General features: G+C 43.1%; 3 protein-coding genes, 1 long non-coding RNA gene and 1 pseudogene across 4 annotated transcripts; all 5 read right to left on the bottom strand.

The window, feature by feature from the left end:
- Nucleotides 1-2,120: 2,120 nt before the first annotated feature.
- On the bottom strand, nucleotides 2,121-6,342 carry LOC133737674 (uncharacterized). Its single transcript, XM_062165183.1, has 4 exons — nucleotides 5,973-6,342; nucleotides 5,745-5,817; nucleotides 5,185-5,548; nucleotides 2,121-2,204 (listed from the first exon to the last, which is right to left on the bottom strand). Exons 1-4 carry the CDS (start codon nucleotides 6,340-6,342, stop codon nucleotides 2,121-2,123), a joined length of 891 nt encoding a protein of 296 aa, XP_062021167.1.
- Nucleotides 6,343-6,370: 28 nt separating this feature from the next.
- LOC133737673 (uncharacterized) lies at nucleotides 6,371-7,498 on the bottom strand. Its single transcript, XM_062165182.1, has 2 exons — nucleotides 6,978-7,498; nucleotides 6,371-6,869 (listed from the first exon to the last, which is right to left on the bottom strand). The coding sequence occupies exons 1-2, from the start codon at nucleotides 7,496-7,498 to the stop codon at nucleotides 6,371-6,373; spliced, it is 1,020 nt and encodes a 339-aa protein (XP_062021166.1).
- Nucleotides 7,499-23,871: 16,373 nt separating this feature from the next.
- Nucleotides 23,872-24,780, bottom strand: LOC133735384 (ubiquitin-ribosomal protein eL40 fusion protein-like; annotated as a pseudogene).
- Nucleotides 24,720-25,883, bottom strand: LOC133737671 (uncharacterized). The gene is made up of 3 exons (XM_062165181.1): nucleotides 25,263-25,883; nucleotides 24,825-25,182; nucleotides 24,720-24,766 (listed from the first exon to the last, which is right to left on the bottom strand). The coding sequence occupies exons 1-3, from the start codon at nucleotides 25,881-25,883 to the stop codon at nucleotides 24,720-24,722; spliced, it is 1,026 nt and encodes a 341-aa protein (XP_062021165.1).
- Nucleotides 25,884-34,512: 8,629 nt separating this feature from the next.
- Nucleotides 34,513-37,333, bottom strand: LOC133739055 (uncharacterized). The gene is made up of 7 exons (XR_009860431.1): nucleotides 37,025-37,333; nucleotides 36,431-36,627; nucleotides 36,177-36,252; nucleotides 35,583-35,719; nucleotides 35,445-35,487; nucleotides 35,167-35,239; nucleotides 34,513-34,772 (listed from the first exon to the last, which is right to left on the bottom strand). It is a non-coding gene; the product is annotated as an uncharacterized LOC133739055 (long non-coding RNA).
- Nucleotides 37,334-62,242: the final 24,909 nt, after the last annotated feature.

Below are 62,242 nucleotides of genomic sequence, written 5' to 3'. Positions count from 1 at the left end.
TCTTCCTTCTTCAAAACATGTCTCCTTTTCTTCTATGGTCTGCTTTACTCGTTCCAACCAGTTGTCAACTAGAGGAAGAACATCCTCCAAGTTATTCTTCGCTATATCCACACGTCGTTGTACCCCATCTCTATTGGCAGTCAGAGTTGTAGCCTTCTCGGTGAGCTCTTGAACATTGCTCTTGTAGTAAATCAGATAACCAAACTGTCGCAGAACAGGTTTGACTGTGTACTCTGCTAATTTTGCAATAACAGAAATACATATATCTGCCATTTGTCTACTCTGTTTTGCTTTTGATGATAACTAAGAAGGATCACAAATGGAATAAACGAAGGAATACTGAAAAGACAAGGACTCGAAGAAAGGACGATTTTCTTCTGGTGCGTGCTTTGAAACTGAGTGAATTCAGATTCACAAATAATTGAAGTGATGAGATCAATAAACAACAAGAGGGAGGACCAAGAAAGAAAGGAAGGAACTACAAACGAAAGCCAACATTTTTCTTTTTTCTTTTTCTTCTTGTATTACTAAAGATTCACAGAACAATTTCAATAACTAGGAAGCAAAGGGGAGAGAGGGTGGACAAAATGAAAGCAGTAGTTTTTTTTTTCGGGGGTTGGGGGTTGTTGTAGGACGAAGAAGCGAGACCAAAGACAAGAAAGGAAACAATCTAACTAGGCTTCAGCAAAATATTAGAACAAAAGAAAGAAAGACAACAGAATTGCGGGAAACTCAATTGAAAATGCAACTAATGCATACCTTTCCCGTTCGAATTGCTTGGTTGTTAGATCAGAGAAGAGAAATGCAAAAATTTCTGGAGGCAGGAGTAGAGAGAAGATCAACAGTGATCCAATCATTCCAAGTCAAGTCTTGCTCTTCACCACTCAACTAAAGCAAGTCAAGCAGTAAAGTCTGGGCCCCGGCTTTTATTAGTGGGCGCGGTAACGCAGTACAAAATTTACTCTTTTAACCATGAGAATATACCTTTTCAGTGAAAATGTGGGTCTGGTGAACAATGACAACGCGTTATAGAATGGGAACACATGCACATGAATTCTAGTTCACTAGACCTTTAACAATGGGAACACATATCTCAATCTGGAACAGCTCTCAATTTGGAGCTCTTTTAAGTTTTGAAATGCCAGAATGTTCTTTTGATTCCACACATATTTCAGCTCGGATAGATCACTCAATTCCATTTTCTCTAGGCAAGGGAGTAATGTTGCAGTAGTAGCATACTTCTCTTTGAATTCTAGACTTCAACGTCAAATTTCTGGCTTCTGCTTCCTTGAAAAGCAATCGTTCTCTTTTAGTTTCTGGTAAAGAGCCGATTAACTGCAGCAGCCTTCCCAGTCCTAGAGTGACGAGCCACAAATATGAAGTTGGCTGAAAGGGCTAAAGAATAAGACTTGTCACAGCCTTCTACAAATACAAATTTTCTTTTATTAAGTCGAATCAGTCACAGCATCAACCAACCACATCACATGAAGAGGAGCACAATTTGCACAGGTACCTGTTCTTTCTCGTCTCCAACCTTATTCTAATTTTGGAGCAACAGAAGGCGCATTGGATGTACCAGACTGAGAAAATCTTGAGTATGTAAATTGGGGCTACTTTGGATGACATGTGGTTTAGAGATAGATCAGATATGTGGTTTAGAATCATTTTTACTATACAACTACTATCAATTATGTATAAATAATTATCAATTTAAGTTGAAAATAATGTAAGATTCAAACTCCCACCAGGGAATTGCTAAAAGTATCCTTGGTGATGTAAAATGCCTCGTTTAGACAGACTATGAAGCAAGTAACATGAACTCGAAATGTTATCATTTCTAATTTTGGATCTGAAAAGAAGAAAGTTCTTAGCCCCACAGGAAGCAATTTCTTACCCTCAAATGACTTATTCCAACTTCTCAAGTCTTGTGAAGATGTTAGAACAAGTCATTTGCTAACACTCTCAAAGTTGCTACGTGTACAGTTACAGGAATTCAAAGAATTGACTTACTGCAGTTTAATTACACGAAAAGTGGATTGAATTTACAGAGACTTCAATTGCCATGAGTTCACCAGACTGTTATCAACCCTTCACATATTGGGTATAGGGTTCTATAGACGTTATGACTGATCAATCCTTCCAATATAGTGTATAGGTCCCTTATTCTTTGTCCCAAATATCTCATCAGCCTTCTGCAGAGTCTCCTGAAATGTTCCAGTTATTTATAGACAAGTAACAGTCACAAAATCAACTGTAAAATAGCACCAAAATTGAGCTGAGGGAGAAAGAGCATTTGAAAAATGAGAATTTGTTCGCTAAACAATTATTAGACAATTTCTCTATACTTGTGCTATCAATCTTCTGTTCCTTTGGGTAGTTAGTTTTGTTGGTTGAGGTCTTATCAAACAGTAACTAATTAACAGGGTCCTCAGGCGAAGTAGGAACCAATAAATAAATGCCTAAATTCCCAGAATTTGTAGAAATGTGAAACAAATTAAGCAGCAAAAGGTAGCCCACATGGCTGAATACTCATTCAATCACAAAACTGAGAGCTCATCAACATTAACCAAGCGAGTATAAGAAAAACAATGAAAAGTATAAAATTTCTGAGAAGTCGATACACAGAAATGAGAAGGAACCTTGCAAGATGGATCATTCATGTTTTTGACATACAATCTCACACATCACAGAACCGTCCATTCGTCAAGTCGGATCCCATCCATCACCGGCATTGTCAGTTGAGACCCATTGACATTCTATCTTGCTACAATGTATTATTAAAAAGTTATCAACTTTAAATACAAATGATAACTACAGCAAGAAACAAGGGTCAAAGAAATATTACAGAAGGGTTTCATTATTTAGAAATGGAAAGTGCTCTCTGTTCTGAAATATATGCATTCACTCAATCACAATCCATAAACTCTAGACTCTGAACCCATAATATAAAGCATATGAGTATGTGACCAAAAGACCGAGCATCTGCACACAGAGATTATGTGCCAAGAACCTTCATTTACACGAGTGATGTTGAAATCACTCAAAATATGCACACCTTAGTAATGGAACAGAGAAAAGTTCAATCGTTATAAGTGAAACTTGTCAAAATTCTTGATTTGTGCCTTTGGTAATGTGGAAACTCTCAATGTAATTTGGGCTGAGATTAGCAATTCCAGAGAATGAGAGGAGAGAGTTGGTGTATGCTCATCAATATCAGTACTTTTCTTACTATCAGTCTGACTAAATGGTGCGTATACTAACTGGAACCATCAGACTTGAATGATGTAGTGCAGGCTGCACATGTTGTCTCAGCAAATGCAGACTACTCTAATGGGTCCAAGAACCTATTTTTAAGGGTATAAGTTCTGCACTAAAAAGGAAATTTTACATGATGAAAATGCACCTATAGGGATCTAATATGTTTGATACTTTAACCTTCCTTTCAGCCTGGAAAGTACCCAATGCCTGAAGGATGCCATTTAGAGGTCAGGCACAAACATCTACCTCAACCTTGTGTGTGCACTTGAAAACATGTGTATCGTTTCATAGATTCTAAAACATTTTTAACCATAATGCATGTCCTAAACTGTTAAAAATTTTCCAAACAGAGGTTGCATGTCTGTTTTTCAGATATGAGTGCAAACCATCACTAAATTCCATAGCAAGATATTACACAGAAGCCAATTTCCCTCGTCTTGACATGTAGATAAGATCTAGATTTATGACTCAAAGACTTTACGGGGAATATTTCATGGAGGCTCTGTTTCTCTTAAATTTCAAGACTATTAGTAAAGGAAAAAACGTATCTACAAAGACAAACATCAAAGAGAGAGATGATTAAGTAATTTGGTCCTGAACAATGAACTTAAAAGGATTTGCATCCTCACTACCCTGATGCAATAATATAGCCAAAATAACGGTCTATACTAAAGTCCACAAATAGAAATGAGACACCTAGCACTAAGAATACAAGAGTGAAGTATATGATGGTGAGCACTAACAATAGAACACAAAACAAACAGGATACTAGAAAGTATTAACAATGTGTTCTATATAACTGAATAATGTGTCCTAATGAATGTGACTCAATAGGATCAACATAGTCTCTTCCACATGGATCCTAAGACTCCTAATGTAGATGGAGCACTACCTCTTTCAACATTTCCACAAGCTAAACACTTAGGTAACCAAATGAAATAAAAGTTCAGTTAATGTCTTCAGAATCCACTATATACTTGGCAAAAAGAAAGAACATATATGTGAATAATCCTAGAATTAGAACCAGAGCAATGAATTTAAGAATAACCTGAAACGGGAGGGACATCATGTCAACTCCCATGTGGAATAGCGCACTCCGAATCTCGCTCTTGTTGATCTTTCATTTGTGTTCTGCATCAAGAACTTTTGAGCTTGATTTCACTTTTGCGCTTTTTCCCCAGACATAGGTTGTTTCATATCTCTTTCAAGCTAAGGCTGCCACCAACTTCTAGCCTCTCCAAGGCTGGAAAATCAACCTGTAAATGTTAAGTTGTGTTAGTACATACCTTGACCTGTTAAACACTTCATAATAGCTAAATCAGATTCAACCGGTGAGCTGTGGGCGGCAACCAACACTGTGCGGGTCATGGGTTCAATTGTCACTACCATCATGGGATGCAGTGTGGATAGGAAAAAAAAAACATTTAAAAAAAAAAAATAGCTAACTTACATTGCAGAAATAAAGATTTATGTGATATAACAAAGTCAAACAATTCAATTCTCATTAGATGAAAGCAATCATACATTGGATAAGTTTTAAATACCCGAGTCTAAGAAACTATCAACACAATACAACATATTAACAATATCTATTACTAAGAGGATTTTGTTTTGTCAGCAATATGAAGGAAACTTTGTCTTCGTTTGAGGGACCAAATTCTCCATATCTCCGTTATGTTTCACTTGACTTGAACAATACGGTTGAGAAACTCAATTTTGTGATCATGGATCACTCATATTTAAACAAATATTATCATTTGGAAATGACAATATCAACACTATACTTGAAAGTATGCATCATGCTACATTAGTCATGTGATTTTTTTTTTTTTGGGAAGATAGTCATGTGATAATTAACAGGAAAGAACACTTGAGGTTATACAGTTAGGTCTATTTTGGTATTAGATCATGTATTCGAGTTCATACCTTTTCAGTGAAGAAATGCGTCTGGCCACTTCTTTTGGTTCCGAAGGTCATGTTGCGGCAACCGGTGAGCACCAGGGTTTTCAACAATGGGCAGTCAACACTACAAGCAGCAGGACAAATTGTTGCGAGGTAACCTAAATCCTTAAGATGGAGAAGCTTTACTTGGAAAACAAGTTTGTTGGTTACCTCTCCATCTCCGCCTCCTTCATACAAGATGATGTCTTTCATCCAAGAGCACTTGCTGATATACATGGATTCTAATTTCATTAGACCTTTAACTATGGACAGTGGGAACACAAACCTCAATGTGGAATAGCTCTCAATTTGAAGCTCTATTAAGTTATGAAATGCAAGAAAGTTTTGGCTGTTCCACACATAATTCAAAGGCGGTAGATTACTCAATTCCATTTTATCCAGGCAAGAGAGTAGTGTTGCAGTAGCATGCTTTTCTTTGAATTATAGACCGTCAAGGTCAAATATTGTCTCCAATGTGGCGCATTCTCTTATTTCAAGTTGTACTAGATTCTGTTAGTTCTGGACCGAACTGGATGAGAAAATACCAGATAGTTTTGCATCCATCCACCACCATATATTGTAGCTCACCAAAGTATTTTACCTGCAAAGTTAATGTGGCTGTTAGCAGACATCCCAATTAGAAAGCATGCATAACATTAGAGCCATGGATTAAAATCTTTCATTGGATCGATTCTTGAATTTCATTTAATGGAACATTTGAAAGGTGCAGAAAAAAGTAAGTCACAAATGAGTTGCATAAGGAGCAAAAATACCTTGGGGGCCAACTAAATGTAGTATACTAGAGCCAGTTTTTGGAGCTGAACTATTTGGATAGATCAGACTGATGAGTTGTGGCAGCTTTTGGAGCTTCAATGTGATCAATTGAGGAAAGTTCATGTCATAATTATTTCGCCTGATTGCCACGAGGCTTGATAGATCTTTAAGATTCAAGACAATCAAATTAGGGAAGTTGATCTGATCATTAGTTTGTTCTCCATTGCCCCTTCCTTCTAGGCCAACAAAAAACTCGTCCAAGTCCCTGCACTTTTGCATGTCAATCGTTTCAAGCTCCTTCAGATTGCTAGCACCTGGCAATTGGAACAGAGATTTCAATCTTTCACATGAACACACTCCAACATTCATAGATTTCTCAGGTATTCAGGTTGAGATTCTATCTTCCAAAATTTGTCAATGAAGGTATATTTGACAGAGATAACTTGCTTAGTTTCTTAAGTGACCCCATTGGAAGCAGATCCTCACCAATGCAGATCTCCTTTAGCATTTCGGCACCTTGGATAGTCAATGACTTTAATACAAGAAAGACAATGCATGGATCTATATCTGTCATGTCAATCACATATTCCAGAGCATGGCAGTGATTCAGCTCAAGAGACTTTAAGTTTACACAACACTCTGTATCTAAGAGATTGAGAGCGTCCCTCAATCTAAACAAGTTCAACACTAGAGTGTTGGTTCTCTTTAACAGCACATTGATTCTGCTACCCAAACGAGAGTCTGCATCGAGATCAATTCTCAAATAGTTCTCATAAGGATTTGGATTCGATAACATATCATCCATCTCTGCTGTAGAGATCTTAAATCTTTGGAGCTGATGAAATAGCAGCATGTTGTGCAGAACTGCAAATTGCCTCTCATTGGAAGAATCATTTCTAAAGCAGTCAAACAACCCAATGAAAGAAGCTTTTGAAGTTGTGCATTAGTTTCAAACTCTGACTCGTGAAACCCTCATTGCAAGAAGCTAGCTATTCCTCATGTACAGTTCATCTAGTTTCGCTAAGCTTGGGACAAAAGTAACATTCATTATATTGCTTTGCGGACTTTTACATTCAGTCACATCTAGCAATCTGAGATTTGGCAGCTTTTCAATACCAGCAGGTAACTGTTTGATTGCAGAACCACAAAAGCTGAGTATCATTAGTTCCTGTAGCTCTCCAATATCGACATGTACACTTTCCAAATTAAAATGCTCCAGATGCAGCGTTTGAAGGCTTTTCAAAAGTACAATCGACAACAGTATTGATGACATATCAGCCCTCCTGATGTCTAGAACCTTGAGGTCCTGAATTCCATTCAAAATTAGGGCTGGTGGCGTCGTTTCAGACCCCTCCGTGCATGACAACAATAAAAGCTCAGTTTCACTGATAGTTAGTGTACTGGATTCGTAAGGTTGCCTCAAAAGATTGGGCCAACCCTCCAAGTGCACCCTGCATCTTACCAAAAATCCATCTTTGCTGTTGGAAGCTATTGATAAGACATCCCGGTGCACCACATCATGCATTCTGACACACCCCTCGTTGCTGTCAGATAAGAAAAAACAACTTTTAAGTATCACTGATGGAATCAAATACCACATATTCAAAGACAATGAATGAAAGAAAGAAACAAATGATCGGAGACTTTTCGTTTCTCTGGGTGAAAACACACTCACAGGTGTATTTAAGCATGGATTAATTAAGCAATACGAAATTCAAAAATGCAGGAATGGAACAACCAGAGAAAGCAGACAATTGTTGTCTCTTTTGGGAGTCACAGATGTAACTGATGAAGCAACACCAACAGGACCGATTACAGCAATCTTCTTCCTATTATTTTTCTGAGTGATACAGGAGTTGATGAAGCACAAAGGAGAAGGGCAAAGAACGAAAGTAAAGATCAAAGCCATCACGTATTTTCGTTTTCTCTGGATGAACAGAAACTCACAGAATACCAAACTCAACTGAAGGAAACAACTCAAGAACTCAATAACAAAATGTGCTCTTCTTTTCTTCTTTTCTTTTTCTTTTCTGAGTAATTACAGACTCATGAAGTAACTAATGAAGGCAACAAGGAAAAAGAGGGAAATTATTTTCCTAAGGCATACTTTTTTTTTTTTTGGGGGGGGGGGAGGGGTGGACTAACAAGAGAATACTGATTCAGATTAGAAACAAAGAAAGAATGCAACAAACTGAAAGAGAGAGATTAATTTAATGGCAAGGCATACCACTCTCTGAGTAAACATTGTTACTTTGTTGATCTGAGAAATGCAGATAATTTCTTGGAGTACTGGCAACGACTATAATAGTTTGGTGTTTCAAGTCAAATGATGATAAGGTTCTCTGTTCCATTACTCTAAAAACTAAATTATGTGGTAAACGGCATTTGGCAAAAGAAAATAGAAGAAGTAAACATCCGATCATTTTAATTGCAGTAACTGATAATACCAAAGAGATGAAACCAAGAAAGGAAAGCAATTTACTATCAGGACCCGCCCACACTGAAGGAAAAGTAAAACGAAACAGACAAACTAAAGGATCAACCCAAAGCGAAAGGAAAAATTCAAACATAGATAGAGAGTAACGCTGAGTCTGTAATTATGCAACCGTCTGTTAGTCATAAGTTTGAAGACCATTCCCATGACTTCCACAAAGCAAAATTCAATTCAAAATTGTGGCAGCTCCTTTGGATAATGCTTACGGTTATCTTATTACTTTAGGACTCGGCATGAAAATTGAAAACAGCCGCAAATACCAGCAAACAAGACATACTCCTCATTTTCTATCTCCAAGGCCACAATTGTTGAGAGTTCAAAAGGTCAGGCTTATTGAGTTCAAAGTGCAATTCAGCCTAATGATCACAAATTTTCGATAAATGAACTGGTCTAATGGCATGACATATAAACACATTTGATTTACCACTTGTCTCTTTCTTTCTCAGCTATTCATTCCCCATACAATCTACTTTGATATGATCCACATATGTATGACTCCATAACCAATCACAACCCAGTTCAAGTTACCAAATTTGAAGCAAAACCCACAAATCCAAACACAGAAAGACTAAAAAAGTGTTACCTTGACAGAAATGGTTCCAGCTAAAGCATCAAGGTCTTCAAGCAGTTTCCCAATTCGGACCTCATTCCAAGGATCCCTGTACTGCTCCCTCAGTATAAAATCAGTAGAGAAATTGTACAGAATTGTAGTCCTGCTCTGAGACGGAGTCTTGTTCAGCAATTCGCTCTGCGGAGGAGCGTCTGCTGGTGGGTCCAAGAGCCTCTCGAACATGTGAGACCTCGCTTCCCACAGTGCCTGTGTCACCGGCGAGTGGAACATTCCGGGCCACAAGCTGATGGGCTTCCGGGTCAAAGAGTCCGACCCGAAAGCGGGGAGGGTTGCCACTACCGGAATGGTGGTGTTGGAATTGGAATTGGAAGGAGATGAATTTGAGTCCATGGAGTTTTTGGGAAATCAGGGGATACAGTTTATGGAATTGACTTGGTTCAGTTTTAGTGATTTAAGATTTGGTTAAGTATAAACGAAGGGAGCTTTGCGTTTATGGCCACTATCTCTGTAACTTGAAGATTGGAATATTTACAAAATTGATGCTTTAATTTCTTCTACCTTGTCTTCTAGACCATTTGCTTGCCTTTTTTTTTGGTGTGGCAATGATGGGATACAGAAACTAAATAGCAGAAAAGAAAGAAGCAATAATTATCAAAACACGATCCTGATCACCGGGTCAGTTGCAATAATTATCAAAACACGATCCTGATCACCTGGTCAGCAACTGACCAGGGATCATTTGCTCAATTACCGTCCGATTTGAAATCGGACGGTTCACAACTCTCTTCTTCTCTCTCATCACTTAGCTGTGAACCGTCCGATTTCAATCGGACGGTGATTGAGCAAATGATCCCTGGTCAGTTGCTGACCAGGTGATCAGTACTGATCAAAACATGGTTATAATTCTCTGATAGCCCCAAATGGATTGCAATACAGCATATAAAGAGATAAGGGGGTCCTTGACAATACAGTTGTCCTGGACCACAATGGGTAGGTGGCTATTCTAGATGGCTTCCAAAATGGGTGTTCTTAGCATTTCAACAAAATAATAGTAATTATAAAGTAGCTTAGTCGGTGCAGTCTCAACAAGTGCTCCCCTCCCCAAGACAGAGCCTGTCCTCAGGCGATGAAGTCTGGAAATTTGGCAGCGATCATGTGTGCCTCCTCCCAAGTTGCATCCTCCTCATGTAAGCCAGTCCACTGAATTAGCCATAGTGTGACAGAACGTTTCCCTTTGCGTTGAATTGCCATGTCCAAAACTCGCAGTGGTTTCCAATGAATTTCTCCTTGACTGTCAAACTGTGGCAAAGTTGCAGCAATAGGCACAGAATCTCCAACTCTTTTCTTAAGCAAAGAAACATGAAAAACTGGGTGCAACTTTGAGTTAGGAGGAAGTGTGAGTTTGTAAGCTACCTTTCCCACCTTTGCTTCCACTTGAAATGGTCCATAGAATCTGTTTGGCTCCAATTTTGTACTAGCTGGTCAACAGTCTCTTTTCTTGCGCGGGCGTGCCAGCACCGTTCGGGTGCGGTCGTCGGGGGTGTCCCTTGACCTGACTTCTATCAAGCGATTGTAGACGAGGAGAGCACCAACCTCGTCGTGGGATTCTTTGTGCCTCGTGGTGAGGACTTTGCTGAAGTTTCTTCTTGTTCACAAGTCGATACTCAATGTTGCAGATTGAGCAGAGCGAAATCACCGGGAAGTATTGAGATCTTGCTAAAGCGTGACTTTAGCTTGGCTGGGTTGCTAGGGCTTTACCCTTGCTTGGCTGGTTCTGTAACCGTTGTGGTCGCGGCACTACCGTCGGCTCCCGAGGAGACTAGGACCGAAGCACGTTGACAGAGGGTTTGGTGGCACTGAAAGTCGGCTTCTGAGAAGACTAGGACTAGGAGTGTGATCACCGGTAAGAGAAAGAGAAAGAGAGGGAGAGGAGTTTCTCTTAGAGAGGTTGCTCTAGAGAGAACTTAGATAATCTTAGAGATGTTTTGATGTTGTGTTGTGAATGTGTGTTGGTGTCGGTGTTTGGTCGTGGTACTACAATCGGCTCTCGAGGAGACTAGGACCGAAGTACGTTGACAGAGGGTTTGGTGGCACTGAAAGTCGGCTTCTGAGAAGACTAGGACTAGGAGTGTGATCACCGGTAAGAGAAAGAGAAGGAGAGGAGTTGCTCTTAGAGAGGTTGCTCTAGAGAGAACTTAGATCATCTTAGAGATGTTTTGATGTTGTGAATGTGTCTTGGTGTTTGGTCGTGGTACTACAATCGGCTCCCGAGGAGACTAGGACCGAAGTACGTTGACAGAGGGTTTGGTGGCACTAATAGTCGGCTCTTGAGGAGACTAGGACTTAGAGTGTGATCACCGATAAGAGAAAGAGAATGAGAGGAGTTGCTCTTAGAGAGGTTTGCTCTAGAGAGAACTTAGATCATCTTAGAGATGTTGTTGTTGAATGTGAATGTGTCTTGGTGTTGGTGTTTGGTCGTGGTACTACAATCGGCTCTCTAGGAGACTAGGACTGAAGTACGTTGACAGAGGGTTTGGCGGCACTGAAAGTCGGCTTCTGAGAAGACTAGGACTAGGAGTGTGATCACCGGTAAGAGAAAGAGAAGGAAAGGAGTTGCTCTTAGAGAGGTTGCTCTAGAGAGAACTTAGATCATCTTAGAGATGTTTTGATGTTGTGAATGTGTGTTTTAGAATGAGAGGAGAAGGTGTTTATATAGGGAAGAAAAAGAAGAGTGAAATGATGAGTGGAAGAAAAATAATGAAAGTGGAGTATGAAAGTGATTTGTAAAATATGGAAAAGATAGAGAAATGATGAAATGAAAGCAAAGCATGAAGGTGTAGAAACATGGAAGTGATGATGATCTATTAAAGAGATTGTCTTGAAAAATATATCCAAGGAAAAGAAGAAAAGCATCTAGCTTTCTTCATGTGGGTAGGAAACATGAACATGTGAATATTGAGCTGGTTTTAGGTCAGTTTCTGCCCCTTTATTCCTTCAATTATTTCTCCAACAAGACTTCAGAATGAGCCTTCGACTTCTTCATAAAAAATGTTCCACTATGAGTGTAGATCATCCTGACAAATTTTCAGAGCTTTATTCCATGCGGTTGGGCTGGAAATGCTGTTGGACCTCTTACAGGTCCAGTTTTCCAGTTTTGCTTCTGTAGAAAATTGGACTGATTGTTTGAAGGCCTTCCACTCAAAAATATCTCTGGCACTCTTCATAAGAAATGATCCTTGGGATGTCTAGAATGGATCTGCAGAGTTTCAGCTCATTTCAAGTTCATTTGGTCAGGCGGCCGCCCCTCCTTCCTTGTTTAGCTCGGTTTCTCCTAGCCGAAGTAGGAAAATGTGCTAAAGTTAACTTTTCATGCTTCCATGCTTCCATAGTAGGCTTTATTTAGCCTCTAAATATATATTTCTAGCTTGCCGACAATATATAGCTTGAGCCACTGTCATTGGCTCAATTTCTCCAACACATGCCTTGTCAGGCCAAAATGTTCATTTTGGGTCCAAACAGAATCTAGGAGAAAGTTTGTTGGCCGGCCGTTTGATCAATGACTTTTGGCGGTATGGATGGAGCTTTAAAAATACCCAGTCTCCAACCTCAAACTCTCTCTCAGTTCTTTTCTGGTTTGCTTGTTGTTTCATTCTGTTTTGAGCCAAGGTCATATGATCTTTAAGACAGCTCAGAAGCTCATCCCGTGATTTAAGAGTGTTATCCACAGCATGGACATTAGTAGAGCCTGGCAGGTAGCGCGAGACAGTAGGAGGAGGACGGCCATATACAGCTTCAAATGGTGTCATCTTTATTGTTGAATGGAAGGTGGTATTATGCCACCATTCTGCCCAGTGAAGCAAAGAACTCCAAGAAGCTGGTTTATCAAATACAAAGCATCTCAAGTAATGCTCCAATGAGCGATTAGTTACCTCTGTTTGTCCATCTGATTGAGGATGGTAGGCTGAACTTTTGCATAATTGAGTGCCCTGTAGTTTGAAAAATGCCTTCCAGAAATTGCTTTGAAAGATCGGATATCTGTCGCTGACTATGTGCTTTGGCATCCCATGTAAACGAAAAATCTCCTTTGTGAAGATGGTAGCAATCTGAGAAGCTGTAAATGGGTGTGTAATGGGGATGAAGTGAGCATACTTCGATAATCTATCGACCACAACCATTATAGCATTATATCCCTGTGAACATGGCAACCCTTCCACAAAATCCATGGAGACATCAATCCATACCTCTTCTGGCACTGGTAAAGGTTGTAGCAGTCCAGGTGGATGTATACTCTCGTAATTTTGTCTCTGGCATTGATCGCATGAAGCTACAAAGGCTTTGACCTCCTTTCTCATACCTGGCCACGCAAAGTTTCTGGACAATCTGTGCAGAGTTCTTAAGTAACCAGAATGGCCAGCTTGAAGTGTAGAATGGAACTCGTGTAGTAGCTTGGATCGCCAATCTGTGGTCTTAGGAACAAATAGTTTTCCCTTGTAATACAGATTCCCGTTGACCAAAGTGAAACTCTTTTTGGTTGGAGAACCTTCCTGTATGGCCTTGATGATCAATTGGGCGTCTGGGTCAGTGCGACACACACTGTGGATGACAGCAATACTATCTGCGATGGGACTCGAAATTGCGTGAACAACACAGAGCTCGTGGAGTCGTGAAAGAGTATCTGGAACCTTGTTTAGTGTCCCTGGCTTGTACTTGATTCGATAATTGTACCCAAGCAACTTGGCAAGCCATTTGTGCTGTGAAGGAGTGGAAATTCTTTGATCCAGCAAGTGTTTCAAGGTTTGGTGGTCTGTGAGGATAGTAAATGCGTTGCCGAGCAGATATGGTCTCCATTTGGCAATGGCAAACAGTATGGCAAGCATTTCGCGATCATAAGCTGATTGAGCTTGATGGTGAGGAGATAAAGCCTTACTCAAGAACGCGACTGGATGTTGGTTTTGTGTAAGAACAGCACCTATGCCCTTCCCGCTTGCATCAGTTTCAATTGTAAAGGGCTGTGTGAAATCTAGTAAGGCTAACACAGGAGCACTAATCACTGCTTGTTTCAATTGATTGAATGTTATAGCAGCTTCTGAAGACCAATTGAAATTGTCTATTTTTAGAAGCTCTGTTAGTGGCTGCGCTATACGCCCAAAATGGCAGATAAAACGACGATAGTAGCCGGCCAGCCCTAAAAAGCTTCTTAATGCCTTCACGTTTGTGGGCCTAGGCCAATCCTTAATGCACTGAACCTTTTCTGGGTCAACTGCTACCCCATGAGCAGATATAACATAGCCCAAGTATTGGACAGATTCTTGAGCAAAGGAACATTTAGATAACTTGACCTTTAAGTGATTGGACCTTAGCAGCTGAAAGACTTCTTCAATGTGTGTGAGATGTGAAGATAAATCTTTACTAAAAATTAAAATATCATCAAAGAAGACAAGAACAAACTTACGAAGCATTGGTCGGAAGACATGATTCATTAAGGCTTGGAATGTTGATGGCGCGTTTGTTAGACCAAATGGCATCACCACAAATTCAAAATGTCCCTCGTGTGTTCGGAAAGCCGTTTTTGGTATATCTGCTGCGTGCATTCTAACTTGATGGTACCCGGACCGTAAATCAAGTTTTGTAAACAATGTTGCACCATGTAATTCATCTAGGAGCTCATCGACAATTGGGATTGGGAAACGGTCTTTTACCGTAACCGCATTGAGATTACGGTAATCAACACAAAACCTCCATGAACCTTCCTTTTTCTTAACCAATAAAACTGGTGAAGAAAACGGGCTAGTACTAGGGCGAATCAACCCTGCTCTCAACATTTCACTTACTTGAGCCTCTAACTCCGCCTTTTGCGAGTGAGCGTATCGATATGGCCGAACATTGACTGGTCTAGTATTGGGAAGGAGGGTAATACGGTGATCCACTGGTCTTGGAGGTGGTAGGCCGGTTGGAGGGTCAAATACATCTTGGAATTGTTGTAAACTTGTAATAAGTGTTGTACTTCAGGGGGAGCCTGGAGTTGGGCCGGTGGGTTTAAGAGTGTCTGACTAGCCGTTATGTCTAAATGATTCTGAGAAATGAATGCAAGCAATTCCTGATTATCCACATTCAGTGTGGAGGATGTAATCCCCCTCAGTACATAGCCTTTCCCTTCCACAAAGAAAACCATAATCTTTTCTGCAAATTGCCATCCAATGAACCCTAGTGAATTCAGCCACTGGGCTCCCAACAACAAGTCACAACCAGCCACTGGAAGCAAAAGGAAGTCATCGGAAAAGGAATAACCTTGCATCTTAACATTGACATCTTGTGCCAATCCAGCTGGTATAAGTGTCTGACCTGAAGCAGAGGTGAATTGTAGGACCTCGGCCTGTGAAGATGGTGTGGGGTTTTGCAGGCTACGCATCGTAACCTGGCTTTGATACCAGTTGATGGGATACAGAAACTAAATAGCAGAAAAGAAAGAAGCAATAATTATCAAAACATGGTTATAATTCTCTGATAGCCCCAAATGGATTGCAATACAGCATATAAAGAGATAAGGGGGTCCTTGACAATACAGCTGTCCTGGACCACAATGGGTAGGTGGCTATTCTAGATGGCTTCCAAAATGGGTGTTCTTAGCATTTCAACAAAATAATAGTAATTATAAAGTAGCTTAGTCGGTGCAGTCTCAACAGGCAATGAAGACTTTTCTATGCAGGTTGAATCGTATTTGTACATATTTGGAGAGCCAAAAACCTTCAGTCTATATGTAAATACAAGTTTCTGTACATATTTGTGTTAGCATTCCCATACAAACTGATGTCAGAGATATCTCAGGTAAATACATTTCTTGTGTCTGCATATGCACTGGGATTGCAACCTGTGTTGCAATCCTCAAGTCTGTCCGTGGGTTTAGATCGTCCTTATTTGGAATATATCTTTTTGGTATTTAAATATTAATTAGAAAAGATATTTTTCAGCTGGTTAATTCGTACTATTTAAGAGTAGGACTAAATTCAATTTGCCCCCTTAAACTTTGGGGTAAACATCAGTTTGGTCCCTGACCTTTTTTTTTAATCATGATGGTCCCTGCACTTTCAATTTCCGTCAGCGAAGTCCAAATTTCAAATTTGACGCCAAAGATGACGTCACAAGCTGATTTGGCACCGACATTGTGGTCCACTTTTCAGATTTTGATCCCCTAAGAAGGGCAAAATGGACATCTAATATTTAATCTAATTTTCTTTTTCTTTTATTAGAATTTAATCTAATTTTTAATTTTCTTTCTTTTTTCTCTCTTCTGCTTCACTTTACCTCTGTCTTTCATATCTCCAAAGCCTAAAAGCCAAATCAATCCAACAGCTTCTCAGTCCTCCGTCAAGCCCGAGATTCCGGCCACCGCCTCCTCCACCGCATCTGAACTCCAACGCCGTCAATTACTGCTCCACCAAGCTCAAATCGAATAGACCTCGATTCCCTCAACCCAAAAAACCGTTCGGTCCTCTCAAAAACGAAGACGGCTTTCAAGCTTAATTGCTTTGCTTCTGAAGCTTGCCTTCTTCATCTTCTTCTTCTCTCTCTAATTTCCACAATCCGACAAAAATTTATAGAGAAAACCCACAACTTTTTTTTTTTTCCCTAAATTTTATGACAACTTCATCATCATCTTCTTGTGGTTTTCGTCCTCGGTTTTCATCATGATCAGGTAACACTCTCAGCTTCTTTGATTATTCGTTTGCTTTTTGTGTGAATTCGAGTTGGGTTTTTGTAAAGAATTGAAATTGGAACCTGAAGCAGAACCCAGAAACAGTTTGGATGAGAGACACGAAGAAGCCATTGAATTGAGCTCACAAAATCTCAGTCACCCACAACAACGAAGTTAGATCGATAACGTCATCGGCCTTGAATGTCTGACATCTCCAAAGCCATAATGGAGGTCGAGATCAAGCTAAGGCTCATGTCCTTTCTGTTGCTGGGATTGCCCGAGTCGGTGTTTTGGCTTTGGATTGTGACAATCCTGTGGATGATTATGGGGTTTGGTTCGGTAGCAGAAGATTTGGCAATCTGCGTCATGGCGGCTTTGGTTGAATGGTTGCTGAGATTTGGTGGCCGGAGTTGGATCAATAGGGCAGAAGTAGGAGCTGGATCGATTTCTATTCCCAGATTGCAAATTTCAATTTTCGATTTCGACACCACCGAAATCGAAGTGATGGCTCGATTTGCTTTGCAATTTTGATTATGTTCCCTTTGTTTTGCAATTCGATTCTTTTCCATGTATTATGGGGTTTTGAATGTCGGGGTTAGATTTTTGGTGGTGTTCGTCTGGATTTGATTCGGAGCTTGTTTGGTTTGCTGAGAGATTTGGGAATGGTGCTCGATAATTTTTTTTGTCGGACCTTTTGTTCTTCTGGGTTCTGATGGAGAAGAGGGAAGGAGGTCGAGGGCGAGAGGGTTGTTGGGTTTCTCTGTCTTTCATGGCGGAGGAGGAAGAGAGAGAGAGAGAAATGGAGTCAGCCATTGTTTTCTGGTTTTTGGGGTAACATGGGTAGTTTGGACATTTCATCCAAATTGAGGGTCAATGTCTGAAAAGTGGGCCCCCATGTCGGTGCCAAATCAGCTTGTGATGTCATCTTTGGCGTCAAATTTGAAATTTGGACTTCGCTGATGGAAATTGAAAGTGCAGGGACCATCATGATTAAAAAAAAAGGTCAGGGACCAAACTGATGTTTGCCCCAAAGTTTGAGGGGGCAAACTGAATTTAGTCCTTAAGAGTATTTGTCCTAATTGATTTAGAATCGTTTTAAAGTAATTGACAATCTTTTCTTAATTTTTTTTTTCCTAATAGGTACACTCTACCCTCTCAATTCTCTTCATCCTATTTTGTTTTATTTTTTTTTATTTTTTATAAAGGGCTAGTGCGGCTGCTCTCAAGCCTTAATTAATGAAACTACCGAATACAAGGGGGGGGGGGGACATTGAGCCTAAACCCCTGATTACAGTAAGCATCTAGAGTATTTTCTGAAAAAAATATCAGAAATCTCTACATAAGACATGTATTCTAACAAGCACCAACTAGCAAAGAGTGCTCTACTGGCTACTCCATTTGCTTTAACATAGCGGTGACATAACGGAAAGATAACTCGATATGTAACTTGATTACAACATAGCATAATTACCATAAGCACAATTTTCCTACTATGTTGCCGCCGGAGTATATATCCGACGACACTTAGTCTCACCCTGCCACTAGGCGGTAGCGACCATTTGACAGGAACTCGCGGCCTACCTAGAGCAGACAGCGCACTTAGAGTGCATACACAAACACAAAGCCCAACTAGCCCTACACAACTACGGTAGGGATTTATTGCTCACACATAGCGCAAACAAACTAAATAACATAAATTTAAAACATCATGAAAGGAAATAAAAATTAATGGACCTAGGGTGAAGCCCCAGGCCCAACTACCGTCAGGCCAAGACCATGCCCATAATTGGACCACTGACCCAACTGATTCCAAGGGCCATACCCAAGCCCAGAAAGCCAAGGAAGCCGAGCCCCTTCTCGCTAGTCCAAACCAGGAACGCCACCGCACCAACCCACCACCACTCCCACCGCTCCACCACCGATGTCGGACCTCCTCCGTCGTCGCGCCAGCACCGCCGTCGGGCCACCAATAAGGGACAACATTCCGCTTCACAAACCCAGACCCACATAGCCTCACTCCAGATCTCCAAACAGAGTGATATCTACCTCGTTCGCTGCTCATCTCCAACCTGTCCCTTACCTGTGGTGGCTCCGCCTCCTATCCCACCGCGTCGTCGTGGATCCACCCAACCTCGATCTCACCCTGCACCCACATCCCAGATCTTGGTGTTGCGACCTCCTGCCCCTGGACACGATTGGAAGAACCGCCCCTCAACTGCAGGCTCGGGGACTCGGGCACTCCCAAATTGTCAGCCCATCCGGCCGCACGCACTGTGCACCGACGAGGCCAATGACCCGTGCCAGTGCTGAGGCGCAGCCGGACAAGCAGCCATAAAATCCACAGCGTTCTCTAGGTTTTTTCTCTCTCTAGGTTTTCTCTCTAGCCTTTTTTCCTTGTGTGCAATTTTCCTATTTTGTTTTTATGTAGAAGTTTATGAAAGAATATCGTTGATATCTTAACGTTTAGTTGTGATTACTTGTCATTTGTTGGGTTTTGGGGGAATATGGAACTGCTCAGGGTCATCATTTGGCCCGCGGAACTAAAAGCCCATGGGGGCCTGCCCTACCCAATGGACAAAAGCCTGACATATTGACGGAGTTGACCATATTTTTTCCCACACTTTTTGCTCGGAGTTGACCAGATTCACCACGTTCTTCTTTTGCTTGCTACTGCGGAAATATTTGAGAGATGAAGGTTCGGCTCAACGTCATGGGCTTTTTCCTCGTCGATGATTTTTTTTTTCTTCGTCGAGGACATTTTTCTTTTGTCAAGGGCTTTCCTCGTCGATGACATGTTTTCTTTGTCGAAGGCTTCTCTACGTTGAGGATATTTTTCTTGGTTGAGGGATTTCCTCATTGAGGATATTTTTTCTTCGTCGAAGGCTTCTCCAAGTTGATGATATTTGTCTTCGTCGAGGGCTTTCCTCATCGAGGACATTTTTCTTCCGTCAAGGGCTTTCTTCGTTGAATGCTTCTCCTCTTCAAAGATACTTTTTCTTCGTCGAGGGCTTTCCTCATCGAGAGGTTCCCTCGTCCAGGATATTTTTTCTTCGTTGATAGTCCTTTTACTCCTCGTTGAGAGCTTTTTCTATTCGAGGTTTATATTCCGTCACTCACAGTCCTTAGCGACGCAAATGAGATTGCGCCACTGATTACACACATTTTTATGCGCGTAATTACGTTCTAAACACTAGAATTAAGCTAATCTCCAAAGTAATTATTATGTAATTAATCTATTTTTATTTATATTGTAGTAAATAAGCGGAGTTGTGGATTTCGGAAGAAGTTCTAAGAAATTGGAGCAAAATGGGGTTTCCGACAAAAGGATGAAAAATCAACTGGTCAACAACTTGGCCCGATAGCATGAAGTCCAAGGCCCAAGACCAAAGAAGCACAAGTGAAGACAAATTTGTATTACATCTTTGTATTCAAATTTCAAATTCAAAATGGATGTAATGACAATAATAATAATAGTCAAGGTTCTAAAAAACGCTAGGCGCTAGTCGGGCGGAAGGCCGGGGACTAGCGCCTAGAGGCCTAGGCGGGAGCCTAGGCGGGGACTAGGCGGTTTTATTTTTTTATATTTTTGTAACATATAATCAACTAATCAAGTCCCATGACTTCCATCCAAAACGGCCAAATATACAAGTATACAACATGTCGAGTGTCAATTGATTATATTCTCATTCACTGAGGCCAAATTCAATTAATCAAGTCCCATGACTCCCATCCAAAACGGACAAATATTCAATTAAGCAAAAGCTGCAAAACAGAACAGTCCATACAATACCCAGCAACATTCAAACACTGATTACATTCTAACATTCATAGTTTCATACAATACCCAGCAACTTAACAAGAGATTAAAAGACTCACCGAGCTTGAAGAACCCAGAAATCGAACCAAGTCTTCTGCTTTGCTGCTTGATCGGCCTCACTGCCCAGACCGCCCCTGCACCTGTATCACCGACCGCAGCCGTCCTCGCTGCGCCCTCGCTTCCACCTGCAGCACCCCGCGTCGCAAGCCAGGCCACCGGTTCCCGGTGTCAGCCCGTCAGACCGCGTCGCAGTTCCCGGGGCCAGCCCATCAGCCCACTAGTTCCCGGTCACTCGCCCCACTCGATCTAATCAGCCACCCATCAGAGAACCAGAAGGAAGAACTAAGAAGACGCGAAGGAGAAAAAAAAAAAAAAAAAAAAAAAGAGGAGGAGTCGAAGAAACAACCAAGACTCCAGGCGTCACCGGCGACTCAGACAGTCGGAGAGAGGTTGAGCCGCTGAGAATAGTGCGGCCGGACCTCAGAGAGAGGCAGAGAAACTGAGAGAAAGAGACGGGAGCAAGGAGCCTCCAGTTTTGGTTCAAAACGACGGAGAGGCAGAGAGAGAGACTGAGAATTGAGAAAGAAATCGAACCCTATCTTCTATTTGGGGGCTTTTAAGTCTGAAAAAAAAAAAAAAAAAAAGGCTGAAACGCCTAATCACCGACTCGCCCAGCTCCCGCCCAGAACCGCCCAGTGCCGCCTAGGCGGCCGATTTTCTCCTCAGCGCCTCGCTCGACTAGGCTAAAATCGGAACGGGTAGGAGGCGCCTAGGCGGCCGCCTAGCCCGATTTTTAGAACCTTGATAATAGTAGACCACACCTCACACACATCACACATATGGATGAGATATTTATTTGCGTTCACACTAGTCACACACTCACTTACACTTTTACCCTCCGGTTTTCTTTATATTTTCCAAAATGTTTTCTAATCTTCTAATTATCTACATTTTTATTAGGTTGTTTTAATCTTTTCATTTTACCCATTTTCTACTTGTTTTTGAGCCCTCGGATTTAGGGTACAAGTCCAATCTTGACCCTTGAACCCAATGGGGTATTTAAGCACCTTTGCACACACATTTCACAAGCTTAAGACCCATTTTTCTACCCCCCCCCCCTAGGCCTTTTGGCCGAATTTAGAGACCTCTCCTCCATTTTCCATCTTCTCTCTCATTCTTTCTCTTCCCAATTTATCATTCTCTACCATTTTTCAAGGAAAAATCAAGGGGGTTTTACTACCCACACCATCAATTGCTCATCAACACAAAAAGATTTTACTTTTGGTAAAGAGTGGGGGCTTAATATCAAGTTGGGTTCATGTTTGCCTATAGCAAATTCTGAGCTTAACTTGTGCTCCCTCTCTCCTCTATCATTTCTCTTAATTTTTTATGTATTTGATAATGAGTTGTGAGTAGTTCAATTTTGGGAGTTAGGGTTGTGAAGCCCTCACTCATCTTGTATAAATATTGATGCTTTACTTTTAATAAAGGTAATTTCCATTGTGTATGCTTTAAATCCGAATTTATTGATCCTTAGAAGCATGTTTATAGGATTTGTCACCCTTTGAAATTATGTTGTAGGCAATTGTGATGAATAGATTGATAAATTGACAACTTATTGGTCTTGTTGCATCTAGGATATAAGTGTGGTAACCATTAGCTACCTTAATTGTAGCTAAGCTTGCTTGGGTCTCTATTATCTTGCTCTCTAGGCCTCTAACTTTAGATATTGCGGCCTTAACCGGCGTAATGCCCAAATTAGAGAGTTGATTGTGGCCCTAACCGGCATAATCGATACACCGAAAGGATAATTGGTTTAGAAGCCTTGACCGGTACTAGATACGGGACTTAACACATATAGAAAATGCATGCATTTGTGAAATTGGTATCGATATTTGCAAGATAGTTAGTGTGAATCACCCGACACTCCCATGTTCCCATTAATTTGAAATCCGAATTAAATTTCTTGCTTGATAATTAGTTGCTTGCTTTTATTTTAGTTTGCATTTAATTTAGTTAATTCCCAATTCAAAACTCCCAAACAAAATTTTACCTTCCATTGTGCATAACTCATTTGGGTTACAAGTTAGTGGCTTTGAATAGGCTTGGTGTGAGGTAAGCCAAGCATTGCCGAGGCTTGGTGCCTTGTGAATATTATTTTACTTTATTTTATTTTTATTTTTCGTTATATGCTTTTAAGTTATTATAGCGCTAATTACCTCGGTTAGGTCCAACACCTAATCCCCGAGGTACGATAAACTAAGGTCCAAATACTTCCCTTACTTGACACAATTCGTACGCTTGCGAGAGTATATGCATCAAGTCAGCCACTTATTGGTAACGAAAAATTTCGAAGAGGATTTTGACTCACCAATGAATACGAACTGGAGTGGGAGCTGACCATGAATGGTCAATAAGCTTCTATTCGTCCTTGACCTAACGACGATGAGGCGGAGGCTTCCCTTCGTCCTTGACCTTAACGTCGCGAGGCTGAGGCTTCCCTTCATCCTTGACCTTGACATCGACGAGGCAGTGACTTCTCTTTGTCCCTAACTGACAACGACGAGGCGGAGGCTTTCCTTCGCCTCTGACCTTGGCGTCGACAAGGCAGAGGCTTCGCTTCGTCAATGATTTGAGGGGCGGGGGTACCTGCAGAGAGCTGTCTAATGCCAAAGAAAGCTGTCTGATGCCAAAGTAACTTTCTTAGTTGAGTCAAGTCAAATGGCTCGGAATCCGATATCATACTTGGTCATCTTTGCCCCATACATATCTGTGTGAGGCGACTTAGGTCATAAGTCGTGATTTATTACCTCTTTTATATTGTATTTATTTCAAAGCTTTATGATCGTCATCATTGCCGAGCTTAATAGCCGTCATTAATAGCCATCATCATTACAGCATGTACAATCGTAATTGTCACTATATTTATGGTCATTACTCGTATATTCATGTTGGGGTTCAATCGTCATGTTTGTGAGTCAAATTTATGGACCACCCCAAGACACAAAACTCTCACCAAAGAACAGAGGGGAAACAGAGTACTTACCACTATTACTGTATTGAGAAGAAAGACAATACAAAGAACCACCAGATAATTGGTTACCCGGGAATAGTATCGAACTCAGGACCACAACTACAACACAAGCAGTAAAAGCAGTTAAAAAATGCATACAGCATAAAAAGGCACGTGCATAGAGGAAAAGAGCAACAACGAAAACCAAAGGAAGAGTCACACATGACATCCCAGACAGAAAAAAAGGAGGGCCAGCCACTAACGGAGGTTCTTTTTTTTTTTTTTTTGAAAGGACTAACGGAGGTTCTTTGCTATACAAGAATTTAACTTTGCGATTCGCCATACCTTGGTCTGCTTGACATGCAGTCAACAAGAGCAGCACTATGATCTGGAGAGTTTGCTTACTGAAGCGCACTATGATCAACTGTCGCTAGCTGCTTTTGCTGTTTATCTCTCCTCTCTGCTTCGTTATTTTTTTTGTCAAAATTGAAAGCCTTCCATTACACAAAATAAGGTTCAGACATCATGATAAACCAAACATAAGAAACTAATAATCCAAAAGGATTGAAGTTCAAACATATCGATGTTACTAGAGATTCTAACAGCGAACATATTTGTATCCGGCCAGTTCGAGTGCAGAAGCAAATAATGTAAAGAGACATGGCATTCCACTGACGCAATTCAATATCTACTTGATCTTCTTCTTTGACCTCAGCTGGTTGCTGTGTCCACACTTCTTCTTCCTGCAGTTGAGTTGACAGCGCGGGGGAGAAGGCGTGCATAGAACTTTCTGTTGCAGATCATCTTCTCTTGGTTGTATTTCCTAGCCAATGCCATGAGAGAAGCTTCAATAATTCCACCACGAAGCCTCGGAACCAAATGCAGAGTTGATTTTTTCTGAATGTTGTAATCAGCAAGAGCACGGCCATCCTCAAGCTTCTTTCCGGCGAAAATGAGCCTCTGCTGGCCCCACCAGATACCTTCCTTGTCCTGGATCTTGGCCTTGACGTTGTCGATGGTGTCGCTGGTCTCGACCTCAAGGGTGATGGTCTTCCCTGCCCTGTCAGGGTCTTTACAAAGATGTGCATCTTCTCAGGGTCTTTCTACCTCTCTCTCTCTGCGGCTGAAGTCCATCTCTCCTCTCTGCTTTTTTGGCCCTTAATTCTTCCTCCAAACGTCTGATGTCTGCATCAAGCTTCGACATGCTTTGCGACCATGAATCAGTTTGCACACCATCAAGTTGTTTCAATTGAAGCTGCTTGCCTTCTTTTGCATTCAAAGGTTCAATGAGGGTCTCTTGCATGCCAAAATCAGCCTCCTGAATTTTCTTTGAAGTATTGGTGACGATTTGCTTCAGATTTAGGCCCATAACCTCATGATGCTCCATGTTTTGAAAATTGATAGGAGTTTCTTGAATCACACCTTCAACTCCGTGTTCACTTTTGGTAATGCCAGCAGGCAATAGAGGCCCGTGTTTGTTCAGCTCATCTGTAAGGCTGTCATCATGGAGTTCCTGTGCACTGAACTCAATATGTTCAGCTCCTTCAGAGGCATTTGTGGCAAGATGTTTCTGACTTTTTTCCGAGCTAGAAGCAGAAGCAGACTCAGTGGTATTGAAAGCCTACAAGAAGATTTGATTTCAGTTATCAAAGTTACAATAACAAATTTATAGTATGCGGTTAGGAAATACATTTGCCTTACCTGTTTACTAGAATGTGACTTTTGTACATCCAGATGCATATTGGAATCGACTTCTAGTATACCAGAGGAAACCTTCAACTTGATCGAGCACCAATTTACCTCTAAAGTTCCCAATTTTGGGACCTTCACAGTGCAATTGTTCGAGCAAAAGCGTTCCAAATCTACTAAATCACTGAGTTCCAAATGTTGCAACTGTTCAAATAAAATCTCACAATTACTATCATCTTCTCCGATTCCTTCACTTGCCAAGATTTGTTTCATACTTTTACATTCATCAACCTTCAGTTTTTTGAGTTGCTTTGCACTTCCAGCTACTGAATAAGTTGTCAAGTATTGCAATCTCCAGCAAAAGGTTACTTCTAAACTTGTTAGATTCTGGAAGGGTAATGAAGACAACTCTAGATTATTCAATCCACAAAACTTCACCTCTAGAATTTCCAACTTTGGAAACTGTTGGCCAGCTGGTTGGGTGTCCCAGAGACGCATAAGCTTCTCCATTCCGTGCAGCCTCAACGTTCTCATATGTGGGAGGGACCCATCTCTATGTCTATTACTGATCCCAGCGAAAACAGCTTTCTCACAGCACACTGCTGAGGTGGGTCGACCGTACCAAATATCCATGAGGCGCGGGCCAAAGGTCAAATCTTTCAGTTCGGGGAATGAATTCTGAAATATAATAAGCATGTATGATATATTAGTATGAGTACGGCAGACAGAGGCATAGATTGAACAGTTCTCATGTACATATAGGTTGCTTGCGTACCTCGTTAATTAGAATAGAATATTGTTTAGCCGGAGTGGCATGTGTTTTCTGATGGCCTGCAAATTCGGTGGCAAAAATATGACAATCAAGCAAAACTAATGTTTTGAGTTGTGGGAAAGCAGGCATCCTTGGATAGAATCTCTTGAGTTGGAATAGACTTCTAAGTTTCAAACATACTAGCTTTGGGAAGACAATCTGATCATGCATTGATTTTTCTGGTCCCCCTACCTGGGAAATTATTTCCTCCACTACTTCACATTCCTCCACAGTCAAGTTTTGTAGCTTCTGAAAAACACCGGCTACCAGTGAGTCTGGAAAAATAGTTTTAAGACTATTGCACTGTTGAACTGTAACGTCTTCGAGTCTACAAAAAGAGTGCTGAGCAAGTTCGGTGTGCCACATTGTTTTAAGCTCAGGCAGGTCAATGATGGTCATTCTCTCTAAGTTTGGAAACCTTACCTGCATGTACATCCATTTTGTGGAAACGTTAAGAAACATATATTAGTTGCTTTCTTGAGTGAGTGTGTTCGAAATACAAGATGAAACAAATAGAAACAAATATTAGTTCACATTTTTATTAAAGACAAAGTATTGTACAACTATCAAATCAGAATATGGTTCACCTTTAAGAAATGACGATATTTATCAGATCCTATCCAGAGCGAGGCTTCGCTCTGAAATTAATTTTAGAGTTTAAGGTCACTTTGTGTCGTTTGGTACAATTTGCTGAATTATAAAACCGGTTGAGCTCTCTCGATTAAAAATATATATATATATATTTTTAATCGAGAGAGCTCAACCGGTTTTATAATTCAGCAAATTGTACCAAACGACACACCCCTATGGAGTCAACAGTAAAGAGCCGTCCTTCAGGACATACAAACTTCTATTCTAAAACAAATAGAACTTAAATACCCAGAGTACACCCACCTTTTAGAAAGTTCACGCATTATTATTCTCATAAAGACCTAGATGCTTAGAAGAAGTTTTAATAAAATTACCAACCAAGCATCTGATCTTTGTGACCTAAACAAAATTTAAACAGTAATATGGGCACTAGAGCCCTATTCTAACCAACCAAACAGTCCAATGAGCCCATAGAACAAGCCCACAAAACAGTTCAAGGCCCAAGTGACCCAATCCAACAAGACTTTGGATGGAGAAGGTGGAGAAACCACGTGGCTGGCCTACCAGCGACCACCTCCACATCCAACGCCACGAGCAAAGACACTAGCACCACAAACCAAGTCTACATCTCGGATAGGCCCCGTGTAGACGCAAACTGTCCTCACCTCCGGTGGCATCGGTGCGACCCGTCTTCCAGAACTACCATCAACCTCGGCCCAGCAAAAAGCCCTGCCACCTCCACGGACATTGAATCGATCCAACATCCTTGCAAAACCCTCGACGTTGCCGTCAAAGAGAACGCTAGTTTGTGGACCTGCACGGGCACCATCAACGATGACTGTGATACTCCCACCATCGTCGCCAGTTGAGCGACCTCGATCCAAGAACCATACTCGTCGATCCGCCGCAAACCAACACAGATCCACCTGCTTAGAGCTCGGCCTTAAATCAACCATGAAAGCACCATAACTATCGTCCCAGACAACCCCCACATGCATCCCTGTCCAAGGTGGTACACCAAGTGCCATATCGAATGCAGCAAGAAGAAAGAGAGAGTTAGCCACAAGGCTAGCAATGCCCATAACCATTGAGATTTGGGAATTTTGAGTATTTTGTCGAATGAGGGAGGCCAACGATAAACCCTAGCAGAGTGCTAAGTCTACAGAAGACAATAATGATGCACTTAAGAAGTGTTAAATCAAAGCAAGAGCACACTCTTCATTAGTCCTGGTGGCTGATGACACACACACACACATACATATACATATACTTGTTTATTGTAGAAGAGAGTATAATTCACCTTTTTTATAACAAAAGGAAAGTATTGTACAACTGTTTCAAGGGTTAAGTTCTTTTACATAAGAAACACAACATATAATCTCTAACCGACTAGTAGCTACAAAATCTTAGCATTATTTAACTAGTTTAGTTTAGTTTAGTTTAGGAAAGTTTAGCGAAAGCGAAAGCGAAAAATAAAATAGAATTCATTCTACAAATGTTAATATATAACATATATGCAATTATTACTACCCATAACAAATTCGCATTTCAATTATTTAGCTAGCAGCTTTGATTTATTTATTTATTTATTTTTATTTTTTTTTGTGAAAAGAGGTCAGCCCATTATATAGATTCAGCAAGCAGTACAAAAACGAAACACTCTTATAGGGTTGACATAAAGAATCGTTCCTTAGGGAACCCTAAACACCTATTCTATAACAAGAATAGATCCAGGACACCCCCCAATACACCCACCTTTTAGGAAATTAACGAACCTTTATTCCAAACAAAGATCAAAATCCTCCTAAGCAAATAGTAAAATGAACTCTTAGCGAATATGATCTTTGCGACCTGATAAAAAACTAGAAACTAGGAATGGAAGATGACAATCACGTTCCATTCCTTCCAACAGAGATGTCGGTCCACCAAAAGGATAAACCCCATCCAATCCTAGCATCATGGGGCGCCATCGAAGCCAATCGCCATCGCTGCCAAAGAGGAGAGAAGAAGAAGAAGAAGGAGAAGCGCTGCCATCCTTCCAAATCCAAGTTACCAAGCCATGATGAAGCCGGAAACCTCTCTGCCGAGAGTCAAGGAGTTTGTAGTGCCGCTGCTGTCAATCAAGGCCAGTTGCAGCCTTAGGGTTGAGAGAGAGAGAGAGAGAGAGAGAGAGAGTTTTTTTTTTTTACTTGTGTCCCAGCGGACTTTCATATGGGTTTCCTTTTGTTTGTTTTTCTAATTAAGCATCTTGAATCTGATCCCCGAGTGTTACTGTTTCAGATTTAGCAGTAGCTAAACCTTGTTAACGCTGGTCCTAGTTCGGACCGCTACTGATTGAGCCACCTGTCAAATAAAATAAAAAGGGTGTAAGAGGGGAGACTGCGGTTGGCAGTCTTCTCTACTCTGATGCCTAAGTCGGTCAATGTATTGTTGACAAAGTAACATTAGGTAAGTAATGAATGCGTAGTTAATGAGGAGAGAGGAGTGAACCTTTTATAGGTAAGGGAGAGACTGATCTATTTCTTGCTATCGATGTGGGACTGATGCGCATCAGCTCTCAGCTTCTGATGCTTCAGCGAGGTGATGTTGGTGCGGCGCGTCGGCGGTGATCTTGGGCTGACCTGGGGCTCAGGCGATAACCCGCATGGCGGTGTTTCCTTAGGTAACACCCTTGGTGATGTTGGTGCTACTGGCAGCGATATGAGCATAGCTCATTATAGCTAATTATGCTTAGACAAATGCTCATGTAAGTACACCGAGAAGGCTTGGGTTCAATTCTCTTAATTGTCAATTAATTGTTGGATGATGATTAAAAAAAAAAAAGGTCGTGACCACTTATCCAATTTTAGCCTAAAAATTGCCCACTTACTCCATTAAGAGTTTTTTAACCCCATTTACCCAATCTAACAGTGTTTGACAGTATTGCCCTCATACTCTCTCTCTCTCTCTCTCCTCCACCACCAACTTCCGGCCATCACCGCGCCTCACCTCCACCACCACGGTGTCCACCAATCTCTGGCGACTCAAACCCTACCTTTATCACGTCCGGCGACGCCCGGAAGCAGATTCACGCACCGACAAGCTTGACGTTCTGGGTTCATGTTTGAAGAGAGAGAAACAAGATCTCAGTTTTTCTCTCTCCTTGGTCTAGAGACTTCAATCACTTTTTACGACTCACCACTGCCTTAATCGTGCTCACACGCCTTAGACGAGCAAAACTCATTCTCCAGGTCGTCTGGCAATGGCCAGAAATAAAACCACGCGCCAACGCGCACCGTCGCTAGCGCCATTTGATTAGTTCCAGTGACGATCACCAGCACCATCCCTTCGATTTGATAATTTGAGACAAACACCCACCATTAATTTGGGCACCCGAGTCCTCCCTGGATACCCATGGCTCACTTCCCCGGCAACCATTTTGCATCCCGGCACCATTCTTCCTCTTGGCAACTTCTCACCATTAACCTCATCATCTCTGGCAGCTGCATCCCGGCAGCTCTCTCTCTCATTTGGAGAGCCCACAACAAGGCTTGATTTGGGCACCCATTCCCATCTCCCGGTAGCGATAGCGACAGGCACTAGCTCTCGGTGTTGGCGTATTGCAACTCTCTCGGTATCGCAACAATCTCCAGCAAATCCGTCTTTATTGTTTTTCATGGGGGCAATAAAAAGATTTTGGGGGGCAATAAAATGTTTATTGGGGCAATAATAAGATTATTTATTTGGATAAACCTCCTAAAACTTTCAAAATTAAAAACATCTTCATTTTTCACTAATTATTGATCCCCCATAAAGTTGTTGTTGGGGGGCAATAATATGATTACTGGGTATTATTGGGGGGTAATAAAATCAGACGCCGGAATCCGGTCACCAGTCCGGTAGCCGGATTCGGGATTCCGGTCATCCGTCGCCGGAGTCCGCGGCCGGCCACTGGTCACGGGAGTCCGGCTAGGTCTCCAATGACTTCTCTCTCTAAGTGACAAAGAAGGAGAGGGCAAAATTGTCCCAAAAATAAATAAAAATGAATAAAAAATACTTAATTGAGCATTAAGGAAATGATCTCTTAGAGTGTTTGGGTAAGTGGGCAATCTCTTAGAGTGTTTGGGTAAGTGAGGTTAATTAACCCCAAAATTGGGTAAATGATCATTTCCCAAAAAAAAAAAAAAAAAAATATCCATTTACCAAATTTGAGCTACACTAACCCCACTTACTCAGCTAAACATTTTATAAGATTATCCACTTACCTTATAAATTACATATTTATTAACCTAATACCCAATTAAGTTGTTCCTAATGTTTTTTTTTTTGGGACAATTTTGCCCACTCTCTCACTTAGAGAGAGAGAGAGAGAGAGAAGTCATCGGAGATTTCACCGGACTCCAGTCACCGATCGCCCGTCATTGAGCACTTGACTTCTCTGAAAACCTCGTCAAAGATTCCCAAAGAAGTCGTCGGAGATATCATAGGTTACCGAAGACTTTTATCTCCCCCCCCCCCCCCCCCCACCCAATAAAAGATGTTTTTGTTTTTTTTTTTTTTTTGACTTTGTCGAGGGAAACCCAAAGGCTTCCTAGGCTCAAGATAAAACCCCTTCGACGCATGTGAAATGCTCCAACTATGCATTACAGCACAGTGCCTGGCCACTTTGACAGATTCGGGGTTCGAACTTAGGTTGGGAGGTTGGGAAGCACACCCAACTAGGCAAGAACCACTAGGCCCCTCAAAGTTTTATTTATATAATTTAAGAGAGATTAGTCTCCCTTCACTTTAATAAACTTTTATTGCCCCTCAATAAAACCCGTTAAACATTTATTGCACCAACCTCGTCGTGGGATTCTTTGTGCCTTGTGGTGAGGACTTTGCTGAAGTTTCTTCTTGTTAACACAATCGATACTCAATATTGTAGATCGAGCAGAGCGACATCACCGGGAAATGTTGAGATCTTGCTAAAGCGTGACTTTAGCTTGGCTGGGTTGCTAGGGCGTTACCCTTGCTTGGCTGGTTCTGTAACCGTTGTGGTTGTGGCACTACCGTCGGCTCCCGAGGAGACTAGGACCGAAGCACGTTGACAGAGGGTTTGGTGGCACTGAAAGTCGGCTTCTGAGAAGACTAGGACTAGGAGTGTGATCACCGGTAAGAGAAAGAGAAGGAGAGGAGTTTCTCTTAGAGAGGTTTGCTCTAGAGAGAACTTAGATCATCTTAGAGATGTTGTTGTTGTATGTGAATGTGTCTTTTAGAATGAGAGGAGAAGGTGTTTTATATAGGGAAGAAAAAGAAGAGTGAAATGATGAGTGGAAGAAAAATAATGAAAGTGGAGTATGAAAGTGATTTGTAAAATATGGAAAAGATAGAGAAATGATGAAATGAAAGCAAAGCATGAAGGTGTAGAAACATGGAAGTGATGATGATCTATTAAAGAGATTGTCTTGAAAAATATATCCAAGGAAAAGAAGAAAAGCATCTAGCTTTCTTCATGTGGGTAGGAAACATGAACATGTGAATATTGAGCTGGTTTTAGGTCAGTTTCTGCCCCTTTATTCCTTCAATTATTTCTCCAACAAGACTTCCGAATGAGCTTTCGACTTCTCCATAAAAAATGTTCCACTATGAGTGTAGATCATCCTGACAAATTTTCAGAGCTTTATTCCATGCGGTTGGGCTGGAAATGCTGCTGGACCTCTTACAGGTCCAGTTTTCCAGTTTTGCTTCTGTAGAAAATTGGACTGATTGTTTGAAGGCCTTCCACTCAAAAATATCTCTGGCACTCTTCATAAGAAATGATCCTTGGGCTGTCTAGAATGGATCTGCAGAGTTTCAGCTCATTTCAAGTTCATTTGGTCAGGCGGCCGCCCCTCCTTCCTTGTTTAGCTCGGTTTCTCCTAACCGAAGTAGGAAAATATGCTAAAGTTGACTTGTCATACTTCCATAGTAGGCTTTATTTAGCCTCTAAATATATATTTCGAGCTTGTCGACAATATATAGCTTGAGCCACTGATATTGGCTCAATTTCTCCAAGACGTGCCTTGTCAGGCCAAAATGTTCATTTTGGGTCCAAACATTGCCCCCCAGACCTCGAAGTCAAAGAGTCTTCGTCTTGACTGAAGAGGTCTTGAATCAGCACTGCTCTTATAATGTCGTTGCTCCAAAGCCACTTGTATTGGCTTGACTAAAATTACTTAAACGGTGGACTCTCTCCCTCTTAATTATATATAATGAGCATACATATATTAATCGCCAGTCTTCCTTCGCGAACCATCCTTTGCGAGGCCATGTAATTAAAACCACTTCGCTGCCAACAATTCGTAACCCAGCTTTCGCCACAATTATTGGCAAAAATATTGATTTGACCTCCTCCACTGCTAATACCATACTAGGCATATTAAATGCCTCTTGTATATGTGCCCAGACCAATACCAATGGCCTCTTAAGTATATTAGCAAGTTCCAGCCACTATTAGGCAAGAACACAATTTTTTGCATCCTCCGCGACGCACAAATTTGAAACTCTTTTTGTATTTTTGTATTTTTGTATTTTTTTATTTTTTTTTATTTTAATAAGACATTGTGAATCAAGGTTTAGACATGCGGCCCAAGTATAGTCGCCTAGACACAAATTTTCTTTCAAATCATTTGGGCAACCTTACTGAAATGGCCAGGTGGGGGAGGGCGAACAAGAGAGGCAGAATCCATTTTGGCATGAGCTACTCCCACATAGTGTTTTAGGCCCATTTGCACGCACTTCTGGATTCAAGAACCTGTCATGAACGTTGTCCCCTTTCTAGACACCATTTCACATAGGCTATACTTACTAAGATGAGAAATGTCATAAGTGTGAAGACAGTTCAACAAGTGTTAATAAAAACCGCCCTTAACCTTAAGGGACCTGAACTAGGCACCAATAAGGAGTTTAGGCCAATATTAACAAAAGAGACTTCACCTATTCCGTTATGATTCACAACCCCTTACCAAATTCATTTTTGGTAATTAGAAACTAGGCCATTTTTTTTTTTTTTTAATGAAAAGAAAACTAGAAACGAAAAATTAACAGCAAATTAAAAGCAAAGAAAGAAAGAAGCTAGCAGCACCATGTTTGGCTAACCTCTAGAAGACCACGGGGGAGGCCATCTATGCTTCATTCCAAGCTCCGATGTATCAAAATTTGTAGGGTAAAAATCCCTCCTGTGAGAGCTTATAGGAAAAGAACAAAGATACTTCTCGTTGAAGAATTTGGAGGAATTTGGTTCGTGAGAGGGGTAATCTTGCCCCCCCAAGTATCTTTGTTGGTTGACGAGGCATGATCTTCAATTGTAATTTGAGAGATGACGGTGTCCCAAGATCGGCTTTGTCGCCAACTGTCGCCAACTTCTCTTGATCAAAGGGATGATCATGGGTCATATCTTGCCCCCTATGCATCTGATCAGTAGCCACGTATTTGGCTTGATCAGTGGAGAAATCAGATATTTGTTCAGAGACAATTATATTGTCAGAAGAACAATCTTGTTGATGACCTTTTCCATGCACAGCCTCTGTGTAAGGCTGTGACTCACCAGTGAGACCCTTAGGTTGATTGCCACCTATAGGCAAGTTAGTCTCAGAAACGACCTCTTCGCGAGCAGGTTTTTGACTTTCCAATTCGCCTTGCTGCGAATTAGCCAAGCTGGAACCTTCCTCGTGTAAGCACTACTAGAAATTTCCCCATTCCACACTGATCTGAATTAGTCCCCTTTGTCCCAATACACACTGATAAGAGTGGGTAATCTCATTAGCCACTATGCAGCCACTAATGAAGAATCAGTCCCCTCTATTGCAGGTGCTATTGGGACAATACACACTGATAAAACAACAGTGACATAACTTCATCCAATGCAAAGTCAGAATCTAAATCCACACTGATATTAGTGGCTTTGGAATGCCACTGATATCAGTGGCAAATTTATGAGGTTGGATTAAAAAAAATAAGGTGCCAATTGGCACCTCTACATTCTTGTATTGTACCCTGTACTATATTTTAAAATGTATCATACAATAAATATACTAACTAAGAATTTACAGATGCACCCATCAAAATACAAACATCAAGACTCTTCATCCCACAGCTGCAGCTCCTTTGATACGGACAACCTGCACATAAGCACATTATATCAGGTAGTTGGTTCTTATTTTGACAATTACAGAGACCAACATATATCAGGTAGTTAGTTCTTATTTTGACAATTACAGAGACCAACATATATCAGGTAGTTAGTTCTTATTTTGACAATTACACAAACCAACATCTCAACATATAAAAAACATTACAGTGAAGCTAGAGGTCTCTTTGGTTCTGAACATGTAGCATACAAGGATATAATATATCACTCATATATTACAGAAATTTAGTATTCGAATAAACATAACTACAGAAAAAAGAGGCATAAAAAATTGAAGAGGGATAGCAGTGCATATCTGCATACACACTTCCAATTTTGAACCCTTTTGGTCATGAAAACAATTTGTAGAAAACATAGGAAAATACCTCAGAGCCACATGATATTTCTGACCCAACTTTTCAAGCTCTGCCATTACATAATCTGTGATACCAGGACTACCTGTATATTTAAAAGACATAAACTATTAGAGAAAAATAAACAAGAGAAATGGAACATTACCGTGCATTAACTATCAAAACTTTTGGTCACTACATAAGTTAACCAATTTCTGTGAATCATTCTTGTTATATATAAAACTGAACATTCGAACCCAATTCCTAAGAAACACTAAACATTAATACAAGTGAATAACTCTGAGACTCACACTTTGCATATGGGCAGTCTGTAATTCTCTTCACATTTTCCAACTGCAGAAAGTGAACAAAAACAATTATATTATCCAATACAGAAAACTTGAACAAGCTGTAGCTTATACATGAAGCAATAAGCACTAAACACTCACCTTATTCTGGATAGAGAAATTGATAAAAGTTGGTATCTACCAAAACCTGGTAAGGTGGCCCCCAAAGCAGTGTTGTATTGAAAGAACAACGCCATAGAAACATTTGGCCTAAATACAATTTTTGTCTTCACATTTTCCTAAACATCGGAAACATGGTCGTTAGCTATATATGCTCTAGAAAAACTATCACTTACAAGGAAATACAATTTCAAGCAGTTTTATAATCAACCCAATTCATTAGACAAAACAGAGCAGTGATAAAAATGGTAACTAAACCAATCCAACACATCACAGACAAAAGTTCATAGAACACATAGAAACAGAGACTGATCTGCTAAAAGGTCTTTAGTAGGTTAGAAGTTAGAGTTCCAAAGTGCAGTACATATCTAATTATCTCAGAAGGTGATAGTTTGGAAAGTGAAGAGGGATTTGACTAAAATTAATTGGGACTAAAAAAGGGGTGCTAATGGGGATAATTGTAGTAGTGTCAAAAGCTTCTTGCTTATGGCCTCTCCGCCAAAAACATTACTTCTTGTACTCTAAAACATTGAAAACATTCCAGCAAGTCTTTCAATAATAGAAGTTTAGAAGTACCTTGTATTGTTTCTGTAACCAATAAAGGCCATATTGTCATCAATTTTCAGAGTATTACACTGAGGTTTTGATATCTCTGCAACATAAATTGGCATCAGAATGAAACATACTTATCAGCTCATATACTAAAATTTTAAGCTTCACGGTAACAATGAGACATTATGAACTTCCATGAATTCTGAAAAACTACACAAGAAAAGCTAATCATGATTCCAACAATCAAGCCTAGTAGCAATTGAATAAAAAGAGATTACCTGGCTGAAAAGAATATCATAGGTAGCAATGTAAACCAACTCATCTAGCTTCTGCAAAACGACAAGTCAAATTTTCAGTGTTTTACCACATTTTAAAAATAAACATTGAATTGTTTGTGAATATGAACAACACAGTACCCTCCACTTGCTATTCAGAACGTTGACAGCCTTCAATACCTGTTCGATTATCTTAAGATCTGCAAACAGATAAGAACTTAATTATAAACCAAGAAAAACATACCCAAAAATACCCATACATAAAAAATCCCAACTCTAGATTGAAGATCCACTGAGTTCAAACCCAGAAATACCCATACCAAAACCTTTTTTGAACCAAGAACTTCATGGATAATCATATCAAGCTTTAGCTCATCTAAATTACCTCGAACCCGGCACTTAAAACATCTTAATAACATCCTAAAAGATTTTAATTTAACAAGAGAGGAAATTAAATAACATCTTAACAACACAAATATACAGATCAAGCACAAGTAAAAGACCGACATCCAAAGAAAAATTCCAAGGAACTTTAGAGCCGAAGATATTTGATAAATATATAGTTTAAATAATTTGATAAATAGAAAAAGAGAGTACCTTTGACCGAAGATATTCATCGGGGATGCCGAACTCTTCCGATCTCGTCGGCCCTGTACCCGACCTAAGCTTCGGCCGAGAATGGTCTGGATCCAGAAGACGGTGTTGACGAACCCATCACTTGTTGATAGCGCCGGTGATGACGACTTCCATATAGAACCATTTGGTGTCTTGATCGGTGTCTGATCTGGTCATATCGGAGTTCGATCTATGTGCGATGTGCCTGTGTGAGAGTGTGATGGAGGAAGAGAGGCGGAAGAGAGAGAAAGAGGAACTGACGAACGAAGGGAAAAGTGAGGCTATCAGAAACTATTTATATCGCGTTACTCGTTAGGGTTCCTGACTTATAGCCTAAACGACGTCGTTAAAGCCTCTTCGGTTTTTGACACTAATGATATTTGGAATAAAAATATGTTAGGGTCACTATTGTCATTAAAATAATAATATGTTACGTGCACTGTTCATATTACCCACTGATAATCAGTGAGAGGAAAAAAAAAAACCACTGATGTTTTATAACAGTGTGAAACTATTCATTTGTGACACTGAAAATTTTTAGTGGCACACAAAGAGGTGCTAATGGGGAAATTTCTAGTAGTGAAGGTTGTGAACTCAGATGTGATGTTCGCGGCATGTTGAGTGGTCTGTTTGTCGCTGCTCAAGAAAGGCTTATAGAATTGTTCTCTAGCTTCTCGAGCGTTCTGCTCAATTTGTTGGTCCCAATCGCGAAACCTCTACTTTGTTTTTGCAATCAAACTGGCCATGTCCCTGGCTCGCTTTTCTTTATGCCTCTCGACGTTGGCCATGATGATCGCCAGCTGTTCCTCAATGCTTGCCCCCTCTGGGATGGGAATAGGCATAAACTCATCATTAATGGCAGTATCGCCAGTGGTGGCAACATTGACCATCTATTTACTTTAGGAATTTCTTTTGGTAAAGATTTTCCCCTAGCATCCCAATGATGGTGAACATAAAAAGACTCTGGTGTTGTCCCACTTGTCCCACTGGGCGTGCCAAAATGTTTGGCTCCAATTTTGCTGCAGCTGGTCAACAGTCTCTTTTCTGCGCGGGCGTGCCAGCACCGTTCGGGTGCGGTCATCGGGGATGTCCCTTGACCTGACTTCTTTTCAAGCAATTGTAAACGAGGAGAGCACCAACCTCGTCGTGGGATTCTTTGTGCCTTGTGGTGAGGACTTTGCTGAAGTTTCTTCTTGTTAACACAATCGATACTCAATATTGTAGATCGAGCAGAGCGACATCACCAGGAAATGTTGAGATCTTGCTAAAGCGTGACTTTAGCTTGGCTGGGTTGCTAGGGCGTTACCCTTGCTTGGCTGGTTCTGTAACCGTTGTGGTCGCGGCACTACCGTAGGCTCCCGAGGAGACTAGGACCGAAGCACGTTGACAGAGGGTTTGGTGGCACTGAAAGTCGGCTTCTGAGAAGACTAGGACTAGGAGTGTGATCACCGGTAAGAGAAAGAGAAAGAGAGGGAGAGGAGTTGCTCTTAGAGAGGTTTGCTCTAGAGAGAACTTAGATCATCTTAGAGATGTTGTTGTTGTATGTGAATGTGTCTTTTAGAATGAGAGGAGAAGGTGTTTATATAGGGAAGAAAAAGAAGAGTGAAATGATGAGTGGAAGAAAAATAATGAAAGTGGAGTATGAAAGTGATTTGTAAAATATGGAAAAGATAGAGAAATGATGAAATGAAAGCAAAGCATGAAGGTGTAGAAACATGGAAGTGATGATGATCTATTAAAGAGATTGTCTTGAAAAATATATCCAAGGAAAAGAAGAAAAGCATCTAGCTTTCTTCATGTGGGTAGGAAACATGAACATGTGAATATTGAGCTGGTTTTAGGTCAGTTTCTGCCCCTTTATTCCTTCAATTATTTTTCCAACAAGACTTCCGAATGAGCTTTCGACTTCTTCATAAAAAATGTTCCACTATGAGTGTAGATCATCCTGACAAATTTTCAGAGCTTTATTCCATGCGGTTGGGCTGGAAATGCTGCTGGACCTCTTACAGGTCCAGTTTTCCAGTTTTGCTTCTGTAGAAAATTGGACTGATTGTTTGAAGGCCTTCCACTCAAAAATATCTCTGGCACTCTTCATAAGAAATGATCCTTGGGCTGTCTAGAATGGATCTGCATAATTCCAGCTCATTTCAAGTTCATTTGGTCAGGCGGCCGCCCCTCCTTCCTTGTTTAGCTCGGTTTCTCCTAACCGAAGTAGGAAAATATGCTAAAGTTGACTTGTCATACTTCCATAGTAGGCTTTATTTAGCCTCTAAATATATATTTCGAGCTTGTCGACAATATATAGCTTGAGCCACTGATATTGGCTCAATTTCTCCAAGACGTGCCTTGTCAGGCCAAAATGTTCATTTTGGGTCCAAACAGCCCCCCCCCCCCCCCCCCCCCCCCAAAGTAAAACTCGGTAAGCTTTTATTGCCCTAATAAAAGATTCTGAATTGATGTAATCTCCTCATCTTCGTCTTCAACCAAAATTTTATTTCTCTAATTTTAGATAGATTAGTCTATTTTTCCCAAACAAACTTTTACAGCCCCCCTAATAAAATGTTTTAAATTGATGTAATCTCCTCATCTTCTTCCTCAATCAAAGTTTTATTCGTCCAACTGTAGGGAAATTAGTCTCTCTTGCCCCTAATCAATTTTTATTGACCCCTAATAGTACCCAATAAACTTTTATTGTGTCCAATAAAAATTTATGGGGTTTTATTGGGGCTTAATAAAAGTCTCTGACGACCTCTCTTGTAACTTATAAGATCTCTGATAATTTCTTTGGAGAACACTGCTACCAGTGACCGAAATCCTGTGACCTGAGTTCGGCGTTCGGTGACCTCAGGTGATGTTTTCGACGAAGTCTCCAATGATTTCTTAAACATTTGGAGGTCAAACTTGTCTCTTTACTTTTAGGGGTTTTGTCCATTTACCCCATTTCTAGGGATTTTTTTCTCACTTACCCCATTAAGTTTTTTTAATTCCCTCTTACCCAATACACTCTAAGGGAGTCTTCCCTAATACCCCATTAAGATTTTTTTTTTGTTTTTAATTTTTTTTTAATACAATTTTACCCCTCACCCCTTTGTTACTTAGAGAGAGAGAGAGAGAGAAAATGGAAGAGAGAGAAACCATAGGAGACTTCACCGGAGCCCGTCACCGGCCGCCGGATTCCGGTCACCGATCGCCGGAATCCGGCCAACTTTCGCCGGAATCCGGTCAACGGTCGCCGGAATCCGGTCACCGGCCGCCGCCCACCGGAATTTGCTGAAAACCTCTATTGCCCCCCAATAGATGTCTATTGCCCCCAAATAGAGGGGCAATAGAGGTCTATTGCCCCCCAATAGACGTCTATTGCCTCCCAATAGAACTTTCGGTCTATTGCCCCCCAATAGAACTTTCGGTTGCGAGAATATAAACTAATCTCCCCAAATTTAGACAAATAAAACTTTGATTAAAGAAAAAAATGAAGAGATTATATCAATTTAAAAACGTCTATTGCCCCCCAATAGACATTCAAATTTTTTTTTCTTTCCTTTTGTCCCAATACTTAAAAAAAAAAAAAAAAAAAAAACCTGATTTGTGCACCCAGAAAACCATTTTACCCAAAAAAAAAAAAAAAAAAAAATTGAACGTCTGCGTCAGAGCCCGACCCGGACCGAAGGCGACTGAAGAATCCGGTCACCGGTCTGTGGGCGAGATGAAGGATACGAAGGTCGTTCTCGGACGAATGGTGAAACCGATCTTGGCAAGAGGAGCGACGGCGGTCTTTGGCTGAAGACGAAGCCGGAAATCGGTCTGAGCAAGAGGAGAGCGACGGTGACCTTTGGCTGAGAACAAAGCCGGAATCGATCCTGGCGCTTGGAGCTTTAGAGGTTTGATGACGATCCTGGCGTGGCGGCGGAGCTTCGGAGGTGTTCTTCACGTGGCGGCGGTGCTCGGAATTGGAGGTGCGGTCGACGTCGACGGCGACGGAGTGAGGAAGATAACACCGGCGTGAGGGGTGATGTCGCCGGCGGTCGTCGACTCCAACTTCGCCCAATCCCCGTCGCTATCCTCGTTCTCAACCACAAACCTCCGTCCACGGGTCACCGGCTTCGGACCTCCTCGAGGAGAGATGCTGGCCTCGTTGGGGAGAGAGAGAGAGGGGAGGGGAGGGGAGGAGAGAGAGAGAGAGAGAGCAGAGAGATCGATGTAATTATTTAATTTAGCTGAGGGCAAAATTGTCATTTTGCATTAAAAAGGGTAAGTGAGAATAAAAATTTGTTGCTGGGGTAAGTGGGATACTTTTTGTCAATTTTGGTGCTTTGGGTCAAGGACCCTTACTTTTAAATGAGATTGGTAAGTGGGCACACATATCTTTTAGTGGAGTAAGTGGGCTTTTGTTGAGCCAAATTTAGGCATTTGGTCAAGATCCCTAAAAAAATTTCTTACAACCCATCTTGGCCAATCACAACCTTGCATAAGGCCTACTCTCCAAAATGAAGCCCAGATGACCCAAATGCGAAAATTTAAGGGTACCCCACAGCCTCCCACCACACTGCTCCAGGCCACCATCGCTGCAACGCCGCCACCATAGAGCTCCAGCCGTTGTGTAAGACGCCGCCAACCAATTCACTGTCGAGCTAAAGTACCCAGTCCATCCATCACCGTCACCAGACATCTCCCAAAATAGATCCGGATTCAGGCCACCTCCGTATCCACTGTCGTTGGCGTCCGCAACCCTCCTCCCCTCGCAGCAATCTGTCCGATCCTGACTTTAACAGGCAGTACTCCAGCCTTGACACCAAGAAAGAAGAGATCCAGCGCCTCCTCCACCCAGAGAATCGCCACCGCCGCCATAGTCACCACGCCCATTGTCAGCAGGAAAACCCAGACAGTCGTCCATCCTCAGCCTTGGACATTGCATCTTTCAGATCCGAGCGACCCATCTCGGTGCGCCGCACCAAATCACCGGCAAAATCCAAACGGTTTGTCACCATCCCATCACCAGACGACATCCAAACTGGCGCCAAAATGCGTACTATTGTAATGATCGAGATCGAAGACAAGAAGCACACAAAATGGCAATAACCATCAAGTTTGACAAACTTTTGTCGTAGACAGCTAGGTTAGAGACACCATTATTAAAGTTAACTTAAGACCGCTGATAATTGTTACGAGTATTGTATACTTAAGCCAAAAAGAGAGTTGAAGACAATCCTTATAATAGCGATTGATTAAAAGAAGAAAAAATAAAGAGGGTGCGGGAACATTAACTCTGCATATATGGAGAAAAACGGTCGTAGAGATCATGAATGGAAATTACCTTTTCGTCAAAGAGGAAGTGTCGTACAGTATTCAACGAGTTGTTCCCTTCGGAATGCTTCCCTTTAATTTCTTTGTAGACTGCAGTATTTTTACCACTCATAGCAACATTATCAGAAATGAATGTGCCCAGTTTGGTACAGCCTTGTATCTCCAACTTTTGTAAGGACAGAAGTTGAATATAACTTCCTGAGCAAAATCTGGAGAGGTTTGGAAGTTGATTTAGCTTCAAATCTTTCAGCTTGGGAAACATGTTGACCATATTTTCTTGACCGTATTCACTTGTTGATGAAGCAATCTCTTCTATGATTTCACATGTGGATATCTCGAGATGTTTGAGTTCCACAAGACTTTTAGTCACAGCAAATGAGAACAAGAAGCTTAGACGATCACACCTATGCACTGTCAATGTTGTTAAGTTCGGGAACACAGCCTGCATTTTGTACATAAATTGGTATTAGGCAAAGATGTATTTAGCTGCAAAAGGACCATTTCAAGTGGAAAAAATATAAATGTGAAGATATACAGAATTTCAAACTAGAGTAGGCTTACTCACTATCTTTATTGTATAAATTATTCATCGAACCCTCATTACAAAGAGTATCGTATATTTATCTCTGAGGGAATTAATGACAATTTGTGTAGAACATAAAATTAATTAAAGAGGGTGACTGAATAACTTTCTTCATGTATATAGTTTCAAAATGTATGACATAATTAAAACGAATAATAATGCAAGATTGAGACAAATGGATGACATATAAATAATGTATGTAAATCACCTTTAGGCCAAAGAGGAAGTATTGCATAGTAATCAACTCGCTCTTAACATCAAGGTGAAAAAATAAAGAGGGTGCGGGGACATTATCTCTGCATATATGGAGAAAAATAGTCGTAGAGATCATGCATGGAAACTACCTTTTCGTCAAAGAGGAAATATCCTACAGTATTCAACGAGTTGTTCCCTTCAGAGTCCTTCTCTTTGACATGATGTTCCGATCCTTCCAAGGCAAAAATTGCTTCCAATGACTGGCAATCCTGTAAAGTTAGCCTTTCTAGTTTCTGAAGCGATCCAAGTGGCAGGTCACCATGAAAAATCTCTTTCAGCCTTCTTGCTCCATCGATTTCCAGATAATTCAAGACAGGAAAGACGCTTCGTGGAGTATCTTGCTTAAGAGTCATGTCAATCAGATATTCCAGAGAATCACAGTCTGTGAGGGTAAGTGACTCCAAGTTTGCACAGTAGTTTACATCTAAGACATTGAGAGGGTCAGTCAAATTCTTCATTTTTAACTCGAGCTGGTTAGTTTTCTTTAACAACAAACCGATTCCAGTATCCGCAAGAGAGCTTGTTTCAAGATCATGAACTCTCAAGTAGTTACCCTCTAAGTCCTCCAAGTCTTCATGCCCATCCCATCCAATAGAGATCTTAAATCTTTCAAGCTTATGAAATAGTTTACTGGTTCTCAGAATGTCAATTGGTGGTAAAGCCACTTCTAAAGTAGTCAAACTGGACAAGGAAAGCAGCTCTGCAAGTAATCCAACACTCCAGTCCATAGAGTTGGCCCACCTTGTGAGAGGGTCGTAGTTTCCTCCTAAATCCTCAACATACTCTGCGAACAGATCTGCAAGGTTGTCGACTTCCTCTGGTTCACTTCTTTCCTCAACCTCCAGTCGAGCGATCAGATCAGTTGTTGAGGCTAGTTTCTCAACCGCCAACCTGTTGAGTTTCTTCCATATGTCGACATCAACCTCAGATTCTTCTGATTCGTCTGATGCTTCTTCTGGTTGGGCATCAACCTCCAATTGAGAGATCCAATTGATTGTTTCTGTTGAGCCCAGTTTCTCAACCACCCAATCTTTAAAGCTATTCGACATGTACAATTCTTCTAGACGAGATAAACTCGATATAACACCTGGTGAGATTACTTTAAGCTCTGTACATCCTGTCAAATTTAACAACCTCAGATTAGATAAATTTTTGAATGTATCAGGCAACTGTTTGACTTCAGATCCATGTAACACGAGTATCATGAGTGACCGTAGCTCTCCAATGACATCAATATTGAGACGGCAACCCATTAGAATGAGTGTTTGAAGATTCTTCAGAAGTGAAAGGGATGGGAGGATTGAACGCCAGATCATTAAAACCTTGAGATTTTCCATTCCATCGAAAATTGTGGCTGGCAGCTCCAGTTCAATTCCATCTGTGGGTGCCAACACTAAAAGCTCAGTAGTACTCATATCGGCTCTCAGTGAACTGCTCTTGAGCCAATCGTTCAATTCCACTCCTCCTCCTTCCATAAATCTCCTTTCAAGCTTATCACTCTTCTTTTGTGCTAACTCTTTGGAGGCTATATACACGGCTACGTCACGCACCACATCATGCATTATAACATAATCTTTCTCATCGCCGTCTAACAACAAAGAATGATTTTTGAGTGTATCAACCAATGTTGTTACGTAGTCCCTTGCTCCAGATATTGAATCAATGTCTTTAAAAAGTCGAAGCCCAATCGCAAACGTAACCAAGAATTCAATTGGAAACTCTTCACTTTCTGGAAATATGCAACACAGCAAAAAACATGATTTGGCTTCCTCGCTTGGTAGACATTCATAACTGAACTCTATTTTTCCGTACACACGCTCTATAACTCCTGGAACATCTTTTGGGCAAGCCATTCTTAGTTGTCTAAGTGCATTTCTCCATACTGGAATTTTTTCATCTTGTAGTGCCCTTCCAACAGTAGAAATTGCAACCGGTAAGCCATCACATTCATCCAGAACCTGCTCTGCTATAGGACGCAGCTCGGAATTGGATTCAATGGAACTTCCTGCTACCTTCTTAAACAAACTCCAGGCATCATGTTTTAGCAAACTACCAATGAGGAAGTTCTTTTTGGTTTTCATCTCTTTAAAGATATCTTGATTCCGTGATGATACCAGAAGTTTGCAACTTTTTGGAATTCCTAGTTCCCACAGATCTAGTTGTCCCCAAACATTGTCCAATATTACAAGGACCTTTTTGATACCCATTGATAATCTTTCTCGTAACTTGGCTGCTCTATCATCCTCTGCTTTAAGTTCCAGACCTAGAGCATTAGCAATTTTACCTTGGATTTTGATCAAGCCGGGTTCTTGAGTAAACTCTGCAATTGCAACATCATCAAATAGATCTACTTCAGTCGCTTTTGCAGCAATTTCCATCACCAAGGTTGTTTTGCCAATTCCCCCCATGCCACAGATTACAATGGGGTTGGATTCATCATCTGTCAGAGCATCCATTACATCTCTGATGACTGAAATTCTTGATTCAAACTCAACAGGTCTTGCTCTGTGAGTGGATTGTGATAACAATTTGAAATTGCTCTGAGTCCCCATTTCACCAAACACATTTGATAGTTGTGAAATCAACATGATCTTGCAGCTTTTCTTGATATCAACACGAGAAATTCCAATTGCTTCCAAATCAGGTATTTCACCGATATCAGTCAGTATTACAAGAATCCTCTTAGAATCGGATGCCTGTAAAACAGCACGTAGCCTCTCTGCCCGTTCAACCAAACTCCCATTCTCCAATTTCAGGTCTAGCATTTCTGCAATTTCACCTTGTATTCGTTCCAAGTCTGGATCCTGGGACACAACTGCCATCGCAACTTCTTCAAAGAGCTTTTTATGTTTCATTCTTTTAATGAACTCTTTAGTTGTTACTGTATCTATCTCTCTGATTGTCCCAGAAATGCCGATCATGCTGATCTTGTCATCTTGCAGAGCCGTCAAGAGATCCTTTGTATAAGGCAACCTATATTTCATACGCTCAGAGAGATCCATATGTGCAGGTGGTTTAGCAGGATTGGAAGTTCCTGAGGAGCTAGCCCCTTCATGTGGCTTTTTTTTTTTTTTTTTTTTGAGAAAGCCCCTTCAAGTGGCTTGGCCGGTGCATCCTCAAAATATTCCATGGCTGGAAAATCAATCTTCGGAGCAGGACATGATATTGTCCCGAAATCTCCTTCTGTAAGGAGGACATCAACCTTTGGAGCCATCTTCGCTGCTTTCCTACTCAAGGAATGACGGAGCTTCAGATTTGGACACCACCCATTGGAGCTGCAGCATGTTGTTGCCTTGGCTACTCCTCCTTCTTCAAAACATGTCTCCTTTTCTTGTATGGTCCGGTTTACTCGCTCCAACCAGATCTGAACTTCGGGAAGAATACCCTGCAAGTTCCTGTTTGCTGCATCCACACGTTGTTGTACCCCATCTCTTTTGGCAGCCAGAGTTGTAACCTTCTCGGTGAGCTCTTCAACATTGCTCTTGTAGTTAATCAGATAACCAAACTGTCGCATAACAGGTGCGACTGTGTACTCTGCTAATTTTCCAACAACTGTAATCACAATATCTGCCATTTGTCTAGCTACTGGGTTTTGTTTTTGATGATGACTAAGAAGGATCACAGATGGAGTAATCGAAGGAATGCTGAAAAGACAAGGACTTGAAGAAAGGACAATTTTTGTATTTCTTCTGGTGCGTGCTTTGAAACTGAAGGAATTCAGATTCACAACGCAAGTGAAGTGAATGTCAATATGCAACAAGAGGGAGGACCAAGAAAGAAAGGAATGAACTACAAACGAAAGCCAGGATTTTTTTTTTTTTTTTTTTCCCTTCTTGTATCACTAAAGATTCACAGAACAATTGAATTGATGTAACAATAACTACGAAGCAAAGGGGAGAAAGGGTGGACAAATGGAAGCAGTATTTTTTTTTTCTAATTTTTTTTTTTTTTTTTTGGGTGGGAGGTTGCAGGACGAAGGAGCAGGACCAAAGACAACAAAGGAAACAAATCTGACAAAGACAAAGCTTCAAATATTGTAACTGAATAAAGAAAGACAACAGAATCGCCTGGTGTTTGAGCCCAAAAGTAATTTTGGCAATATCCTTTAGTGGGTCTAGCGCAGCGGGCCGATACCTGCGGCCCAAAAAATAAGCCTACTATGGTTTGGGTTACAGCTTCGCCCATTCCGGAATCCATGAGGAAAACGAAACCTTATTGGAGGTAAGTAGCAGAGATCGATTAGGAAACGTCAATCAATAATCCTTCTACAACAAGGAACAGTCAAAACCCTAGGTATATATACCGGGTTTCAAGGACGAATTAAGGACCTCTCTCATATCAATCAATCTTAGCGATTACAAAGCCTCCCCGGAGCAAACCTTCAACCTTGTTGAAATCCGGTGACCATGCGCCAGTCCTAGTCTCTCCAAGAGCCGACTGTCAGCATCACCAGACCAACCCGGCGACCGTACTTCCAGTCCCAGTCTCCCAGCGAGCCGACTGCGAGCGCAACCGCCACCGTTACTACCAGCGAAGCAAGGGTAACGCCCTCGCAACCCAGCGAAGCTAAAGTCACGCTTTAGCAAAAACCCGTGCTTCTCCCAACTTCCCAGTGATTGCTCTGCTTAGTCTACAACACTAAGTATCGATTCGGTGAACGCAAGAGACCACAACCAAAGTCCTTATCCGTAAGGCAAAAGTCCTTTTCCGAAAGGCTAGAGAAGAACCCTGTGACGAGGTTGGTGCTCTCCTCGTCCACAGCGCTTGAAGAAGAAGTCAGGTCAAGGGACTACCCCAACGACTGCACCTCGCGGTGCTGGCACGCCTGCGCAATCACTCGCTCAAAAGAGACAGTTTGCAAGCCAACTGGTTTTGGAGCCAAACATTTTGGCACGCCCAGTGGGACCAACTAAGTGTCTCTTCGTGAACGTTAGCCATTGGGAAGTCAAGCGAAAACCCTTACAAAAAGGGCTACGCTAACTGCTCAAAACACAAGACCTCCAGTTACAAACCGCATCCTCGCGCGGATTGTCGTGGTCTGTCAGAAGAACAAGTAATTCAAAAATTCTCTCTTTGTTCCCAATTCTCCGATATGTCAACTGAACAGGGAGAGAGTCACTCGACCGCTGCTGAGGGTCAAACTGTCATCACTAATCAGGCCAGTGAGCCTGTCGCTAACCCTGCCTCCAATACAGTGGAGAGTGAAGAATCAGAGGATTTCGTTGAGAAGCCTATTCCAGAGGGAGCGACCGTCGAGGTTGCATGTGCGATCATCTCAGAAAACATTGAAAACCATCGCAAGAAGATGGCTGCTGATCTGAAAAGGGAGAACGCGAAAACAGATAGAATCTTACGCAAAATAAACCAGCGTATTTCCCAACAAGCTATGGAAACTAAGCAACTGATGTCGCAAACTGAGAGAACATTAAAAGCTCAAGCTATAAGCATCGCAGATGCCCAGAGTCAGCAGCAGAAAAAGATCATTGATGCTCTCGCGAATCATACCAAGCAAACAGCATCAGATATGGCAGGTCTTCGCAAAGATGGAACAACTCTCGCAACCGAGGTGGCCATGCAACGAGCTGAGTTGAACCAAGCTAAGGAAGTGTTGAATAAGACGTTAGGAGATCCTAACGCTATCCTTGGTTCCCTGGGCCAGCCATCTGGTTCAGGTAAATATGTGCCGCCAAATCAGCGGGAAAAAGGGTAGCAGCAGTACCGCCACACCTACCGCTACACCTGCCGCGACCGTTGCTAGCACGCAATTGAGAGATAAGGAGCGAGCTCTGGTTATTGGCGGCAGTAAGGAAAAAACCACGCCGTCAAGTGGACAGACTGCCAGACAGAAGCAAAAGGCATCGGGAAGTGTTGAAACTGCGTCCGACCCCGCTGTGTTCATTCAGTACGACAGCGATGGGGCAGAGAATGTATACCAAGAGCTGCCAGGAAGCTATTATATGGGATTGACCAGGCAGGTAATCCAATCAAGATAACAGCTCTGGCAAAAGAGATGCCTACGCCAGCAGTGACTCTTCAACAACCAACTACAACCCGCGTTGTGCAGATAGGAGAAGGGACAGCGACTGTAAACCAAGCAATACCTGTGCAGCCTGTTCGCCATACAATGGCCATACCACCACCTCCTCCTCCGGGTCCAGAATATGTGAGACGAGATGAGGTAGAGGAGATGATCAGGCAGGCTAACCCTAGGGCCCAGATGGATGGGGTCTATGAGGGACCTTTCCCACCGCACATAATGCTCGCGCCTTTCCCCAGGGGCTATAAAAACATCATATTTGCTACCTTTTCAGGGGAGGATTCCGAGAATGCAGCAACTCATCTGGCCAGGTTCAGGGTACAATGCGGCTAGTACCAGAATGATGACATCCTCAAGTGCAGGATCTTTGGCACTTCTCTATCAGGGGCTGCCTTTCGGTGGTTCTCCAAATTGCGACCAGGAACTGTAGCAGATTGGCCTACAATGGAAAAGCTCTTCCGAGAGACTTTCGGGGCCACAGAACCTGAGGTAGACTTGGCTTCTCTCACCCAGATGGCCCAACAGCCCACGGAGTCTGCTGTCGCCTACCTTCAGCGCTTCCAGATTCAGAAGGCCAAACTGAATGTGATCCTGCCCGAGAAAGAGTTGATCAAGTTGGCGATCAAAGGCTTAGAGCCGCGCCAGCGAAAGAAGCAGCATGGAAGCATGATTCAGTCAATGGGAGAGCTCATTACAGAGGTGGGAAGCTTCGAACATCTCCTCAGAGAGACTGATGCCAGAAAGAATGCGTCCAGAGGGACATATGTACCAGGGAAAAATCGCACCGTAGCGGCCCTGAGCTACCAGCCGGCTACGTATGATCCTTACTATAACTATCATAGTGAGGATTCGGTTCAGGAGGACGATGAGGAAGATGAGAGCGACATCGCCGCTTATGAACTGACAGGGAGAAAGAACCCAGCCTTGAAGCAACTGAAAATCTCCAAGGAACCTGTCAAGCTCAAGTCGATGGCCTTCACTAAACCTGAGTTTGCGGCGTATACATATGATTCCAACAAGGCACACGAGATTCTCGATGAGATGATCGCCGCGAAGATGGTGAAGACCGATTTTGGACCTTTCCCTCGACCAGATCAGCTGAAAGGAAAGAAGTATTGTAAATTCCACAACTTGTGGAACCATAATACAGCTGACTGTGTGAAGCTCAAGGACCAGATTCAGGTATGGCTCAATAACGGTAGTCTTCAAGTGGAGGCTCCAGTAACTGCAGCGGCGCTTGTTGACTTAAACCCTTTTCCTGATACTGGGATCAACATGGTCGATGTGAACTGGACCAAGCAGAACCAGAGGAAAACAACCCTGGATTTGAACACAAAGGGGCGAGAAGAAGAGCTTAACGAGGCCCCTGCCCAGAAGAAGGCTAAACCATTTGGTCAGGCCTCACCTGTAGTGTTATGCTCGCGGTGCAAGGAGGAGTGTGGCATCCAAGTGTCGCATGAAGGGGTCGAGCAGACATTTCGTTTTGGCTCTCTCCCACCCATCAAGTGGACCTCGCCATCGCGAAACTATCAACCTTCCAGCCCGAGAGGAAAAGAAGACTTGGGGTCACCTACAAAGGACGCCAATCTGTTCAAGAAGCTGAGGGCAGCTACGGTTGATCAGCAAACAACGGAGAAGGCTGCAAACAAACACAAAGACATTCTGACCAAACCCTACATACCACCTGCTTTAACCGCTACCATCAAAGAAGGGAAGTGGTACACCAGGGAGAAGGGGAAGGCAGTGGAGATAAGCCCTTCCAGAAAGCGAAAACTGCAGCGCAGGTTTGGGGAAGCCAAGCGCGCGCTCGAGGCTTTAGACCAAGGCCTGATCAAACCTTCACAATTGGTCAAATCGCCTGAGCAGTATCAGAAAGAGATGGAAACACTTGCTGCCAAGCCATTAGTGGCCCCTCGCAGTTTGCGAAAGCAAGCGAGCTCAGCAATAAGGGTTTCTGAGCCCAGTGTTTTTTGCAGAATTACCAAGGAGAAAACACTTCCGCCAGCCAGAAAGGAGAGCTCGCCGTCCAGGCGGCCGCACGTTAAGCGCCGTTTGTTTCGCGATGAACCGGAAGCCAAATCCTCAGTTTTCGAGAGACTGGGGGGCAAGGATAGGCCTACCGACACTTTACAGTGGAGACCTAAAAAAGTCCAGAGTGTAGTAGTTGCTCCCTTAGAGGCGGATTCTGCTAGGGAACCAAAATCAGTTTCTCCTGAAAACGCTCCCGTGGTTCAGGAGCACGAGCAGTGTGAGATAAAGGGCCTCACTGAGGAATCCTTAGTAGACAGGTTGGCTAAACAGTTCAACACAGTTATCCCTGTCAACGAACCCAAGCTCAACTTGGAGGACGACATAGGTGAATTAGACACGTCCTGCAATATGGTTTATGTGCTCCCAGCGCGGTATGCAATACCGGTCGCGGCTCAGGAATGCGTAGAAGCTGAGGAAAGTAATACACAACCCCTGCAGATCACGTCCGCAGTCCCAACACCGGTAGAAGAGTTTGTCTGTCTGGAAACAAAGAACGCCAACGGTAAAGAATTCTTCATGAGCTTCACTAGGCCAACGCCTGCTATGGTCCAGCACATGAGACCTTTATACATCACGGCGGACGTTGGCGGTACCAAAGTTAGCAAGATCATGGTTGATACTGGAGCTGCTGTTAATGTCATTACTACTCGGACCATGCACTTGCTTGGAATCAAGAAGGAGAAAATCCAGTCCACGTCCCTCACTCTCAAGAACTTCGCGGGGACTGTAACAAAGACCTTGGGATTGCTTTTCTTGCGTATCAAGGTAGGTCCAGCAGAGGGAGTTTATGCTTTCTTTGTGACAGATTGCTATGCGGCCTACAGCGCTATCCTGGGAAGGGACTGGATTCACCGGAGCTACTGTGTTCCGTCAACCCTCCATCAGGAACTTATTATGTGGAACTGAGAGACAGATAAAGCTGAGGTGATCAAAGCCGATCCTCGTCCATTCCCAGTTTCCGCAAACTATGTAGATGCCAGGTACTATTTGGAGCCTATCGCTCCATTGCAAGTCAGTGGCCTCGATAACAAAGGCCGCCCCACAGGGGTGACGGCCTCTGAACTGGCACAGTGGGGGCTTACGCTCGCAAAAGAAGGCTTGGAAAGGCCTGGCCACGCTGTGCCTAAACCCTTAAACGATTAATGGATTACGACCTTCCCGAGGAAGGGATAGAGGCCCTCCACTCGTTGTACGAAAGATTGTCATCATATCTAGTGGAAAAAGAGGCCTATGAGCGAATCGCGACTTTGGAAATCGTTGAAGAGGAACTCTCTGATCAGGAACAAGAGGATGAGGTGGAGATTCAGCTCGCTCCGGCAGTGTTGGACGACACGCCTCCTAAAGTCAGAGACCCTACCGAGAAAGTTAATCTCGGGACAGCAGACGAGCCCATGGAAGTGGCTATCAGCGCTTACCTAGAGCCTAGCGAGAAACAGAGGCTTATCGACTTATTGTTAGAATTTAAAGACTGCTTTGCGGAAAAGTACGAAGATATGCCCGGCCTGTCACCGGACTTGGTTTGCCACCAGCTACCAACACTCCCTGACAAGAGGCCTGTGAAACAAGAACCGCGAAGAATGAATTCAGAAACTCAAATCCTCGTCAAAGAGGAGGTTGAAAAAATGCATAAATCAGGCATTATCAGGGTGGCCAAATACAATCAGTGGCTATCTAACATAGTGCCTGTCCGCAAGAAGAATGGTAAGATGAGGGTCTGCGTAGACTATAGAGACCTTAATACTGCTACGCCTAAGGACGTCTATCCCATGCCGGTCGCGGATATGTTGGTCGACGCCGTTGCGCGACATGAATTATTGTCCTTCATGGACGGCACTGCAGGATATCATCAGATTCCGGTCGCAGAAGAAGACAGACACAAAACCGCGTTCCGCTGCCCTGGGTTCGCAGGCGTTTTTGAATACGTGGTTATGCCTTTTGGACTGAAGAATGCGGGCGCGACTTATCAAAGAGCCATGAACCTGATCTTCCATGACATCCTTGGAAAGATTTTGGAGGTTTACATTGATGACGTGGTTGTCAAATCTCAGAAAAGAGGGGATCACATCACAGATCTCAGAAAAGTGTTCGAGCGCATGCGACAGCACAAGCTTAAAATGAATCCCGCTAAGTGCGTTTTTGGGGTTCAAGCAGGAGACTTTCTTGGGTTCATTGTCCATCAGAGGGGAATTGAGGTCCCTGAAGACAAAGCGAGCGCAGTCATCAACGCGTCTCCGCCACGCACGAAGAAAGAGTTGCAGCGTTTGCTCGGTAAAATCAACTTTTTGAGACGCTTTATCTCTAACTCTGCAGGTAAGATCCAGCCTTTCTCTCCTCTGTTGAAGCTACAGGGCCAGAGCGAGTTCGTCTGGGAGCATAAACACCAAGAGGCTTTTGATAAAATCAAGGCCTACCTGGCGAGCCCACCAGTGCTCGTTCCTCCTAGGGCCGGATTCCCATTAAAGCTATATATTTCAGCAGCTGAGGCTTCCATTGGCAGCCTGCTCGCCCAAGATGATGAGGATGGTGTCGAACATGCCATATTCTATCTTAGTAGGACACTCACAGACTGCGAGACAAGGTACACCCCGATGGAAAAGCTGTGCCTCACATTGTACTTCTCAGCATGCAAGCTGCGCCATTACATGTTGTCCTTTACCACTTGCATCATCGCTCAGACTGACTTGGTCAAGTACATGCTGTCGCGGCCTATTTTGAGAGGCCGCATTGGCAAATGGGTATTGGCTTTATCTGAATTCTCGCTTCAGTACGTGCCACAAAAGGCAGTAAAGGGACAGGCTATCGCAGATTTCCTGGCACACCACCCTACCTTGGACATCCCCGTAGTGAAGGAGTTAGAGATAGCAGCTGTAACCATAACTCGACCAGATTTAGCGCGCATCCCAGAATACGCTATTCGGTATCAAGCCACAGTCTCCTTGCAGCCCTGGATACTATACTTTAATGGTTCAAGAACGGAAACGTTAGCAGGGGCAGGGATTGTTCTGGAGAATCCCGCGGGCGATCGTTTTTCTTATTCTTTCCAGTTGGAGTTCAAATGTACAAACAATCAAGCAGAGTATGAGGCCCTGATCATTGGCCTAGAGGTTCTGTTAGAGTTGGGAGTCAGGGACGTTCAGGTACACGGCGACTCTTTGCTTATAATCAATCAGCTCCAAGGAAAGTACAAGTGTGAAAGCCTGTTGCTTATACCCTATTTGCATCGCGCCATTGAGCTTCTGGATCAATTCGAGGAGGCGGATTTGGAGCACATACCCCGTGAGCGCAACTTTGCGGCCAATGAGCTCGCTCAATTGGCTACAGGCATTACATTGAAGTATGGCGTTCGCGAACGCATCCTGAAGGTCGAGCGCCGCACACTGCCTTCGTGGCTCGCGCGGCCTGACCCACCGGATGATCCAGTTGTCGCGGTTCTCGAGCCTATTGACGTCGATTGGCGCATTCCTCTGATTGACTACCTCAAGGACCCAGACCCTACAGCAGACAGGAAGACTCGTTTTCTCTCCTTGAATTATTTTCTCAGAGGTGACGAGCTGCGCCGACGTGGGGAAGATGGCGTAGACTTTCGCTGTGTCTATGGCCGCGAAGCCAAGAGGTTGATGCGCGAAGCGCACACAGGAGTATGTGGAGCCCATCAAGCAGGCCCCAAAATGCGTTGGCTTCTCAGAAGACATGGGTATTATTGGCCCAGCATTTTGAAGGACTGTATCGCGTTCGCGAAAGGTTGCCAAGACTGTCAGGCGCATGGTCCAGTGCAGCACATTCCCAATATTCCCATGCAACCTATTATTAAACCTTGGCCTGCCTGTGGCTGGGCTTTGGACTTGATTGGGATGATTCACCCTCATTCCTCGCTCCAGCATAAGTTCATCATTGTAGCCACTGATTTCTTCACGAAATGGGTTGAGGCTGAACCTTTGAAGGAAGCTTCCGGCGCTACCATTCGCCAGTTTATCTTTCAGAATATTATTTGCAGGTTCGGCATTCCAGAAGTGTTGGTCTCAGACAGGGGGGCAGCATTTATGGGCGGCGAGGTCAAGAAGCTTGTCACGGACTTGGGCATCCAGTTCGTCCACAGCACACCATATTATGCCCAATCCAATGGTCAAGTAGAGGCTAGTAACAAGATTATTATCACCTTGCTCAAGAAGATGCTTGCTGAAAACCCTAGACAGTGGCACGATACTTTGTATGAGACCTTATGGGCTTATCGTACCTCCAAGAGAAATCCCACTGCTACGACCCCCTACGCACTAATGTTCAGTCATGATGCCATCTTACCGTTGGAGATCAACGTCCAGTCTCTGCGCGTCCAAGATCAGCATCACTTGATCGGGGAAGATTATGTTCAGGCTATGTGGCAAGAACACGAAGATCTCAGCGAGCAGCGCTTGGCAGCTTTGGACAACTTGGTTTTGGAAAAGCAAAGGATCGCTCGCGCCTACGACAAGAGGACACGTGGCCGTAGTTACAAAGAGGGTGACTTGGTTTGGAAGGCTGTTTTGCCTTTTGGCGAGAAGTTGACCGGTCGCGGTAAATGGACTCCGCGATGGGAAGGACCCTTCGTTGTTCATCGCATTCTGGAGCGCGGGGCCTTTCACCTCAAAGATTTGGATGGCGACCTCCACCGCAATCCCATTAACGGGTGTTTCTTGAAGAAATACTACCCTAGTGTTTGGGAGTTTGAAGACCCGCCGGATCAACCTTCTTCTCAGACAAGGGGGCAACCTTAGTCTTCCCAGGTTCGCTTCACCCATATTCAGGCCTTTTCTGTGGCCTTAGTATCCTGTACTTGCTTCACCTACGCATACTAGGGGGGCAACACTCTGTACATTCAGGCCTTATTTGAGGCTTCTCGGTCAATGATTTCAAATTTCAATTTTTCTTTTCTTTGACATTATGGCGTTAAGAATGCATGTAATGGCCTATACCTGAGGCCTTATTTTATACTTTGATTTGCAAAAAGTGTTAAAAAACTTTCATTCATAAAGTGGCTTTGCGGCCAAAAGCAGTACAAAGTGCAAATCAAAATAATTACATTTGCGGTTTACAAGGCCAGAAGTGGCTTAGAATAAAAACCATAAAGTTACAGATCTACTAAGAGTTTCTGGATCTTGTGGCAGCAAAGGGGCTGTGCTCGGGCATTCCTACTCTCCCTCTCTTCACCCACATGCCTCCTCTGCTCTGAGTTGCAGCCGCTACCGTCTGTACCAGACCAAAAAGGAAGGAAATAATCCATCGCAACCCTTTTGGTTGGATTACCCTCCGGGATGGGGATGGTCTTCACGGAGACTGCAACTCACAACCACATCTACCTCCAGGGAAAAAAAAAAAATAAGTCACGTAGTCAGACCCTGGAGGCAGGCTACGGAGCAAGAACAGGCGACCCATATTGGTCTTCCGCCCTTCTTCCTCCTGCTCCACGCGGGCAATCTGAGAGAGGAGACCCCTCAGAATCAGGTTCTGCCGCGACGGGAGCGCCACATGTTCTTCAGTCTAAATGAAACCGGTGGGTTTCACCGCGATTTCCAGAGACCAAAGACATGTGGTTGGACCTGAGGTTAGGCCATAAGACCTACCCAGGTATTGAGGTTAAGCCATAAGGCCTAGGGACTTGAGGCTAAGGTTAATATCGTGAGGAGAAGATTGTAGAAACTGGAGAAAGAGAAGTAGAGATTGTGATACTATCTCTGGGAAACCCATATTCAATTGTGTATATCATTTCCCCGGAGTGCAGTATTTATAGTGCCAGTCTCAGTGGCCTGGACCGTACGATGGGTGGTTGTGATATTCTCATTGCCATCAATGAGCGTATCAATTGGTGTTAAATGCTAAGATCTCAGAAATGAAGATAATTGAAAGCGCGTGGGAGGCGGGGCAGTCTCCAAGGAGGTAACCGCTCCGTTTCGAGATTATCTTTTCAATCTCTTCAAACAGTTTTAAAAGCGATTAAAGCGCTGAACAGTTCGAGAAGTTAAGTTGATATGTATTTGGGCCAAGCAATGTGGGCTAAATATATAGTTAATAATAATATTATTGTTCATACAAAACATGGGCTTAATTCTAGAGGCCCAAAAGTCTGCGGCCTGCATGGGTCAGGCGAAGGAAAAGTTCATCTAAACGAAAACTAGCATCCGCAGCAGCTTGTGCGGCTTGCTGGGCTGCCAAGCGAGCTTGAGCCAGTTCTTGGGATAGCGTCTCAAAGGCAGCGAGGGGTTGTTCCAACTGAGGCTCTGCATGAGTAAGCCTGGTAGTAACGTCAGTTAACCGGGCTTGAAGAGCCTGAATCTGGGACCTCAAGTGGTTCCTTTCGAGCGTCAGGTCCCTGATGAGGTTAGCTTGGTCACCCAAGAAATCGCGCGCGGTCTCTGTTTGTTGAGTGAGGTTCTGATAGTGCGCCTCGGTCTGCCTAGCCTGCGCGCTCGCGACTGCCCGCTCATTGAGCCCTTGAGGGAGATTCTGCAGCAGTTGATCGACCTCTTGGAACTGATCTTCAGTGATAGCTCCCTCGCGGAGAAGTACCCTCAAATACTCTAAGACTCTCACGGGCGCACCAGGAATCAGGATATCAGGACCCAGGAAGCGACGAAGGCCTTCTCTAGCTTCATCGACGACCCCAGGTGGGGTCACTTCAAGGACACGAGCTAACCTTTCCAGAGTGGAGGGAGTTGGTTGCTCAGCGATGGGAACCTCAGGAGGTTCAGCGACAGGTGCTGCCTCTGGCATTGGTTCAGGAAGGTTTCCCAATCCTCCGGCTTCAGTAACTTGGGGGACAGGGGGAAGAGGTTCCTGACCAACCATATTAAGAGCGGGCTCAGCAACTTCTGCTTCTACAGTTTCAGTTTCAGCGGCCTCAGTGTTGAAGGCATTTGGATTCTGGAAGAAGGCATTGTCAGAATAGAATATTTAAGCCAGGAAATAATAATGGATTAATTGGTTAAAGGAAATACCTCCTCGGCTGGGGGCTCATGCTCAACGACCGCTGGTGTTGCTTCTGGGCTAGCTTCGCTAGGAATAGGGATTGAGTCAGGCGCTATCTGTTCCAGGACAGGTATATCGCTCGGTGCCTCATGAGGCGCATCCGGTAGCGGTACTCTCTCTTCGGCCTCAGGCGAGCTATCATCTATGATCTGCACTAGGATCGAGGCCGACTGTGCATTACTGGCAGCGCCCGCAGGAGGTGAAGAGTTGTTCGCAATAGTTGGCGTTTGGGCTTGAGAAGCAGATGTGCCTTCACCAGCAGCTGAAGATCCTTCTTCAGTTGGTCTCGAGGACCTATGGCGAACCTGCGAATGAGGATTGTTACATGGTCGCATAGAACAGAAAGAAATTGCTAACAAGTACTGAGCAGGCTTTTGTCTTACCAGTCGGTCAGCGATTGGTTCATCTTCTGCCCATAGGTCAGCTCGAGGATCCGAGCGACTGCGTTTCAGAGCCGAGAGGGCAGCAATCTGTTGGGGTCAGAAGGTTAGTTTGATTCGTGGAAGAAGTATAATTTACTCAAACAATAAAAAAAAAAAAAAAAAAAAAAAATCTTCTTACCGTCTGCGAGTCATCATCATCAGAAGAGGATTCATCGTCTTCAGGCTCTGTCATTACTGCCTTTTGTTTCCCAGACTGGCCAGTGGCTTGGGAAGTTTTGACTGCGCGACTGCCAGAGGATGGCGCGTTTCCCTGGAATAGCAAAATTTTGAATTAAAAGGGAAGAGCAAATGGGCAAAGGACAAAGCACGAGTCAGGATATTTACCTCTTGAGGGGGTTCGCGGATCACGATACCAGCCTGGGCCTGACGTGGGGCTCGCGCGGGTCGCGGAGCCGGCTCGGCAGCAGGAGGAGGAACTTGTGCAGCATCTTCAGGGACGCGAGCAAGTAGATCAACGTCGGCAGGATAGGGGTATCGCAGCTCCCCGAAAATGGCAGCGAATAACTCATCATGCTGTTAACAGAAACTTCTGCCCACCATGCTTCATATCCTTCCTCAACCCCATCCACAGAGTCAATCTCGCTAGCCCAGTCGGGGAGGTCAACCAGTACGAGTGTGCTTTGTGCTGGTGGAGGTCCAGAAAGGGGCCCAAATCTACGCCAGGAGGTATTGTAATTCCAAGCATCATATAGAGGGAATGGCACTAATTGAACAAGGCCGAGTTGGCGAGCGAAGTGGTTGGGAGCATAGAGTTCGTAACTAAGTTCGTCAGCAGCAATCCTGATGTCGGAACAGGAGATTGCGCGGCGAAAAGCCAAGCGCGCGCGATCACTGTAGCGAGAGGCGCCAGGAAGAAATCCGTGTTCAAGCGGAGCCGGGAATCTTCGACTCAGCACTAAGTCGCAGTATGGCATCTCGTGCAGAAGGTACAAGTATGTGAAGCACTCAGAATAAGGAGGGGATGTGTACCTTTCATCGCGACAGAGCCATCGTCCCAGGAGTTGATCAGTAGGTGGGAGCAATGGGATGTCGTCGCGCGAAAATATGGGAAGTAAATTTGAATCCAGAAGTCAAGAATCCAAAAAGGGCCAGAAATGCTAGTCTCGAATGGATGCATTGTGGCTTGGTACAAAGTGCGATAGAGGGCACCCAGCACTGGTTGTCCTAGTCCCACGCGGTGGCCGTTGTAGAGGGCCGTTGCCAGCAAGGTCCAGGCACCAGTGGGCTTACAGGAGGAAGTACAGAAGATAAACTTACAAAGCCAGTACTCCAAGAAAGCAATCCCGCCAGTCGCATTGTGCTCCTGGCGGTAATAGGCCAACCACCGCGGATAGGAACCGCTATGAGCGCTGCGACCATTTTGGGCCATGGTGGAAGTAAAGGTATCAGAGTCGAATTGGCCATGCAGATAGGGCTCGCTGTCGATGGGTAGGCCAATGATGGTGAGAATGTCCAGCAAAGTGATACTCATTTGGCCAAATCGAAAGTCGAAGGTGTTGGTGGCGGTATTCCAGAAACAGAGAAACGCAGCGAGTGGCGAACGATTGCCACCGCGTGGAAGACGAAAACAAAGATCGATAGTATGAGTGATACCTGCTGCGTTCCAGCGAGCCAGATCTCGAGCTCGTGCTTCACGATACCAGGAAAGCTCCGCCGCACTGATAAAAGATGGCCAATGCCCTATTTTTGATCGATGGTTAGGGGCACTCCAACTGGTAAAATCCCCAGGAGTCCTTCGGAGGACTGGGATGGGGCGGCGAACAGGTAAGCCATAAAAGGCGATAGCGTCGGCCGGGAAAGAATCTCGCGGCGTTGGACCCAGTCCGGCATGGTTATTCGAGAGTCGGAGGAGCAGGGGTCTCTGGATAATGGTTTGGAGGATCAGGCTGGCACCGATGTTGGCTCCCCAGGAATGGGCGGCTTGTTCATTCAGTTCTTCTTCTTGATCGATAACTATCTTTTTCGGGGGAGCCATTTCTGGGTTCCGAAGAGGAAGATGTGTGCAAAAGAGGGTTTTTGGGTTTAGGAGACTAAAAGAGTTTCTGATGTGACAGGTCTGAAGTGGCTGCGGATTTAAATAAGAGATTTTGTGAGGGAAACGATACGACAGAAAGGCGTTTCGCGAGTGAAAAGACGCAACCCTCATTAATGACATCGTTTCGAGCATCGAACGCGTCGTTTTAGTCCCCTTCAATCAGTTACATTTTCATGGGCCTGATTTCGAGGCCTGGGGGGCAATGTTTGAGCCCAAAAGTAATTTTGGCAATATCCTTTAGTGGGTCTAGCGCAGCGGGCCGATACCTGCGGCCCAAAAAATAAGCCTACTATGGTTTGGGTTACAGCTTCGCCCATTCCGGAATCCATGAGGAAAACGAAACCTTATTGGAGGTAAGTAGCAGAGATCGATTAGGAAACGTCAATCAATAATCCTTCTACAACAAGGAACAGTCAAAACCCTAGGTATATATACCGGGTTTCAAGGACGAATTAAGGACCTCTCTCATATCAATCAATCTTAGCGATTACAAAGCCTCCCCGGAGCAAACCTTCAACCTTGTTGAAATCCGGTGACCATGCGCCAGTCCTAGTCTCTCCAAGAGCCGACTGTCAGCATCACCAGACCAACCCGGCGACCGTACTTCCAGTCCCAGTCTCCCAGCGAGCCAACTGCGAGCGCAACCGCCACCGTTACTACCAGCGAAGCAAGGGTAACGCCCTCGCAACCCAGCGAAGCTAAAGTCACGCTTTAGCAAAAACCCGTGCTTCTCCCAACTTCCCAGTGATTGCTCTGCTTAGTCTACAACACTAAGTATCGATTCGGTGAACGCAAGAGACCACAACCAAAGTCCTTATCCGTAAGGCAAAAGTCCTTTTCCGAAAGGCTAGAGAAGAACCCTGTGACGAGGTTGGTGCTCTCCTCGTCCACAGCGCTTGAAGAAGAAGTCAGGTCAAGGGACTACCCCAACGACTGCACCCCGCGGTGCTGGCACGCCTGCGCAATCACTCACTCAAAAGAGACAGTTTGCAAGCCAACTGGTTTTGGAGCCAAACACCTGGAACTCAATTGGAAATGGCAAATAACTCGTACCTTTCTCTTTCGAATTGTTTTGTTGTTGTTCAGAGAAGAGAAATGCAGAAATTCTGGAGGCAGGAGTAGAGAGTAGAGAGATGATCAAGACTCATTCCCAGTTTAGTTTTGATCTTCACTACTCAACTAGAACAATAAAGCAGTAAAAGTCCCTTTATTAGTGGGCCCAGGCTTTAATTTCATATATAATCCACGGACAGGATCTAATGAGTTGTGTTTGGACGTTCGGATATCAAGTAACAAATCCTGCTCGGAAGGTAAGAATCTTATCCACCTGGACATGACCAAAAAAGCAGATAAACGTCTTCCGACCTCATCCATCTTCATCTTCACTGAAAGTAAAATTTAACATGATGCTACAGTCATGTGATGCTTATCTTGAGGTATTATTTCTGAAAAGTATCAGTTCTTAGATTTTGCTTTCTCAAGTATAAATTTTTCAATGCAACGAAAACACTCTTGA

This window comes from Rosa rugosa, chromosome 3 (assembly GCF_958449725.1).
Source record: "Rosa rugosa chromosome 3, drRosRugo1.1, whole genome shotgun sequence".
Taxonomy (NCBI): Eukaryota; Viridiplantae; Streptophyta; class Magnoliopsida; order Rosales; family Rosaceae; genus Rosa; species Rosa rugosa.
The sequence above is the reverse complement of the archived record's forward strand: the minus strand, read 5'-3'. Positions and strand labels throughout refer to the sequence as shown.

Bases quoted from the DNA above. Each gene is read 5' to 3' on its own strand.
- LOC133737671 (XM_062165181.1), bottom strand. From the start codon at position 25,883: ATGGATATTTGGTACGGTCGACCCACCTCAGCAGTGTGCTGTGAGAAA. The intron at 25,183-25,262 runs GTAAGGCAAATG...ATCTTCTTGTAG, and splicing joins AGTCACATTCTAGTAAACAG to GCTTTCAATACCACTGAGTC. The intron at 24,767-24,824 runs GCAAGCAGCTTC...ATGGTCGCAAAG, and splicing joins ACCTTTGAATGCAAAAGAAG to CATGTCGAAGCTTGATGCAG.
- LOC133737673 (XM_062165182.1), bottom strand. From the start codon at position 7,498: ATGCATGATGTGGTGCACCGGGATGTCTTATCAATAGCTTCCAACAGC. The intron at 6,870-6,977 runs GTACATGAGGAA...TGACTGCTTTAG, and splicing joins TTAGCGAAACTAGATGAACT to AAATGATTCTTCCAATGAGA.
- LOC133737674 (XM_062165183.1), bottom strand. From the start codon at position 6,342: ATGAATGTTGGAGTGTGTTCATGTGAAAGATTGAAATCTCTGTTCCAA. The intron at 5,549-5,744 runs GTATTTTCTCAT...TGTGTGGAACAG, and splicing joins GATGGATGCAAAACTATCTG to CCAAAACTTTCTTGCATTTC. The intron at 2,205-5,184 runs GTATGAACTCGA...GGAACATTTCAG, and splicing joins CGCATTTCTTCACTGAAAAG to GAGACTCTGCAGAAGGCTGA.